The sequence below is a fragment of the Paroedura picta genome, chromosome 2 (genome assembly GCF_049243985.1).
Source record: "Paroedura picta isolate Pp20150507F chromosome 2, Ppicta_v3.0, whole genome shotgun sequence".
NCBI lineage: Eukaryota > Metazoa > Chordata > Lepidosauria > Squamata > Gekkonidae > Paroedura > Paroedura picta.
Genome location: NC_135370.1, coordinates 175064581 through 175126351, shown reverse-complemented (window position 1 = coordinate 175126351; position 61771 = coordinate 175064581). Strand labels below are relative to the sequence as shown.

Here is a 61771-nt window from a genome sequence, read left to right as displayed (position 1 = left end):
AGAGACATCACCCTGCTAACGAAATGCGTCTAGTCAAGGCTATGGTTTTCCCAGTTGCAATGTATGGCTGTGAAAGTTGGACCATAAGGAAGGCCGAGCGTCAAAGAATTGGGGCTTTTGAACTCTGGTGCTGGAGAAGACTCTTGTGAGTCCCTTGGACTGCAAGGCGAACAAACTGGTCAGTCCTAGAGGAGATCAGCCCTGACTGCTCTTTAGAAGGCCAGATCCTGAAGATGAAGCTCAAAGGCTTTGGCCACCTCATGAGAAGGAAGGACTCCCTGGAGAAGAGCCTAATGTTGGGAGCGATCAAGGGCAAAAGAAGAAGGGGACGATAGAGAATGAGGTGGCTGGATGGAGTCACTGAAGCAGTCGGTGCAAACCTAAATGGACTTCGAGGAGTGGTAGAGGACAGGAAGGCCTGGAGGGGTTGCGATGGGTCAGACACGACTTCGCAACTAACAGCAAAACCAAGTCCACTCTGTTACTTTGAGCTCTTCGTGAATTTTTGGGTCCAAAATATTTGTTTTCGAGTTTGCACAAACCTCTAATGGGTATTTCCACTGTATCTCCATAGAATCATAGAGTTCGAAGGGACCTCCAGGGTCATCTGCAGAATGCAGGAAATTCACAACCACCTGTCCACCCACAGTGACCTCAGTTTCATGTCCCCCTCCCCCCCCCCCCACACACACACACCAGAATCTCTGGCCAGTCTGGTCTGGAGGAAATTCGCCTCCCAATCTCAAATTGGCAGCTGGCATTTCCCTGGGCATGCAAGAACAGGCCACATGAGCCAAGCAATGACGCAGTCCCCTTTGCCCACCAACTCACAATCTTCCTAGGTTCACAGAATTCTTCATTTTAAGGTTCCTTGGAGGCACTGCTGCATTTGACATGCAGCTGATAAAGTAAGATGTAGACTTTTTAATATATATAGTGTGCCTCACTTGATAAGAAACACGTGTAGATGACGGTGACCATGTTCCCTAAAACTCACTTTCTAGAAAACTCCCTGGCTTTGGAGAAATAAGTCTCCCACACCCCCAGGAGATATCTGGGCAGCTGTGACGTTGTTAACCTGCCATTGACAATCACTCAGAGACACAGGAGTGTAAACGGAGTAATTATTTGGCGATTTACTGCAGCGGATTTACGACGGTGGCCAATCTCCGGGTGCTGAAAGGCTTAGGCCTCTCGGTGAATAAGAATAGCATCTGCAGTTAAGGCCAGGCAGGGATAAAGTTACAAGGGCAAACCGGCCTTCTTGCACAATCCGGTCACCTGCTAGGATTAAGGCAGAAAATGTCCTCTCCTGTCCTGGGGGGATGGCGCTGAACAACCCCAGGGGCATTCTGGAAGTCTTATGTTTCCCCTCTGACATGTTTGGAATGGTTTGAGACAGGACAGGTGACATTTTCGTTAATTGTGGCCTCTTCCTTCCCACGGCCAGCTCCGTTCCTCCTTCACTGTCAAAAACAGAAGGCTTTTTACGTTGGCTTGGCGCCGGTGTGGATACAGGGTCACTGGAAGTCACGATTGCTAATAGTGAAGTGGCTTAAACATGCCTCCCACTCCCCAATGCGGATCACAAAAACATCACAATAAGGCCACCCACCAACCAGGGTCAATGGCTCTGCATTCTTTGGGGACTCCCACCAGGGTGCTTTCACACATAGAGTCGTAGAGGTGTAAGGGACCTCCAGGGTCATCTAGTCCAACCCCCTGCAGAAGGCAGGAAATTCACAACTAATGCCCACCCACATTGACCCCAATTCCCAGTCTGGCCTGGAAGACATTTGTCTTTTGATGCCAAAGTGGCGATCAGCATTTCCCCGGGCATGCAAGAAAGGGCCACAAGAGTCGAGCACCGACACGATCCCCCCTGCCCACCCACTCACAATCTGCCTAAATTCACGGAATCAGCATTTCTGTCCGATAGCTCTCTAGCCTCTCCTTCAAAACTTCCAAGGAAGGAGAACCCACCATCTCCCGAGGAAGCCTGTGCCACTGAGGAACCTTTGTAACTGTCAGGAACTTCTTCCGGATAATAAATAACAAATCATGTCGTTTCAATCCACCCCAGGGACCATTTGCAAGTGGATTCTGCCATTACATGCAGCAAACGCCACCTGCACAGTGTAGCAGAAAGAGGATGTATAGGGCATTACATAGCTGGTGTGAGTTTAAAATCCAGGATTGTTCGATTAACCCAGAAGAGAGGAAAGGAGTGAACGTCATCCAGGAGGCTGGAATTCTGAGAGCATCTGATGGAAAATGGAGAAAGGAAGGGAACATCAGCCTACTTCAGCACATGGGAACTCAGAGAGAATCATGGCAGGTGAGACTATGGAGGGGGGGGACCTCCCTAATTGTCCTTGGCTTCACCAATTCCTCACCATCATTCCCCACCGCTTGTTATCTCGGTGTATCATTTATATAGCCCATCAACACAGGCAAAAATTTGCAGTGTTCCTTTTTCCCTTGGTAGTATTCCTTCCTTCCATTTTATTTCTTGGAATAGGCAATGTCTGGTGTACAATGTTAAGAAGAGAAGAAGACCCTGAAGGGGGCAGCAAGAAGACTGTTAGATAGGCCAGAGAGTTCAGGACCTTAATTCCCTTTTAAGCGTGCTTTTTGTCTGCCCCTAGATTGCTACTCTCTGGGTAACTTCCTCCTTGTCCTCGGAAGCTTCTGTCTCACTCTCCTCGGTAGCCATGTTTAGAGCAGACCCTATGCTATCTCTCTTAGGACTATCACAGTTGGCCTTCCATAAATAATCCTTTTGCCTCCTTTAACCTAAAATATAGCGTGTGCATATCAAGGACTTATCCGCCCTGCTAACTTTGTTTTTTGGTCTCTTGTACTGTTATTGTTATTAAGAGCCTCTTGTGGTGCAGAGTGGTAAGGCAGCAGACATGCAGTCTGAAAGCTCTGCCCATGAGGCTGGGAGTTAGAATCATAGAATCATAGAGTTGGAAGGGGCCATACAGGCCATCTAGTCCAACCCCCTGCTCAACGCAGGATTAGCCCTAAGCATCTGGAGTTCAATTCCAGCAGCCGGCTCAAGGTTGACTCAGCCTTCCATCCTTCCGAGGTCGGTAAAATGAGGACCCAGCTTGCTGGGGGGTAAACGGTAATGACTGGGGAAGGCACTGGCAAACCACCCTGTATTGAGTCTGCCATAAAAACGCTAGAGGGCGTCACCCCAAGGGTCAGACATGACTCGGTGCTTGCACAGGGAATACCTTTACCTTTACCTTACTGTAATTGTTTGATTTCACTGAGCAACGAAGATCTGGAAGGGAACTGGTGGGTCATCCAGTCCAACCCTCTGCACTATGTAGGCAATTGGCAGCAGCCTCACTGTCGCTCCCCAAGTGACCCCTACTCTATGCCCATGTTTTATATCTTCTTCGTGGTTAAAAATGTCCAAGTTGCTGCCTGACAGTTAAAAATGTATCTCAATGCAGAGCTGGCAGCCTTAGAGGGCTTAGGGAGGCATGGAGAATCACAGCCACCCCCTGGTGGGCTTCCATCCAGAGCTTTAGGAGAAAAGTGTCCCCATGAATCCATCTTGCACAGTCGATCCCTGAAGGTTGGAACTTTTTCCGGAAATTTAGCCAAAAATTCTTTTGAATTAATTTCAACCAATTGGTTCTGGTTCATCTCTCTGGGGCAATAGAAAACAACTCTGCTCTAGAACAGAAAACAACCTGTAGCTCTCCAGGTTCTCAGTTACGTCCCTTTCACTTCACTTTCTTCTTGATCCTTGAAACAGGAGATGTCCACAAACCTTTTGCTCTTCTGCTGAGTAACAGCCCGTTCAAGTGGTGAAGGAAAACATACAAACATAAGAGAAGCCATGTTGGATCAGGCCAATGGCCCATCTGGTCTAACACTCCAGGTCAGGGGTAGTCAACCTGTGGTCCTCCAGATGTCCATGGACTACAATTCCCATGAGCCCCTGCCAGCATTTCATGGGAATTGTAGTCCATGGACATCTGGAGGACCACAGGTTGACTACCCCTGCTCTAGGTCATGAAATTGTTCAAGCCCAGGTGTTATCAGGAAGTCCACCAGTGGGGCTAGAACTTCAGACGCCTGGCACTGCAGTCCCCGAGCACCATGAAGACAGAGTATCACTGCCTCAGACATAAGAATGTAAGAGAAGCCATGTTGGATCAGGTCAATGGCTCATCCAGTCTAACACTTTGTGTCACACACTGGCCAAAACTGAGGTGCCATCAGGAGTGGGGCCAGAACTCCAGAAGCCCTCCCCTCCCATGTTTGCTCCCCAAGCACCAGGAAGACAGACCATCACTGCCTCAGAGATCAGAACATAAGAGAAGCCATGTTGAATGAGGCCTATGGCCCATCCAGTCCAATACTCTGTGTCACACGGTGGGCAAAACCCAGGGGCCCTCAGGAGGTCCACCAGTGAGTGGAAAGGTGCCTGCTGGTCACAGTGCTGCTAGTTGGCCAACCTCAAATGGAAAATTTTCTCCCTCCCTTCTCAGAAAAGGGGGACGGCCCTGAGCCTGTCGTATGACTGAGTTCGCCATCAACAGGAAATAGAACACAGGGGACAGGCCTGCCTCTGGCGCGGGGGAGACCATGACCTCATCGGCCTCGTCCGCCTTGGCGCTCCAGGAGGCATCCCTGCCCCTCGTGGAATCGGCAGGCTGTTTTCTGCAGCACCTCCCGACACCTGCTAAACCCAGATTCCCTGCATAGCTGTGCCCTCTGCTGCCACGGACCTTCGGGGAGGAGATATTTATAGGTTTTGCAAGCGACCTCCTTGTTGACTGCCCCTTCTCCAGATGCAAAGAGACGTTGGTCTCCTTTTTTCCTTTCGCCAAGCAGACCAAGGTCTTGTTTGACTCTTTAAAGCTGTGCCAATCGGAAGGACTTATTCTGTGGAATGATTAAAGCATTGCTTTAGGATGCTTTGGGCTGATCCTACGTTGAGCAGGGGGTTGGACTAGATGGCCTGTGTGGCCCCTTCCCACTCTATGATTCTATGATTAGGATGGGGTGCCATCCTCCTGGTGGGACCTGTGTATCCCCTGGAATTATAGCTCATCTTCAGATGAAAGAGATCAATTCCCCAGAGAAAATGGCTGCTTTGGACATTGTACCCCAATGAGTCATCCCCCCCTCTCTGCAATCCTGCCCAATCCCAACTCTACCCCCAAAAGTCTCCAGGTATTTCCCAACCCAGAGATGGCAACCCTAATTTGGATCATCTACTGTTTTTAATCAATAAAAAGAGCAAGACGTATGAGGAAAGGTTGGGGGAGCTTGGTCTGTTTAGCCTGGAGAGGAGACGACTGAGAGGGGATCTGATAACCATCTTCAAGTATTTTAAAGGGTGCCATATGGAGGATGGAGCAGAGTTGTTCTCTCTTGCCCCAGAAATTCCGTCTCAACATCCGAAAGAAGTTCCTGACAGTGGTTTCTTAGTATAACAGGCTTCCTGGGGAGGTGGTGGGTTCTCCATCTTTGGAGATTTTTAAGCAGAGGCTGGAGAGCCATCTGACGGAGAAACTGATTCTGTGAAGGTTCAAGGGGGTGGCAGGTGACAGTGGATGAGCGATAGGGTGGTGAGTGTCATGCATAGTGCAGGGGGTTGGACTAGATGACCCAGGCGGTCCCTTCCAACTCTATGATTTGATGATTCTGTGAAATGTCTGTGCTTGCCATTCTCCAGGTGGCAACTGGAGATCTCCCACTATTTCAGTTGCTATCCAGATAATCAAGAGCCGTTCTCCTGGAGCAAATGGCTGCTTTAGAATTCACAACCTTGTCCCTTTTCCAAAAGAGAACGTGCTACTGGTAGCAGCATTAAAATACGAGACAATGTCCTACCTCACTTGGTGAGTGACATTATAGAGAGTATTGAAGATTAGGTGTTTAGCTGACTACTTTGAAAATTGCCTGTCAACTGATTTTGCATGCAAGGAATTCCTAAGACCCCCTGGAGATCGTCCAGCACACCCCACCCGTTCTCCCTTGGAAAAGCGGAAGGGACGAGACAGAATGTTTTGCTTAGAAGATTCAGCGTGGGCTTCGTTCTCTGGCATGCAAACAGAAATAGAACGTCACGTGTTTTTGGAATGGGTGACACGTTTCAGGGTTAAATTCCTTAATGACTGTTTACATCAGGATAACATTGAAACTACTAGAAAATTTGAAACTCCTAGGAAGTTCCTTGGAGCATCATCCTTTCCTCAGTGATCAGGGATTGGGGCCATGACGTAAGAGGAACACCAGAGTCCAGATTGGTGTAGTGGTTAAACGCAGCGGCTTCTCATCTGGCAAGCCGGGTTTGATCCCCCGCTCCTCCATGTGTAGCCAGCCGGTGGCCTTGAGCTAGTCACAGAGTTGTTCTCGCACCACAGTTCTCTCTGCCCCACCTACCTCACAAGGTGTCTGTTAAGGGGAGAGGAAGGGAAAGGAATTTTAAGCCGCTTAGAGTCTCCAGGCAGTGAAAAGAAGTGGGGTATAAAAACCAAGGCCATTTCCACACTTCTGCAAAAATAACATTACTACAGCTGAATGGCAAAATGCTAAATTTTATTGCGCCTGCTGGCCCCCCTTACCTTTTCAGTGTCTCGCTTTTGTCTGTCGCCTTTTTGCGCTTCTCACCCTCCACATCCGCTGCTGGAAATGGCGGAAGAGAGCAACGGCGCCTTATACGCATCATGCTTCCGCCTGTCAATCAATCCAGGCGACCAATCCCCTTGCTCCCTGTTTTAAAGCTCCCGCAATGCCCACCAGTTTTTTCCTAAATTCATAAACGCCTATGCATAGAATCATAGATGCATAGTGCTTTTTGAACGTCACCCCTTATGGGATCTTGTGATTCTTTAAAAAATTAATCTTGTTCTTGATTTTTTTTTGAGTGGGAGAAAACTTTAGAGAGGTACGCTTTGTGTTACAACTTTGAAAAAAATTATTTTACTTCTGGCAGTGCCTGCGTGCTTGTCCACCTACTTGTTGCTCCGGGATGAGCCATTTAAAAAAAGAAATTCCCATCCCCCAGAAACAAGTGAGAGGGAGGTGGGTGTGAGGGCGTCCTTTTGTCTGTCCTGAGTCCACAATCCCTCAGTTTCATGGGGTGCTCTCAAATTCTAGTCTTTTGGGAGTAGGAGTGAACTGTTTGTCAATGCAGACTGGAGATCAATGGTCATTCCAGGAAATCTGCAGCCCTGACCTGGAGGTTAGCAACTCGAGAAGAGAGGGATGATATTTTTGCAGGCCTGGGTGATTGAGAAACCTGTGGAACATTCTCCAGGCTTCGAGAAACCACAGAAGTGGCGCAACCATGCAGAATGCAGTTGAGAGGCATAGCTGTGAACAGGCCTACCCTGGGATCCTCCCCTTCTCACCCCCTCCAGGCCCATCACTGGCCATTTTGGGAGGGACGGGTGGGTTGACATGGTCATGTTGCTAGGTGCGAAGTCGTGTCCGACCCATCACGACCCCATGGACCAGGGGTAGTCAAACTGCGGCCCTCCAGATGTCCATGGACTACAATTCCCAGAAGCCCCTGCCAGCGAATGCTGGCAGGGGCTTCTGGGAATTGTAGTCCATGGACATCTGGAGGGCCGCAGTTTGACTACCCCTGACATGGACAATGATCCTCCAGGCCTTCCTGTCCTCTACCATTCCCCGGAGTCCATTTAGATGGTCATATCGCCCGATAAATGTTTCACAATTAAAAAAAAATATAACGAAACGCCAGGGTTTCACAAAACCTTGGATGAGAAAGCCTATGCGATAGATTCCAGTGGGTAGCCATGTTGGTCTGAAGCCACAGAACAGAAGTCTGGTGGCACCTCCAAGTCCTGGAATAAACCTTGAATAAAAATTGTTGGTCTTCGAGTTGCCAGTGGACTCGAATTTTGTGCTCTAGATAGCGTTGTCCACCGCAGGACTGGTTTGGATTCCCCAACTCTTCCTGGACACAGCTGGTTCTGTTAGGCTTCCTCCCTTCCAAAGTCTTTGCAGGTTGCTTTGCTTTGTTTCATTTATCTCTGCCTTTTCAGAATCATGGGGCAGGCAGCTGTTCCGTGACCCCGTCCTGCCCCAGGGCCGGGAGAAGATGAACCGGTTTAGACCGTGCCTGTTGTCCACCTATAAACTGCCTCGGGGAAAGCAAGGTGAGAGAGACTACTACACGGGGCTCTCCTCAACTCCCTTTTTGGACAGCCAGACACCCCTTGGGCTACCTGCACGTTGTGGATGAACGGTTTCTTCCGTTCGATTCAGATCGAATTTTGCTTGAGCTCTCCCGGAAATCTAAAATGGTCCAACTGAGACTTCACAGGGAGGAGTCAAAATGTGGAATGCGCTGCCAGAAGATGTGGTGGTGGCCACAGGAATAAATAGATTGAAAAGGGGGTCAGGGAGATTCATGGAAGGTGCATCTATCCGTGGCTACTAGCCCTGGTAGCTGAGGGGGAACCTCCACATTCAGAAGAGCTAAGCCTCACAATGCCAGAGCCAGGAGGCAACATTGGTGCCCTTGGACTCAAACTTGGTTTGCACATCTTTATAAAATAACAAATAACCCCCCCCCCCTTGTTTGCACATTGCTGGCCATTTGTACAGTCCATGATTGCCTGGGACAAAAAGACATCTTGGCTCTTTTGGAGAGGCTTAATGGAATATTCGCTGCAGATGCTTGAGGCCAATCCTGCCTTGAGCAGGGGGTGGGACTAGATGGCCTGTGTGGCCCCTTCCCACTCTAGGATTCTAGGGGCCTTTTCGCACAGGGATCTTTGTTGCAAATTGTTTGCGGAATGAAAAATCGCCATTTAAAATAGTGGAATTCGTCGTTATGCATACCTGCCTTTGTAGTGGAATCAGTTGCGTTTTTTAGCGTTTCCCACAGGCTTCCGGTCTCGGCAGAAATCGCTAGAAAGGAAGCGCTATTGCCAAGCTCGTCCCGCCCCTGGCCGTCAAGCAGCCAATGGGCAGCCGTTAGCATGCTCCCAAACAGCCCCTTTCCCTTTAAGAAAGGTTTTTTTTTTAAAAAAAACGACCCATAGCAACGAATCTAGGTAGATTCGTTGCTACGGAGAGACCCATCCAGCTGCCTAATGTGAGCTGTCGTTTGATTCTATGATCGTTTGCACGCTGCCTCAAGTGATAAAAAAAAAATCCCCCCCCCCTCACGGGCCCGATTTTCGGCTGAATTTATTTGTAAAAAATAAAGGGACTTTATTTCAGCAAATGGGCTTTTCAGTGGTTTGTGCTTAGTGACTAAAGGTGAAGGACTGAAGCCAGGGAAGCCTCTAAACAGAAAGAGGCTCGCCGGTGCGTTTATCCCCGCTCGCTCGGAGAAAAAAAAATGGCGATCGCTTCGCCGGAAGTTTGGAGGAGAGAGCCAGGGGGAGGGACTTTGAAGAACCAGCAACAATGGTAACGCACAGGTCTTTAGCGCTACTGTTGCAGATTGGTTGCAGGAGTGTATCGCTATCCGGAGGGTGAATCCACTTTTCTGGATTCCCCTGAAAGCGCCACAACGAAGCGCTTTTTGCTGATTGGTTTCAGGATTGTTGCAGATTGTCTACGACGTTGTGGGTTATGGCAAATTAGTAGCGTTTCCAAATAGCAACCATTCTGCTACTTTGAAGCCGTGCGAAATGGCCCTAGGAGTCTAGTTCAGCAGTGAGGTAGGCAGGGCTGAGACAGTTCTGAGATGACTGTTCTGCAGTGGAGTCTAGTTCAGCAGTGGAAGGGGCTGCCTAAGGAGGTGGGGAGCTCCCCCTCACTGGCGGTCTTCAAGCAGCGGCTGGACAGATCCTTCTCCTGGATGCTTGAGGCTGATCCTGCACTGAGCAGGGGGCTGGACTAGATGGCCTGGAGGGCCCCTTCCCACTCTAGGATTCTAGGAGTCTAGTTCAGCAGTGGAAGGGGCTGCCTAAGGAGGTGGGGAGCTCCCCCTCACTGGCAGTCTTCAAGCAGCGGCTGGCCAGATCCTTCTCCTGGATGCTTGAGGCTGATCCTGCACTGAGCAGAGGGTGGGACTAGATGGCCTGGATGGCCCCTTCCCACTCTAGGATGCTATGATTCCATGACCTCCTCACCCCGTTTACCTTGAGCCACCCCATCCCACATGTTCAATGGGGTGCATATTGTAGTAAATGGTCAGTGTAGGGGCACTTATTTATTCAATTTATTGTTCAGGGCAGCCGGGAGCGCCGAAGATTGTCTTGCAGCCAGGGAGGGGACGTTCAGGGGCGCTTTGCTGTTGACCTTCTCTGCTTCACGACCCTGGGTTTTCCTCGGAGGAACTACCACACAATCCCTTGGAGGTCTCCCACCCCAATACTAGCCAGGGTTGGCCCTGCTGAGCTTCCGAGAGCTGGTGGTGTTGGGCTTGCCTGGGCGACCCGGGTCAGGGTGTGAAGACAACAGAGAATAAAAACGGGGAGCAGAATAGTTTTGCTCCAAACGGGGAGCAGGGTCGTAGGGGAGCAGGGAGAGTTATGAGTATGTCAGACCCCAGAGGCAGGTCAACGTGGCAAGGGAGATCTTTTTCCACGAAGACTTTTGGGTCGGCCACAGCTTGGGGTCCATAGATCATCCATTCGTCACGCATGTCAGCAAGGGGATCAGCCGCAGGAAAGGTCAAAGGGAGAGGACTGTGGTCAGCTGTTCTTCGGGGGAGGGGGGGTATCTTGAGGGCAAGCAGGCGTCGCAGGAGTTCGAATTACACCCAGCTGTGCATTTTCAGGAACTCTCCATCCAGGACCTCCCCCCCCCCCTCCCTAGAAAGGCCTGAACTTTTAAAACCGGGGCATTTGCACCTTTCTGAGCATTCAAAGCTCTTTGCATACAATTATTACAACGGCCTTGTAAAGTAGGGCTAATATTATCCTCTGTGTAGTGCCAATGGGGTGCTGGATCACAGCTCAGACGTTCCCTCTTTCTCTGCCACTGTGTTGCACGTGCTCACAATAGGGTCGCCAACCTCCAGTTGGTGTCTGGAGAGCTCTTGGGATTACAATTGGTCTCCAGGCAATAGAGAGTACCTGAAGAACAGGGCTGCTTTGTAGGAAGAAGATGAGCCTTTATTATGCTCTGCTTTTTGCTACCCAAAGGAGTCTCAAAGTTCGCCTTCCCTTCCTCTTCCCACAACAGACACCCTGTGAGGTAGGCAGGGCTGAGACAGTTCTGAGATGACTGTTCTGTGAGAACAGCGGTATCCGGACTGTGGGCCTTTTCGCACAGGGATCTTTGTTGCAAATTGTTTGCGGAATGAAAAATCGCCATTTAAAATAGTGGAATTCGTCGTTATGCATACCTGCCTTTGTAGTGGAATCAGTTGCGTTTTTTAGCGTTTCCCACAGGCTTCCGGTCTCAGCAGAAATCGCTAGAAAGGAAGCGCTATTGCCAAGCTCGTCCCGCCCCTGGCCGTCAAGCAGCCAATGGGCAGCTGTTAGCATGCTCCCAAACAGCCCCTTTCCCTTTAAGAAAGGTTTTAAAAAAAAAAAAACGACCCATAGCAACGAATCTAGGTAGATTCGTTGCTACGGAGAGACCCATCCAGCTGCCTAATGTGAGCTGTCGTTTGATTGTATGATCGTTTGCACGCTGCCTCGAGTGATAAAAAAAAAATCCCCCCCCCCTCTCACGGGCCCGATTTTCGGCTGAATTTATTTGTAAAAAATAAAGGGACTTTATTTCAGCAAACGGGCTTTTCAGTGCTTTGTGCTTAGTGACTAAAGGTGAAGGACTGAAGCCAGGGAAGCCTCTAAACAGAAAGAGGCTCGCCGGTGCGTTTATCCCCGCTCGCTCGGAGAAAAAAAAATGGCGATCGCTTCGCCGGAAGTTTGGAGGACAGGCTCAGGGGGAGGGACTTTGAAGAACCCGCAACAATGGTAACGCACAGGTCTTTAGCGCTAGTGTTGCAGATTGGTTGCAGGAGTGTATCGCTATCCGGAGGGTGAATCCACTTTTCTGGATTCCCCTGAAAGCGCCATAACGAAGTGCTTTTTGCTGATTGGTTTCAGGAGTGTTGCAGATTGTCTACGACGTCGTGGGTTATGGCAAATTAGTAGCGTTTCCAAATAGCAACCATTGTGCTACTTTGAAGCCGTGCGAAATGGCCCTGTGAGTAGCCCAAGGTCACCCAGCATGCAGAGGAACGGGGAGTCAAACCTGGCTTGCCAGATTAGAAGTTGTCCCTCTGAACCACTGTGCCACACTGGCCATAGGCCAGACCTGGGGGTGGCAGGTGACAGTGGAGGAGCGATAGGGTTGTGAGTGTCCTGCACAGTGCAGGGGGTTGGACTAGATGACCCAGGAGGTCCCTTCCAACTCTGATTCTATGATTCTAAATTCCGTCTAAACACCAGGAAGAAGACCTGGGAGGTACAACACATTTCTCAGCCTCTGCAAGTGCAGAAAAACCACTCAAATATTTCAGACTCCGATGCTGGAAGGCTGGTGTGGAGAGGGGAACACTTACAGACCTGGACCGGAGTCATTCCCGGCACCAACCACGCTCCGAATAGAATCACCGGTGAGCCGATTTCCGCTTTGAGTGTTTTCTCCCCCCCCCCCCAGAGCCTGGCAATACATCACGGTAATAATGGCCTCCAAAGCATTGACGTAATGCACAACACACCCACGTCGTATTTCCCATTGATTTCCCATTTGATCCATTATCTTTCACACTGGGGTATACAAAAGTGGCAGCTGCCGGAAAACCTCTTCACATCTCGGCTGATGGATGGTCCCGAAGACCCTGTTCCGACAGGAGCTCTCCTCCTCTCTCTGGCTGTCTATCCTGAGTATTGGTGTGTCTTGAAATCATACCAAGTCTGTAGAAGCAGGTAGCGGTTCGGAGGACAAGCGTTCCAAACCGGTGTGGGAAAAACTAAAGTCTTTTAACTTTTGCATCCTTGGAAGCCATCCTGCCGTATGGGATTCATCTAGGAGAAGGATTTGTCCAGCTGCTGCTTATATCATCATGGAACCATAGAGTTGGAAGGGGCCAGACAGGCCATCGAGTCCAATCCCCTGCTCAGTGCAGGATCAGCCTCAAGCATCTAGGAGAAGGATCTGTCCAGCTGCTGCTTATATCATCATGGAACCATAGAGTTGGAAGGGGCCAGACAGGCCATCGAGTACAACCCCCTGCTCAGTGCAGGATCAGCCTCAAGCATCAAGGAGAAGGATCTGTCCAGCTGCTGCTTATATCATCATGGAACCATAGAGTTGGAAGGGGCCAGACAAGCCATCGAGTCCAATCCCCTGCTCAGTGCAGGATCAGCCTCAAGCATCAAGGAGAAGGATCTGTCCAGCTGCTGCTTATATCATCATGGAACCATAGAGTTGGAAGGGGCCAGACAGGCCATCGAGTCCAATCCCCTGCTCAGTGCAGGATCAGCCTCAAGCATCTAGGAGAAGGATCTGTCCAGCTGCTGCTTATATCATCATGGAACCATAGAGTTGGAAGGGGCCAGACAGGCCATCGAGTACAACCCCCTGCTCAGTGCAGGATCAGCCTCAAGCATCAAGGAGAAGGATCTGTCCAGCTGCTGCTTATATCATCATGGAACCATAGAGTTGGAAGGGGCCATCCAGGCCATCGAGTCCCACCCCCTGCTCAGTGCAGGATCAGCCTCAAGCATCCAGGAGAAGGATCTGTCCAACTGCTACTTATATCATCATAGAACCATGGAAGGATCCAGGTGAAGGATCTGTCCAGCTCCCTTGCTCAATGCAGGATCAACCTAAAGCAACCTTTCTCAATGTATTTACCACTGAGAAACCCCTGAAATGATATGATTGTGAAGAATATGGTTGGGAGGCATAGCTGTGGACATGCCCATCCAGGGCCCCTCCCCTTCCCTCCCCCTCCAGGCCCATCATTGGCAATTGGAGGGGGGTCGACATGTCCATATATGGTCATATACGACCCTATAAATGTTTAACTTCCCAAGTTGCCCACAGGAAAAGGTTGGGTACCCCTATAGGGCATACTCCCAGACCCCGTGGTTTTAGGGTCAGCCAGTGGCCAAATTGGTTTTCAACTGGGGAAGAACATGCAAAGTCAAGGACTGAGCCAAATTTTCAAAGCATCCAAGAGACGACGCAAAACAAAATCAGCAGCAGGATTGTACAGTGGGGAGAATCAGATGTACCGAGCAAAGCTAAATTGCCCCAAAAGCGCCGGAGCCAGATAAACATTTGCCGTTGAATTTGATCTTTATGAGAACACACGTACTCGTAGTATTTTACTGACTCCTCGCGGATTGCCAGAAACACACTGGAAACCCTGAACACAGAATCTGCACCAAAGGGCATCCATTGCATTTTGAATGGGATTCCTGTGAAAGCAATACCCCAGAGCGTCTCAGTGCAGGAAAACCAAAGGCCGGGGGCGGGTGAGGAACCTGGCAGGCACCTTTAATTTTCATCAATAGGGTCTTTGATCTTGGACGCTGCCTCCGTATCTGAGTCTGCTTTTCAAGTTTGCAGGCGGAGTGGAAATTCAGCATTCCCACGGAAACCCTGGCACAGGGGGCTCAACCCAGGTTTCGAAGTACCGGGTGCCGTCGATTCTCTCCCAGAAAATTAAGGTTGATAGATCGATTGGGGAGAAATCCAGGTTGGGAAATGAAATGGCACAAACCCAGTCAAGGGCGGTGAAAGGTTAGTGGAAATTGCTGACAGTACTTCTAAACTAGAGGCTGTGTATTTTAGAAGAAGCTGTTTTTAATATCCTGCTTTTTGTTACCTGAAAGAGTCTTAATGTGGTTTACAATCCCCTTCTCTTCTTCCCTCAATAGACACCTTGTGAGGTAGGTGGGGTAGGTGAGAGAGCTCTGGGAGAACTGCTCTGCAAAAACACTTCTAACAGGACTGTGACTAGCTTCAGGTCACCCAGCTGGCTGCGTGTGGAGGGAGGAGTGGGGAATCAAATCTGGTTTGCCAGACTAGAGGCCACATACCATGCTGGCTCTCAACTAAGCAACTAAAGTTGCCTTATACTGAGCAATCATTGGTCCTTCTAATTGTATACATTGTTAAGCATCTTTGGGTAGTGGGCGCAACTACAAAATGGCTGCCAGGGGAGGCGGAGCCTCACACACACAGAGGAAGCCGAAGTGCAGTGGAGAAGGGATGCATTTTTTAAAAAATGCACTGGGAAAGGAGGAGAGAGAATAAAATGAACACTGCTGCAGCAAATGCCACTGAAAGAATATTTTTAAAAATCTGCCCAGATAATTGCCCAGCCCAGTCAGTTGCACCATTGGACAAATGCCCCTCCTAGCCACACCCACATTCAAAAATACTACAGCTTGACTGAGAAAACAACTTTGTAAAGAAGAGAAGAGAGAGAGAGAGAGTCCTAACAGTCTGACTAACTGTTGTTCTGGAGGCAATCAGGCAGGAAGTGTACTCAGTGGAGCAGGAAGTCTCCAACTGAAGAAGAAGAAGAAGCTTTTGTCTACCCCAAGGATTCTCAAACAGCTTACATTTGCCTTCCCCTTCCTCTCCCCACAACAGAAACCCTGTGAGGGAGGTGAGGCTGAGAGAGCCCAGAGATTACTGAAGAAGAAAAAGAGTTGGTTCTTATATGCCGCTTTCCTTAGAGCGGCTTACATTCGCCTTCCCTTTCCTCTCCCCACAACAAGCACCCTGTGAGGTAGGTGAGGCTGACAATGCTCTGACAGAACTACTCTGTGAACACAGCTCTAACAGGACTGTGACTGGCCCGTGGTCGTCCAGCTAGTTGCATGTGGGGGAGGAGCGGAGAATCAAACCCGGCTCACACTCCTAACCACGACACCAAGCTGGCTACACCAATCAGCACCCAGGAACTATGCTAAGTACGGATCCCCTCTGATGCCCCCTGTAGGATGCTCTTCATATTTTGTTGGATCATGCACACAACAGGCTCTTGGCTTTTCCAATGGATGAGTAAAGACATTTGTGTATCGTTCTGATTCAGTGCAACTCTTCGGGGACGCAAGTTGAGCTTTTCCACATCCCCTCCTCGAGCTTTCTAACCAGAGATGCCGGAGACTGACCGAGAGGCCTTCCACCACGCAAGAGCCACGCCCTGTCCTCGCCCGCCAGCAGGATCTTATTGTAATTGTATTGTTAGGCAGATTTGTTCCACCAGCCCGGAGTCCGATTACTTCAGCCTACTTTTCTAAGGTACAAATTGCACTGCTGTTTTTGTCAACAACATGACTCGGTTTACATTCCGTGAGAAGGCTTTCCCCTCTTTGCCGTCTTTTGGCATGAATGGACACATCGGCATCAAAGAGTCCTTCAGGTAATTGAAGCTGAAGGTACCTGGATCTTTTTCAAAATCCCTTTGAGAGCACACCTGGAGAGATCAGCTCTGAGCAGGCTTGACTTGGAGGGCAGATGAAAGGGTCGGCCAAAGGGCCTCCCAAAAGGAGGAGGGGCTTTCTCGCCCTTTGCCCTCTGGAAGCCCCGCCCCCTAACCTCATTGGCTCTGGGAGCAGAGATTCTGGGCCATTCCAGAGGCTTCCTGTTTTCAAATTGGCATGGGATAAGTGAAACATTGCACATATATTTTTAAAAACAATACGCATTGCTGGTGCCTGTCCGGATGTTGTACAGAGAAAGACAGAAAAGGGGGGATGATCGAAGGACGCTGCAAAGGAATACTGGAAATAAGAAGAAGAAGAAGAAGAGTTGGTTCTTATATGCCGCTTTTCCCTACCTGAAGGAGGCTCAGAGTGGCTCACAATCACCTTCCTTTCCTCTCCCCACAGCAGACACCCTGTGAGGGAGGGGAGGCTGAGAGAGCCCTGATATTACTGCTCGGTCAGAACAGCTTTATCAGTGCCGTGGCGAGCCCAAGGTCACCCAGCTGGCTGCATGTGGGGGAGTGCAGAATCGAACCTGGCATGCCAGATTAGAAGTCCACACTCCTAACCACTACACCAAACTGAGGGATTGGTGCTGGGAGATTATCAGACCTATTCTGCACACAATGGATAATGCACTTTCAATGCACTTTAGGAGTAGATTTTCCTGTTCTACACAGGAAAATCCAGCTGCAAAACCACCCACGTGGCGGGCCCCAGAAAAAGGGAAATTCTCGGAGATTTGGGGTCGGAATTTGGGGAGGAGAGGGACTCTGCTAGGGTATGGTGCATTAAAATCCACCCTCCAATGCTGCCAAATGGGATCTGATCTCTCAGTCCGGAGATCGGTTTCTCTCTCTTTTGCAAGAATATGATCCAGAGCACCTAAAAACCCCCTTCAAAGGGACTGTGGTTTGGCATGATATTTGGCCTGTATGGCCCCTTCCAACTCTATGATTCTATGATATGAGCCAGACTGGCCTGTGACATTGCTAGGATAGCAAGGATCTCATCAGCAACGCAATCCTAAACTACTGCATCTTTTTCAGCCCTCTAGGGCTATTATTCCCTTTAGGATTGCGCTGGGAAACTCAGGGCAGGTTTGGTGTGCAACACATTTCCTGCCTTCCAGCGTGGTGTCGTGGTTAAGAGCGGCAGCTTCTAACCTGGCGAGCCGGGTTTGGTTCCCCCCTCCTCCACATGCAGCCAGCTGGGTGACCTTGGGCTTGTCACAGTCCTGATAGTGCTGTTCTCACAGAGCAATTCTATCACTCAACCCCTCCTACCTCACAGGGTGTCCTATTGTGAGGAGAGGAAGGGAAGGCGATTTGTACGCCGTTGTGAGACGCCCTCGGGCAGTGAAAAGCGGGGTGTGAAAACCAACTCTTCTTCTTCCTATTTGTTCCAGATGCTTTAGCATCAGTAAAAAAGCTCTTCCAGCCATTCTGCAGCTCCAAGGAAACCAGCCTTCGAGGCCAAGCCGTTCTCTTGAATAATCCCGATCGCTTCCTCCATTTGTTCTTTCCGTTCAGTGGAGCTTCCCTCAATTGCTAACTTCAAATTAAGAAGTGGAATCTGGGTTCTTTCAGTCTCAACCCGCTCTGGCAACTGAGCCCTCCACAGCTTCTCCTAGGTCAGTGGGGTGGGCCCGGGACCACCTGCCTCGCGTCTGGAAGGGGGATTTCGTAACGTGACCCCGAAGATCTCCACCCCCCCCCCTTCTAGCCTCCGGGTCTGTATTCACATCAAGGCTGCTGTCTGTGCAGCAAAGTGACTTCAATTAGGGCTTTTTTCCCCCTTCTCTTAATGTTTTGAAAAAGAAGTAAAATGCAGCTTGTAAGTACAACTTGCATTGTGGTATTGATTGGTGTACTTCCCCTTTTATGTCCATTCTGATTACCACTTAATAGCAATTCTATAGATTCTGACATTCTGCCTTTCCTTGTGCATCATACAGCCAAGTAGAGGGGGGAATTAACCGAATAGCAATTCTTTAAATTCTAATATGGACTTGACTGAAAATATTTTGCCTTTCCTGATGCATCATACATCATTGGGATAATTTTCACTGTAGATAAGAGGCTTTTAAAGTTTTTTAAACCTAAATGATCTAACACAGGGGTAGTCAACCTGTGGTCCTCCAGATGCTGGCAGGGGCTCATGGGAATTGTAGTCCATGGACATCTGGAGGATCTAACATACTAACTGTTGTAACCCATTTCTCTTATATTGAAATGACTGTAATTTGTTGTGATCCACCCTCGGCCGCACAGGGAATGGTGAATTATAAGAATAAAGTCATATCATATCCAGATAAAAATATTTGATTGCTCATTTTAGAATCATAGAATCACAGAATTATAAAGTTGGAAGGGGCCATACAGGCCATCTAGTCCAACCCCCTGCTCAACGCAGGATCAGCCCAAAGCATCCTAAAGCATTACATGTCATAGAAACATGGAATCATAGAATAACAGTTGGAAGGTACCTCCTGGGTCATCTAGTCCAACCCCCTGCACTGTGCAGGACACTCACAACCCTCTCGCTCATCCACTGTCACCTGCCACCCCCTTGAACCTTCTCAGAATTAGCCTCTCAGTCAAATGGTCACCCAGCCTCTGTTTAGAAATCTCCAAAGATGGGGAACCCACCACCTCCCGAGGAAGCCTGTTCCACTGAGGAACCGCTCTAACTGTCAGGAACTTCTTCCAGAGGTTTAGACGGAATTCCTTTTGAATTAATTTCATCCCATTGGTTCTAGTCCATCCGCAAGAAAGAACAACTCTGCTCCATCCTCTACATGGCAGCCTTTTTATAGAATCATAGAGTGGGAAGGAACCTCCTGAGTCATGTAGTCCAACCCCTTGCGGTGCGGTGCTTGATCTGCATACTGAAACTTAGCCAACAAACATAACCTGCTTTCCGCGGCTGTTTCAGTTAATGCTGTCCAACTGCCTAATTTCCCCCATCCCCGAACTCTGCACAAAAGAAATGAATGACTCTAGTCCAGCATAGTTGTGAGTTCCAGCATAGTGCAGGGGGTTGGACTAGATGACCCTGGAGGTCCCATCCAACTCTAGTATTATTATTGTGTCCAGTGGACTGGACTTTTAAATAAATTGGAGTATGCCATTAAACAGTTTCCTCTTCATGAGGAGTTTTTGTGGTTACCGAACTGGGGTGGGGATGTGGAGTCCTCAGAGATTTTGTCTGTTTTTTGGACTTCTGCGTCAGCATCTCCGTGTTATTTCTTGGCCTCAGCCATATAAATGAGGAATCCCCACCGCCTGTGGTAACGTCTTTCACACATTTCATAGGGTCTGAAATGTGGCCCTGGACTCAAGCATTGTTCTGCCGCTTCAGACCCACGTGGCTACTTCCCCCCTCCCCAGAATCTATCTTCTCCTCAGCTTCATTGTTTTATGTATTTTATGTATGAGCCAGTTTGGTGTAGTGGTTAGGAGTGGGGACTTCTAATCTGGCATGCCAGGTTCGATTCTGCGCTCCCCCACATGCAGCCAGCTGGGTGACCTTGGGCTCGCCATGGAACTGATAAAACTGTTCTGACCGGGCAGTGATATCAGGGCTCTCTCAGCCTCACCCACCCCACAGGGTGTCTGTTATGGGGAGAGGAAAGGGAAGGCAAATGAAAGCCGCTTTGAGACTCCTTCGAATACGGAAAAGCGGCATATAAGAACCAACTCTTCTTCTTCTTCTTCTTCTTCTTCTATTTACAAAATTGTGAAAATCGTTTCCCCTCATTAATCACAGCAGAAGGCCAGGCTGAAGAGGATCTTATCCCTGCTTCCATAAAGGGAGCTTTCGATCCACAATGGCAAACTAGATGCTTCTAGAAAGCCTCAAAACACACCATGGAGGCTACAACCTCTCCTTGCTGTTGTGCTGGTACTGAGACGGCCTCCGAAAATAAAGGCTCCATTGAGCCAATGTGGCTCATAGCCATTGGTGGAGTTCTCTTGCATTGGTGTGTAAAATTGCCTTTTAATGTCATCTCAGCTAGTGGCTGAAACTATAGGGTGAATTCTACCAGTCAGTTACTCTTGGGGTGATGATATGATAATGCTCACCTGTCCTAAGAGCCAGCTTGGTGTGGTGGTTCAGAGGGGCAGTCCCAGATCTGGAGAGCTGGGTTCGATTCCCCACTCCTCCTCCACATGAAGCTAGCTGGGTGACTGTGGGCCAGTTGCAGTTCTCTCAGAGCTCACTCGGCCCCATCTCCCTCATGGGGTGTCTGCTGTGGGGAGAGGAAGGGAAGGTGATTGTAAGCCTCCTTGAGACTCTTTTGGGTAGTGAAAAGCAAGGCATAACAACCAGTTCCTTCTCTTCAAAATCTGGTTTCACACCCAAACCAAGGAAGGCCGATTTAGTGTGGTTTTCCCACACACACACTGGTGGTGGTGTCACAGTATCAGTGGCCCGAATGAAATTTAAGTTTGTACTTGTTCACTGTGTCTTCATGTTTCTTTTGACCCACTGTGTTGAGTGGTAGGAGAAGAAGAGCAAGGAGAGTGACTCAACTGATATGTCTCAAGCGGGTAGCCATGTCGGTCTGAACTAGTACCACAAAATTGGAATCCAGTGGCACTTTGAAGATCAACAAACATTCATTCAAGGCATGAACGTTTGTGTGCATGCAGACTTCTTCAGATAATTAACAGATATGTGCTTGGCAGGGGTGTCATCCAACCAGAGTGCTAAGCCCATGTCCACACCACACAACATTGACTCTGACAGTGCCATCAATTGCTTAGAAGAATTCAGGTTCTGCGGAACCGTTAGTATTGCCTATCTCAGCCATTCCAGCTGTGAGCAGGGCTGCCAAAAGGCCTGAAGGAGAGGGCATGTAGAGGTGGGTATCTGAAGCTTTTGAAGGCCTCATTGCAAATGAGTTCACCTGCTAAATAACATCCTAATAAACGTTAAAGGGCCAGGATTTTTTTCTTTCTCTGGGCACTTGCCAATTTTAGGGACACATGTGAAGATGCGGTTAGGGGGGAATGATAGAGGCAAAGGGTTTTGGGGGTGGGGGCAAAGTTCACCTCTTCCTTCCCCACAATTGCATGGCAAGGTACAGGTGGGAAAAGGAAGCAATGCAAAGGATTACAAAACTGAAGGACACCTCAAACATGGGTCATATTGAGATTAGGAAAGCTGAACAATATTTTATTCTTTTTTGTTGCTTAACAGGAGAAGGTGATTTGGAACCCAAATACAGTTCCTGTGCACATCTGTCTTTGCTCCAGGACTGTAGTGACCGGGCTGCCATGGAGAAAGCTGAAATCACTTCTTGTTCCTATTGGGCACTCTCTGAGAGACAGTGTGGTCCAATGGTTAAGGTGTCCAGTTAAGGGATCTGGAGGAGCTGGGTTTGAATTTCTCATGGAAGCTTGCTGGGTGACCTTGGCCTGGTAGATCTGGCTCACTTCAAACTGTTGGGAGAGTTTAAATACACAAGAGAGGTGAGGCACCGGTTGCTTGAGAGGAGAGAGATAGTCCTAACAGTCTAACTGACTGGTGTTCTGGAGGGAACGCAGAGAGGAAGGTTGCTCAAAGGAGAAGGTTCTGGCTGAGGCCAGCTGGATCTCTTTCGGGCCAGGGACCACCAGTCCGTTGGTGTTGGCTGAGCTGAGCGCAAGGCTCTTTTGGGGACGCATTTGGAGAGGCAGTCTCATAGGTATGCTGGACTCACACAGCATAAGGCCTTAAAGACCAGCACCTAAAACTTGACTCTGAATGCAGTTGGAAGTTGATGTCAGACGGGTTGCCAACTCTGGGTGGGAAATACCTGGAGACTTCCCAACGGCTTCGGTTTCTTCCATCAAGAGGCTGATCTACCGCACAGCTCCAGGACCCAATGATTATGACTCTCTGCTGGGCTTGCTAACCTCCAGGGTTGGCCAGGAGATCACTTAAAATTATAACCAATCTCCAGAATGCCTCCCCTGGAGAAAAGGCAGCTTTAGCATTATGGTACTGTAGCCTGTGAGAATCTTAGAACCATAGAATCACAGAGTTGGAAGGAACCTCCTGGGTCATCTAGTCCAACCCCCTGCTCCATCCTATGGCAGCCTTTTAAATACCAAACCCCATCCCTCCCCAGGGTTCACCCTCAAATCTCCATGAATTACCAAACCTGGAGATTGCAACTTTACCCCTTGCATTTATAGACAGGGTTACCAACAGCCTGGAGGGAAAACAACCAAACCTTGTTCTGTCCCTTTAACGCAGGCTTTATCTGCTTGACAACCTTCACCTGCCACCTCTCTGTAGTTAAACCTCTCTTAAAGGGACAGGACAGGATAGCCTAATATCCAGAAACACTTGGCCCCTGTTGGAAAGTCCATTTGAAAATCTCTCTTTGCTAGGGAAAATGAAGGCAGGAGAAACAGGGATGAGATGGAACCAAAATCTGCAGGGCTTCTGGGGGAAAGAGTTTAGTGTTACCCTCCGGCCCTATTTAAGGGATGGGGCTGCCTTGTTCGGTTAAGGCACAGGTAAGAAGAGGTCTAAGGTGAGTTGAAGGATGCTGGGTCGCACCCTTGATAGTTTTATGCCGCAAGGCTTTGGGAGTGACGTTTTGAATTTTACAGTAATCTTGCTTAGGGGTCTTTCAAAACCCGGCGGTTTGTTTGTCTTCTTGAACTTAATGGGTTGAGCCTGAAAATTGTCTCCAGCTGTATGTGCTTTTCGGAGTGTTATTGTAGTAAGCTAAATCAGGAACAAGCCCCAATATGAATAGAAAGTCTGGGGTTAAATAAGAGCAACTTCTCAGTTTTAAGGCTATGTGAAAAGCGTTTGCTGGGGGAGATTTCCTGGGGAGGGTTACCTGTTTCCAGGTGGCTGGCTGGAGATCTCCTGGAGTTCCTTGCTATAGAGTTCAGTGCCCCTTGTGAAAATGTTTTCTTTGGAAAGTGAAATTTGCTGTAGCAGGAAGTGGTGCCAAAAGGGAATTGAATAAGTATGTAGAGGAGAGGTCCATCAGTGGCTATTAGCCATGAGGTGTAGATAGAACGCCACCTGGGGCAGGGATGCTCTGTATTCCTGGTGTTGGGGGGCAACAGTGGGAGGGCTTCCAGAGTTCTGTCCTCACTGGTGGACCTCCTGATGCCCCCCTGGGTTGGGGCCACTGTGTGACACAGAGTGTTGGAATGGATAGGCCACTGGCCCGATCCAACGTGGCTTCTCTGATGTTCTTATGGTGGGCCTCCTGAAGCGATCTGGGTTTTGGCCACTGTGTGACACAGGGTGTTGGCCTGGGTGGACCATTGGCCTGATCCAACATGGCTTCTCTTGTATTCTTATGTCTGGGGCACTGATGCTCTTGGTGCTTGGGGGGCAACAGTGGGAGGGCTTCTGGCCCCTTGGGTGGACCTCCTGATGGCTCAGGGTGTTGGACTGGATGGGCCATTGGTGAGATCCAACATGGCTTCTCTCATGTTCTTATGGACTTCATTGCATTATGCCCTGTTCTTGTTCCCAAACACCACCCACACACTCCACCGTAATCTCCAGAAATTTCCTAACCTGGAGTTGGCAACATCTATGGGGGAGATTTGATGGCACTGCCAAATGGGTCCAAGATTATTGGTCAGGAGGGCTGGATGGTTCCATGGAAAGAACTTCCTTAACGGAGATGCTTTCTTGATGGGGTTTGTGGTGTGAAGCCAACGAACTTCTAGACGGTGCTCAAGATTTCAAGCTACACTGGTGACGTATCTGCCAATGAGTAACGCAAAGGAAATGTAGTGTGGTAATATGCTCGTTGCAGCCATATTGGGTGTGCATCCCCTTGAATGAAAGACCTGTGGGTGAAGATTGTCGTGTGTAGACTTTCATTAAACCACAAGGGTCTACTTATAAGAAGGAAGGAGCCACGGTTGTCAGCTCTACATTGGGAATACTTGAACATTTGGTGGGTGGAGCCTAAAGAAGCTGTTATTTTGGGAAGGAAGAAAGCCCAGCACAGGTGGGATGCCACAAACTCTACCCTCTGAAACTGCTGTGTTCTACAAGTCTGTGGGTCAGTTGTAATAATACCAGGCCTCAGTGTGGTGTCATGGTTAAGAGTGGCAGCATCTAATTCGGTGAGCCGGAATTCTCCGCTCCTCCACATGCAGCCAGCTGGGTGACCTTGGACCAGTCTTAGTTATCTTAGAGCTGTTCTCGTAGAGCTCTCTCAGCCCCACCTATCTCACAGAGTGTCTGTTGTGAAGAGAGGAAGGGAAGGTGATTATAGGCTGTTTGAGATACCTTTGGGAGTGAAAAGCAGAGTATAAAACCCATCCCTTCTTCTTCTTCAACTGGAGGGTGGTAATCCTAGAGCAGCTACCATACTAACCTCACTGGAACAGAAGCCCAGTCTGCTTTCTGTCTTTGGTGACCACCACTAATTAAAGATGTAGGTACCCTCTAGGCCAGGGGTAGTCAAACTGCGGCCCTCCAGATGTCCATGGACTACAATTCCCAGGAGCCCCCTGCCAGCAAATGCTGGCAGGGGGCTCCTGGGAATTGTAGTCCATGGACATCTGGAGGGCCGCAGATTGACTACCACTGCGTCTAGGCAAATTCTTCCTTTGTACAGTTCCATTGCGGGTTCTGTAATTTGGTCCAGGAGTAAATCATTCAATGAGTGACATTAGGCAGAATTAAGTGTTTCCCCATGTTATTGCCAAGCATAGACTAAGGTGACCAGATTGTCCCACTTTTGGAGGGACATCTGGGGGCACCTGGCAAATTGTACTTATGTTGAATTTAAAATATATTTATTACAATCCTATTTTTGCGTTCTATCTAGGCGTTCTTTGAAAAAAATTGTCGCTCCATCTAGACCAAATTTTTAATCAAGAGCCCCCCCCCCCCTGGTCAATGGTGTCCCGCTTTACCGATGTTAAAATCTGGTTACCTTAGCATAGACCACTTTGGAAGGGGTTTACCAGATAGGGTCTTGCATCTTCATTATGCTGAGTACTAACCCATGACCCATTCTCTACTTCTATATGCAGTCTTATAACTCCCATTTCATTGAAGAAGGTTGGTTTTTATACCCCATTTTTTTACTTCCTGTAGGAGTCTCAAAGCAGTTTACCATCACCTTCCCTTCTTCCCCCCACCACAGACACCCTGAGAGGCAAGACTGAGAGTTCTAAGGGAGCTGTGGTTGGCCCAAGGTCATTCAGCAGGCCACATGCTGAGCAGCTTAAAATCACTTAGAAGAAGAAGAGTTGGTACTTATATGCCACTTTTCTCCACCAAAAGGAGTCTCAGAGCGGCTTACATTCACCTTCCCTTTCCTCTCCCCACAACAGATGCCCTGTGAGGTGGGTGAGGCTGAGAGAGCCCTGATATTACTGAAGAAGAAGAAGAGCTGGTTCTTATATGCCGCTTTTCTCTACCCGAAGGAGTCTCAAAGCGGCTTACAGTCGCCTTCCCTTCCTCTCCCCACAACAGACACCCTGCGAGGTGGGTGAGGCTGAGAGAGCCCTGATATTACTGAAGAAGAAGAAGAGCTGGTTCTTATATGCCACTTTTCTGTACCCGAAGGAGTCTCAAAGCGGCTTACAGTCGCCTTCCCTTCCTCTCCCCACAGCAGACACCCTGCGAGGTGGGTGAGGCTGAGAGAGCCCTGATATTACTGAAGAAGAAGAGCTGGTTCTTATATGCCACTTTTCTGTACCCGAAGGAGTCTCAAAGCGGCTTACAGTCGCCTTCCCTTCCTCTCCCCACAGCAGACACCCTGCGAGGTGGGTGAGGCTGAGAGAGCCCTGAGATTACTGAAGAAGAAGAAGAGCTGGTTCTTATATGCCACTTTTCTGTACCCGAAGGAGTCTCAAAGCGGCTTACAGTCGCCTTCCCTTTCCTCTCCCCACAGCAGAAACCCTGTGAGGTGGGTGAGGCTGAGAGAGCCCTGATATCAATGCTCAGTCAGAACAGCTTTTTCAGTGCCCTGGCGAGCCCAAGGTCACCCAGATGACTGCATGTTGGGGAGGAGTGGGGAATCAAAGCCAGCTTGCCAACATCTAATCTTGTCTGGTAAAATGGTATAAGCCTAACAAATTCATTCATTCATTCATTCATTCATTCATTCATTCATTCATTCATTCATTCATTCATTCATTCATTCATTCATTTATTCATTCGACTTATATACCACCCCTTACTGTGATATCTCAATTTTCTGCAGTGGTGGTACAGAACACTAGGGGCTGCCAAACCCCCACAGGGAGTTGGGCAACAGTGAGAATTTTAACCCCGCCCCCCCCCAAAAAACAGCCTCATATTGATATCAGGACAGGACAAGGGTAACTCTAGGAACCATCAGAAACACTATGGTAAACCATAGAGTTTATGGCAATTCCTAGAGCTAGCCTTGTCACTTCCTGTAGCAACTTCTGGTAAGCACATGAGACTGTATTGTTTAAAAAATAAATTCTTCTGTGATATTGTGCCACCCCTGTGATATTGTGCCACACTAATGTTCCCAGTTGTTGTTGTTTTTTTGCGGGTGACAAGCATGTACCAGATGTTCATGAACTTCTCTCTCTCTATTGTAGGTGGACATTTCTGATACAGGCTTCCAACTTCCCCCTCCAGCTTCTGGTTCACATTGCCGCCGAACTCCGAAGATGGGGAACAGGCCCACGAAGATTCACTGCAGTGCCCCTTCGCAAGGAAATCAAACAGCTGAGAACGACGGAGCTCTCGTCTCGCAGTCAGCTAACGAGAGTCCATGTAGCGAGGAGCAAGCGACAGCCCCTCTCCAGTGTACAGAAGTCTTCATCGTCCACATCGCCCCAAAGGAAAAGGAAGTTTACGTCCTGGTCCCAGCGGAAGAAACGGCGGGAGAGAGACCTCAAGAGAGTTCAGAACCCAGCAGCGAGGTGTCGTCCGTTGCAGTGACCTGTGGATCTTCCAAGGATGCCTCTGGGGGTTTAGAGGAAACTAGAACAGTTCTGGAACTTGCTCATCCCATTACAGAAACTTTAGCGAAGGCCGATGCTCAGCCTGTCAGTCTGGACTTGCTGCATGAGGCGTGCCAGTTGCTTCTCCCTGAGGGGTCTCCAACACCGCCACCGAAACCACACAAAGCAAATTCCTTTGTAGAACAAACTCCAGATTGTCCGGCTGTCTCTGAGGAAGAGCTTGGTTCTGCTGAGCTTGCCTCGACTGGAACTCTGTCTGTAGGAATGGCCGAGCCACAGATGGGAACGAAAGATCTCCATCCCGTGTCTGATCTTTCCACAGGGACTGAAGGACCAGGGAGGGACCAGGCGGTTGCCTCTGAGACAGACCTGGAGCTTAATACAGAAGATGTCCAGGGATCTGCTGAGGAACAGGCTGCTGGGCAATGCGGACCTGATGAAGCCGCGTCCGAAGAGTCTCTAAAGAGAACTGCCGAACCTCAACCTAACTTGATCCTGGTGGAAACACCTGACCAGCCCTCTGTTGTCATGGCTGCTCTAGGCAGTGAGCCATTGGTTGAGGGCCCGATGGACTCACTGAACCAGGAACCTTTATCAGAGTCTGACATGGGAGGGGAAATACCTGAAGAACATTCTGCTGTAGGATCCTGGAAGGAAAGGGAAGACCTCTGCCCCCCAAAGGAGGTTTCCATGGAGACTGGACTTCAACCCAACGAACAGAAGGTCCCTGGCAGGTGTCTGGAGATTCCTCCGGAGAATGTGCAAGTAGCCATTGAGGAACAAACAACGGTGCATGAGCAACACAATGAAGAAGATGATGACGCCTCACCTGAAAAGGCAGAAGACACCGAATCTCAACTTGACTCAGCACCAGTAGGAACATCAGGAGGAACTTCAAGAGGTGGGAGTGCTCCAGGAATGATGCAACTAGCTGAGGAGCCAGAAGACCCAGGGCATGAGCTTCCTCCCACAGTAACACAGATGGAAGGCCAGGAGTCTAGAGATGACTCTGTGGTTGAAAACATGGAAGGAATGACCAAGGTTGAGACCGTAGAGTTGCTGCCAGTGGAGGCCCAAGAGAAGAGGCCAGCCCGAGAAGAGGTACAAGATGAATCTTCATGTCCAGTCACATCCAACACTCTCCTGGAGAAGGAACTGGGAAGTATGTTGACCGTGCAGCGCTTAAGCCCTGTTGAGGAGAGCCCAATTAGAGATGGCCAACTTCTTTGCAATGTGGAGATCTTGGGCGCTGCTCAACCTGAGGAGACCAGTCCTACTTGGGAGGCCAGGCTGCCTGAAGCCCATACAAGCGGAAGTGACCCACCACAACCATCTCCAAAGGCTTTGCAGGGAACCACTGAGACCACAAAGGACCTCGAGGAGGCCAGTCCTGGTCAACCAGTTGCAGAAGTGACCATAGACCAGGCTGGTAGTCCAGAGGCACAGCTGCTTCTGGAGACTGCACCTGTCTCAGGGGCTCCCTTGTGGGGTGCGCATGGAGAGGAAGAGGAGGAGGAAGAGTTTGTTGATGCAACGGATACCTGTGGGGCTGCAGCTTGGGCCAGGGCTCTCAGAGCTCAAGAGGAACATGACAGCAAGGACGAAATAATTCAAGAGTCCTCCGTTGGGTCTCCTGACCCTTGAGAAGGTGAAGACACCCTTGTCCGTACCGATGAAGCAAGCCAAGCGGAGGGTTCTGGTCTGCAGTGTTTACGTCCCAAATCCAGGTTTGGGCCTTCTGCCTCGCCTGCTTCCCCTGCCGAAGCAGGAAACAGAACCTCTGAGAACTTCTTTGAGACGTGGTTGGCCCAGCCTGGAAGAACGGATATGTTGGAGGGCTTCCGTCCTCTCATGGGACCCACTGAAGGAGGAGGAAAAGCCCTTCTAGGGGGTGTCCCTGTTCTGATGGCACAGCTTTTTGGAAAAGTTACCGTGGGGTGGCTCAACCAGGAATAGAAACGGGTTCTAAGGGAACACGATGTAGTTTTTAAAAGTGATTTTAGCATTTCTTCTCTCATGCGGTTAAAAGTCTACGAGTGTTGTGAAGGCTCATGGGGATGGGTCATCCTATGCATTTGTGTGGGGTGGGGTGGAGTGGGGGGAGAATCGAACACGTGATCACGCATCTCATCTCAGCCCCAAATCGATCTCCTTGGATTTCACCACTGGGGATTTTTCACACTTGACACATACAGATCGTGTCGGCTGTGAAAAGGCGCAAGATCTCACCAGTTTGAGGACAGTCAGGTTGCTACGAGTGCTCCAGGCTTTCGCGGGTGTAGCAAATGGAGGGCTTGTGATGGGAGGGGCTTTAACCTATGGTAGGATTTTTTAAAAGTTAATAAAAGTTGACTTGTGCTAGTGCTTGTGGTTTTTTTTCCTCCCGTTTCTGATTTTGCACTTCTTAAGGGAGCAGAGGAAATTCTTCACTGAATCAGAAGAGAAGAGCTGTTTTTTTTAAACACCCTGCTTTTCACTACCGTAAGGAAGAAGAAAAAGAGTTGGTTTTTATGCCCCATTTTTCTCTACCCGAAGGAGTCTCAAAGCGGCTAACAATCTCTTTCCCTCCTTCTCCCCACAACCCGCATCCTGTGAGGTAGTTGGGGCTGAGAGAGCTCAAACAGAACTGCTCTGTGTGAACAGCACTATCGGGGCTGAGCCAAGCCAAGGTCACCCAGCTGCCTGCCTGTGGAGGAGCAGGGAATCAAACCACTACAGCAAGTTGTTGTAGCAACTTACAAACCCTTTTCCTTCTGTCTCCCCACAACAGACATACCCTGTCAGGTAGCACAATAAAATCAGAGTCCAGTGGCACCTTTAAGGCCAACAAAATGGTCTTAAAGGTGCTACTGGACTCTGATTTTATTGTGCTACTTCAGACCAACACGGCTACTCATTTGAATCTATCCAGTGAGGTAGGTGGGAGTGAGAGAGCTCTACGAGAACTGCTCAGTGGGCTGGTTGGATGTGGAGGAGAAATGGGGAATCAAACCTAGTTCTCTGGATTGAGTCAGCCTCTCTTAACCACTACACACCATATTAGCTTCTGTGTTAAAGCCCTGCCTTTCACAGTGCTGGTAGCAGGTAATCTAATAGGAAGGCATGGTAGGTAAAGACCTAGGCTTGCCAACCTCCAGGTGAGGCCTTGAGATCTCCTGAACTGGCAATTGTTCTTCAGACAACAGAGGTCAACTCTTCTGCTTCACTCTGCCCCTCCCCTTCACTATATCCATTAGTAGTAAATTTTGTATTTTTGTTAGTCATTCCATAAAGAATCATTTCCACTCAAGTCCTCTGTACCCCTTGCCCATCAGTTTCATTGGCTGCCGCTGTGTTTTGACACTATGGGAGAAAGAAGAGAAGAGCTGGGTTTTTTTATACCCCGCTTGTCACTACCCGAAGGAGTCCCAAAGCCGCTTACAAACACCTTTCCACAAAAGACACCCTGTGAGGGAGTTCTGCAAGAACTGATAGAGAGTTCTGCAAGAACTTATGGAGAGTTCTGCAAGAACTGGGTTGTGAGAACAGCCCTAGCTGGCTGCACGTGGCGGAGCGGGGAGTCAAACCGGGTTCTGCAGATTAGAGTCCGTCCTTAACCACAACACCACGCAGGCTCTACCAACCAACTCCCTCGGCTCACTGATGCCCAGTCTGGCTTCTATATCAAGTTGGCCATTTTCCCTCCAGTTGCCAGCCCTGAGTGGTATGTGCCCAAAGACATCCTGAAGGCAGTTCCTTGAGGAGGGGAAGAGACCAACCCCAGCTAGTATCTCCAATAATCTTCAGCGTAATCCTTTTGAAGCCATTTTCTGCAGAAGGGGAATGGAGCACAGAGGGAGGTTCAGTGGCGGGAAGCGAAGGAGGCCAGTTCAAGATGGGGGCAGAAGAGGACAATCCGGAGTTCGGAGTCTGAGCCGTAGGCAGAAAGGCGGAGGGACTTGGGAAGGTTCAGTCTGGAGAAGAGGAGGTTGAGGGGGGACAGGAGGGCTCCCTTACGGTATTTGGAAGGCCGTGGCTTAGAGGAGGTCAGGGAGCTGGTCCCGTTGGCAAGCAGGGGAGAGGATTCGCAACCATTTGAATAATGGGCTATGGAATTGGGAATCTTTTTTTTCTCTTCACAGAAAGAGTAGTTCAGCAGGGGAATTGGTTGCCTAGGGCAGTGGCCCCCAACCTTTTTATCACCAGGGACCGGTCAACGCTTGACAATTTAATGAGGCCCGGGGGGGGATAGTCTTTTGCCGAGGGACGTCGCTGACGCCACCTGAGCCCCTGCTCCACTTGCTTTCCCGCCGGTGCCCCTGACTTCACACCACCCTCAGGGGGGTGCTGCCAGCAGTAGCTGCGCAGTGCCACACCGAGGGGGAGCCCCAGCCATGGCGGCCGCTGGAGAGCACCAAAAGTGAGCCGGTGGCAGAGTTGCAGGGCAGCCCCCGAGGCAGCAGCCGGGGAGGAGGACGAGGAGGAGCTGTGGCCCGGTACCGACTGATCCACGGACCAGCACCAGTCCCCAGCCTGGGGGTTGGGATCCACTGGCCTAGGGAACATCAGAAGAGCCCTGTAATCAAAATGTGTTCACAGCCTATCCCAAATGCCAGTGTACGTCCAAACAGAGACATGCAGACATGGACATATATGTTATAATGTTTGGGGTTATGGCTTTGATAGTCCATAGGACACAAACATGATCTGCTTTGCACCCAAACAGGCCTTCGGTTCATCAGGGTCCATCTTGTCTACTCAGATTGGCAGGGACTCTCCAGGATCTCACCGACTACTCCTACCTGGAGATGCCAGGATTTGAACCTGGGACCTTCTGATTACAAAATGGAGGCTCTTCCACTCAGCCACAGGGCCATTTCCCACGGCTTAAAAATAGCACAATGGTTGCTAATTGAAAACGCTACTAATTTGGCATTACCCACGACGTCGTAGACAATCTGCAACACTCCTGAAACCGATCAGCAATAAGCGCTTCGTTTTAGCGCTTTCAGGGGAATCCAGAAAAGTGGATTCACCCTCCGGATAGCGATACACTCCTGCAACCAATCTGCAATACTAGCGCTAAAGACCTGTGCGTTACCATTGTTGCTGGTTCTTCAAAGTCCCTCCCCCTGGCTCTCTTCTCTGAGGTTCCGGCGAAGCGATCGCCATTTTTTTTTCTCGGAGCGAGCGGGGATAAACGCACCGGCGAGCCTCTTTCTGTTTAGAGGCTTCCCTGGCTTCATTCCTTCACCTTTAGTCACTAAGCACAAACCACTTAAAAGCCCGTTTGCTGAAATAAAGTCCCTTTATTTTTTACACATAAATTCAGCCGAAAATCGAGCCCGTGAGAAGGGGGGGGGGGAATTTTTTTTTATCACTCGAGGCAGCGTGCAAACGATCATACAATCAAACGACAGCTCACATTAGGCAGCTGGATGGGTCTCTCCGTAGCAACGAATCTACACAGATTCGTTGCTATGGGTCTGTTTTTTTTAAAAAAACCTTTCTTAAAGGGAAAGCGGCTGTTTGGGAGCATGCTAACGGCTGCCCATTGGCTGCTTGACGGCCAGGGGCGGGACGAGCTTGGCAATAGCGCTTCCTTTCTAGCGATTTCTGCCGAGACCTGAAGCCTGTGGGAAACGCTAAAAAACGCAACTGATTCCACTACAAAGCCAGGTGTGCAAAACGACGAATTCCACTATTTTAAATGGCGATTTTTCATTCCGCAAACAATTTGCAACAAAGATCCCTGTGCGAAAAGGCTGACAGTCTCTGCTGTACACAAAGATGTACTCTTAACGCCCAAGACATCTTAATTTTTACAGGCCAACCAGTACCAATTAGATACCAATTGCTTCTTTTGAAGCCATCTATCTCCAGTTATTTGACAGGAGTGAAATATTTACTGCTACACATCGGTGTAAATTGGCTCCATCGGGATGCCATAAATATTTAGCGATGCCAGCCTCCAGGTGAGACCTGGGGATCCTCTCGAATTATGGCTTGTCTCCAGACTAAAGAGACCAGTTCCCCTGAAGAAAAGGGCTGCAGTTGAGGGTGGGTGCCATAAAATTATATAGAGCACCGAGCTCCCTCCCTGCTGCAAATCCTGCCCACTCCTGGCTCCACCCCCAAAGTCTCCAGCTATTTCCCACCCCAAAGCTGGCAACCCTAGCTCTGGCGTCTGTTCTTTACCCAGCACTGGCCCCAGTTATCTGTTCCAATCCTTCAATCTCCTGGTTTCATCTGCTGTGCCTTCTCCATTCATCAGACTGAATCCCAAACCAGAGTAGAACATTTTCCTTAGGACTCTAGCCCTGGTGGGAGAAGTCCTCTCCAAGGACTTCCCTTCCTTGTGGAGAAATTCAGGTGGAGGGAACTGTGATGAGGTGGAACTAAAGGCCATGGGACTTTGGGGGAAAGTCTTCCCTGTTACCCCCACTGCTCTATTTAAGGCTGCTGCAAGAGTGACCAGCTGTCTCTTCTGAAATAATTGGTAAGGTGAGGTTTTTTTGGGTGTGCAAATTGGGAATGGGTGGCTTTACAGAGGCCCAGAGGCCAGAAAAATTGGTTTTCTGAAAGTCCTATGGTGCTTTGGTTGATTTCCTGAAAGTTTGTACTCTGATTTCTGCGGCTTCCACTTGGATTTCGTTATCCTCCTTCTTGTGTTGCAATTAACATCTTGTGTGTTTTGGAATATTAATCACAATGATGTAAATCAGGGGTAGTCAAACTGCGGCCCTCCAGATGTCCATGGACTACAATTCTCAGAAGCCCCTGCCAGCATTCGCTGGCAGGGGCTTCTGGGAATTGTAGTCCATGGACATCTGGAGGGCCGCAGTTTGACTACCCCTGATGTAGATGGACAGTCAGCACGTGGAGGGGCCGTAATTCAATGCGTCTTGGGGAGAAGGTCAGAGTAGTCAAACTGCGGCCCTCCAGGTGTCCATGGACTACAATTCCCATGAGCCCCTGCCAGCAAACGCACATGGAGATTGTAGTCCATGGACATCTGGAGGGCCGCAGTTTGAGTAACCCTCTAGCATTTTGGTTTCTTATCATAAGCGAAAGGGGTGTGTTAATGATTTGGCCAGGCTCTTAAGGAGTTGCTCCTCAGAGTATTAAAAGGATGGAGGATGCAGTGTTGGTCTGGTTTTCCATAAGGTGCCTTCTCAGTTTAAGGTGCTGCCTGGAGAATTTGCAGTATGATTTTAGAAGAATGCCTTGGAGATAGGGTTGCCAGCTCTGGGCTGGGAAATACCTGGAAGATTTGGAGGTGAAGACGAGGGGAGATTTGGGGTGGGGAGGGACCTCATTGTTGCATAATGCTATGGAGTCCACCCACCAAAGCACCCTTTTCTCCAGAGGAACTGCTCTCTGCAGTCTGCAGATGAGCTGTCATTCCAGGGGATCCCCAGGCCCCACCTGGAGGCTGGCATCCCTTAGTCCCCCCTCCCAAGCAGCCCTTTCCTCCAAGGGAACTGATCTCTGTAGTCTGGAGATGAGCCATAATTCGAGGGGATCCCCAGGCCCCACCAGGAGGCTGGCATCCCTGAGTCCCCCCTCCCAAGCAGCCCTTTCCTCCAAGGGAACTGATCTCTGTAGTCTGGAGATGAGCCATAATTCGAGGGGATCCCCAGGCCCCACCAGGAGGCTGGCATCCCTGAGTCCCCCCTCCCAAGCAGCCCTTTCCTCCAAGGGAACTGATCTCTGTAGTCTGGAGATGAGCCATAATTCGAGGGGATCCCCAGGCCCCACCAGGAGGCTGGCATCCCTGAGTCCCCCCTCCCAAGCAGCCCTTTCCTCCAAGGGAACTGATCTCTGTAGTCTGGAGATGAGCCATAATTCGACGGGATCCCCAGGCCCCACCTGGAGGCTGGCATCCCTGAGTCCCCCCTCCCAAGCAGCCCTTTTCTCCAGGGGATCTGATCTCTGTAGTCTGGAGATGAGCTCTAATTCCAGGGCATCCCCAGGTCCCACCTGGAGGCTGGCATCCCTGAGTCTCCCCTCCCAAGCAGCCCTTTCCTCCAGGGGAACTGATCTCTGCAGTCTGGAGAGGAGCCGTCATTCCAGGGGATCCCCAGGCCCCACCTGGAGGCTGGCATCCCTGAGTCTCCCCTCCCAAGCAGCCCTTTCCTCCAGGGAAACTGATCTCTGCAGTCTGGAGAGGAGCCGTCATTCCAGGGGATCCCCAGGCCCCACCTGGAGGCTGGCATCCCTTAGTCCCCCCTCCCAAGCAGCCCTTTCCTCCAGGAGAACTGGTCTCTGTAGTCTGGAGATGAGCTGGCATTCCAGGGGATCCCCAGGCCCCACCTGGAGGCTGGCATCCCTTAGTCTCCCAATCCCAAGCTCGGTCAGAACAGCTTTATCAGCGCCCTGGCGAGCCCAAGGTCACCCAGCTGTCTGCATGTGGGGGAGCGGGGAATCAAACCCGGCATGCCAGATAAGAAGTCCTCACTCCTAACCGTTACACCAAACTGGCTCTTTACAGTCTGTATGGCATCATCATCATCATCACATAAAATCAAATGCTTGTTAAATAAGAAATCAGTTTCATTGTTGCGTGTGCAGTGCCTTGCCTGAGCAAAACAAGGAAGCATTCATCTCAGCTGTCATAAGCAGCAAGAAATCCTGAGAGATGGGAAACGGGAAGAGCCAATGGGGGTGGGGGGCGTGTAGCAGATTCCGCTCTTCCCACAGCTTTTCCATTCTGTGTGAATTCAACAAGGCCGCTGACGATGAGACAGAGGAGAAGACAGTCACTTTGTCCTCCTCTTCTTCTCTTCCCCCAACTGGAGTAACCCCTTCACGTTATTAGAGTAACCCTGGGTTTCTAGTAACCCTGGTTGAGAATGACTGCTCTGTTCTCTTCTCTTTTTTTCGCAGGTTTCCTGTTGATGTCCACGCCCGGTACAAAGTTTCCCAGTTCCCCCTCTGTCTTCCGGACTTTTCTGCCGAACATCAAACATGGGGAATAACCACAGCAAGCCATGCTCCGGAGACCCCGAACGGGAACTCCGAAGAGCTCAACAGGAGGCGCTACAAAAACTCTACACACCGTCCTCTGATACGGCCCAAAAGATGGTCCATATCCATTGCCGTCCTGAAGAGGTGGACCAGATCCTCCAAGAGGTTCACGCTGCCCCCATCATGCTCCATTGTAAAGTGGAGACGTCCCTGGAGATCACGCCGAAGAACCCCTTGGAGGGCGGGGAGAAGCCCGGCGCTGCGGAGAATTCGGAGGCGGCTGTTTTGGTAGACGTGAAAACAGCACAGCCTGGCCGAGACGTCCCGGCAAAGCTGGAGATGCCTCCTGGAGATGCCGTGGTGAGATCCAAGCTTGTTGGGGACCTCGTGGTGGGGAGCCATGCCCAGCCTCCTGAGATGGATGGGACTCTGGCCTACCTGTGTGACCAGGTGCTCAGCAGCGCATTGCATAGGATTGAGAAGTCTTCGAGAGACATCTCGGGGAGACCCAAAGGACACTCTGCTGTCCAAGGCCCATCACCTTCTTCCTTGGAGTCTCAGCCCTCCAAACTGAACTATGGCTCTCAAACCAGCTGTGGATCGATTGGAGCAGTGGAACCGCTGAACTCTGCCGATGGCCAACCCCCCAAGGAAGACACCTTCTTGGCAAATGACCAGAAGGCACCCTGTCTTGAGCTTGCTCCAGGGGACATATCAGGAGCTGTGGAGGAACCAACCACAACTGGGCACGTGCAGCTTGAAGAAGCCTCCTTTGAAAAAAGCCTAGAGAAGGTGGAAGGAGCTCCTCCTGATGTGAGCGCGACAGAAATGGCAGATAGGGGCTCTGACATCAACGTTGCCCCAAGGACTCAAGTCGTGGCTGAACCTTTGCTAAATCTTGACGAGGACCTCCCTGAAGCTGTGGCCGAGTCTATTTCGGTCCTGAACGGAGGAGAAGACGGCGTTCCAGAAGACGATTGTGATGGGGAGAAGGTGGATGCTCAGCCGGAGGAGAATGAGATTCCGGCATCCGTGGTACAAAACGTGGAAGCCCAGCCTCCTTCAGGCTTTGCCGAGATCACCAGGGATGCAGCGTCCTCTCCGAAGACTCCGTTAAAAACTGCTGAGACGGGACAGGATGGACCACCATTCCCCTCTGCAGGGCCCACTGCAGCAGTGAATGGAAGAGAGGTTGACCAGGACACCCAACTAGCTCCTTTGTCCTTCAGTGTCCCAAAACCTGCTCTGGAGGATGCTTCCCCTGGCCAAAACTTCTGAATCTCTGGCCCCGAAATGAGCTCTAGGGGATATAACCAGGACTGGAAACTCCACCCAAAGAGTTTTGCTTGGTTTTAGAAGGGGATTTTAAAAACGCTTTCGGGTTGGCCTGGTTTTTGAACTGCTTGCTATTTTCACGGTGGGGATGGGTTTGGTTTTGCTTCCTTGGTGGCTGGGACACACGGTGCCCGTGGTTAGTCGGACACAACCTGGTGCTCCACTTGGGTTTAAACGTTGGGGGGTTGTGGTCTTGGATCCTCCTCCCTTGCTTAATTTTTTTTTAATGCACAAACCACCCCCCCCCGTGTTAATTTAAGTAGTTCAATAGGATTGCCTTGGATTTTGGATGGTCTTGCAGGAATTATTCCACTTTTTAATTAAAAGGACTTGTCGTTTTACACCTCTTTCCTTTGCCCGTGTCCAAGTGGGTTAAAGTGTTTAGCTGGACCTGCTTCTGGATGAGAGGTTCGGGTGGGTCGCCGTGTCAGTCTGAAGCAGCAGAGCAATGTGTGAGTCAAAAAACAGAATCAGAACTGTAGAGTTGGAAGGGTTCTCCAGGGTCATCTAGTCCAACCCCCTGCGGAATGTGGGAAATTCACAGCTACCTTTTAAGACCAACCGAGTTTAATTCAGGGTTACACACTGGACTCAGATTTTGTTCTGTTGCTTCCATATGCTAAACTCTCCATCCTAGAATCATAGAGTTGGAAGGGACCACCTGGGTCATCTAGTCCAACCCCCTGCACTATGCAGGACACTCACAACCCTATCACTCATCCATGGTCACCTGCCACCCCCTTGAGCCTTCACAGAATCAGCCTCTCCATCAGATGGCTCTCCAGCCTCTGCTTAAAAATCTCCAAAGATGGAGAACCCACCACCTCCCAAGGAAGCCTGTTCCACTGAGGAACCGCTCTAACTGTCAGGAACTTCTTCCAGATGTTTAGACGGCATTTAGAATCATAGAATCCTAGAGTTGGAAGGGACCTCCAGGGTCATCTAGTCCAACCCTCTGCACTACACAGGACACTCACAACCCTCTTGCTCATCCACTGTCACCTGCCACCCCCTTGAACCTTCACAGAATCAGCCTTTCCGTCAGATGGCTCTCCAGCTTTTGTTTCAAAATTCAAAAGGTGGGAGATAATTAATTTTGTATATATATATTTTTTAATTTGCTAAAGAAGTATTGGGTGATATGACCATATATGACCACCCAGCCCTCTCCCAAAGTGACCAATGATGGGCCTGGAGGGGGTGGGAAGGGGAGGAGCCACAGGTGGGCGTGTCCACAGCTCTGCTTCCCAACCGTATTCTGCACAATCATGCCACTTCTGGGGTGTCTGCAAGCCTGAAGAATATTTCAGGCTAGTGCAGCATTTTCAAGGTAGGAGATATTCAGAGGTGCTTTGCACTTGCCTGCTTCTAAGTGCTGACCTTGGACGTCCTTGGTGGTCTCCTATCCGAGCACTAACCAGAGCTGACCCTGCTTCTGAGAGCTGGTCAAAATGACGCTAGCTTGGTCTGGTCATGTCAAAGCAACATGCATATTGGTGGTCGGAAGTTCATCAAGTGACAGCAGACTCACAGCGGCCTTGTAGGGCAGAGGCTCATGGGAATTGTAGTCCGTGGACATCTGGAGAACTACAGTTTGGCTAGCCCTGCTGTAGGGTTTCCATGGCAAGAGACATTCAGGGGTAGTTTGCCGTAGCCTGTTGCTGCATCATGACTCTGACATACCTTGGAGGTCCCTCACCCTAAAGTGGCGAGGACCGACCTCTATCGGCTTCTGAAATCCAGGTCATGGAAACAATCGTATCTTGGGAATTGTAGTCCATGGACATCTGGAGACCTACAGTCTGCCCACTTCTGCCATAGAGTTTTCACGGCAAGAGATGTTCAGAGGTGTATGGCCCCTTGCAGCAAGGAAAGGAAAACAAAAAACCCAACCTAGAATCCTAGAATCACAGAGTTGGAAGGGACCTCCTGGGTCATCTAGTCCAACCCGCTGCGATATGCAGGACACTCACAACTATCGCTCGTCCACCCTCTTGAACCTTCACAGAATCAGCCTCTCCGTCAGATGGTTCTCCAGCCTCTGTTTAAAAGATGGAGAACCCACCGCCTCCCGAGGAAGCCTGTTCCACTGAGAAACCGCTCTAACTGTCAGGAACTTCTTCTGGATGTTTAGATGGAATTTCTTTTGAATTAATTTAATCTCATTCGTTCTGGTCTGTCCCTCCGGGGCAAGAGAGAACAATTCTGCTCCATCCTCCATATGGCAGCCTTTTAAATACTTGAAGATGGTTATCAGATCCCCTCTCAGTCGTCTCCTCTCCAGGTTAAACAGACCAAGCTCCCCCAACCTTTCTTCATACGTCTTGGTCTCCAGACCCCTCACCATCTTGGTTGCCCTCCTCTGGCCACACTCCAGTTTGTCTACCTCCCTCTTCAACTGGGGTGCCCAAAACTGAAAAACAGGTGAGAACCAGAAGTTGAAGGATACAAAAATATCAGAATATTAAACAATTTATTAAACAGAGCTAGGGATGAATGACCTCCAAAATGCCTTTGTGTTAACAGGTTCAGGTCCTGCACACCAAAGCCTGTAGCTTCCTTCATGGAGTCCGTCCCTCTCCTGTTGGGTCTTCCTCTTTTCCTAAAGTCATTATTTTGTCAGCAGCCTTGGGCAGCTTTCCTGGAAAGTCGGCATAAATTCTCTCTCATCGCCTTTCCTCTTCCAGGGGTGGCCAAACTGTGGCTCTCTAGCAGGGGCTCATGGGAATTGTAGTCCATGAAATGCTAGAGAGCCACAGTTTGGATTCCCCTGCTAGTCTAATGCTTCCCAGTCTGTCATTGTTGGGAAGGCATAAATGGGTTCCAATCGGCATCTTCTGGCCATCGTTTTATTGGGTCTTGCTAAAGCCCTTCCCTAAAGAGTATATCTGAAGTTAGGTTGCCAGGTCCAGGTTGGGAAATACCTTGAGGCTTTGGGGGTGGAGCCAGGTGTGGGTGGGATTTGGGGTGACCTCAGGGGAGCTGATCTCTTTATTCTGGAAATATGCTCTAATTCTTGTTGGATTCGGGGACTGGCATCTTTGCAAGCCTTGCAGTTTTGCTTCAAATGTCAACAGCCAAATGGGTGACCTTGGGTCAGTCACGGTTCTCTTAGAACTGTTCTCGTAGAGCAATTCTCTTAGAGCTTACTCAGACCCAACTACCTCACAAAGTGTCTGTTGTGAAGAGAGGAAGGGAAGCTGCTTTGGGACTCCTTTGGGAAGGGAAAAGCAAAGCATAAAAACCCAGCTCTTTTAATCCAAACATCTTTTTATTATTAGCATGATCCCAGGTTGAAAGGTTTTGGTTGAAAACGCTATCAAGACACGGCCGGTTTATGGCAGCCCCATTGGGATTTCAAGGCAAAGTTATGAATTCCCTGCATTCTACAGGGGGTTGGACTAGATGACCCTGGAGGTCCCATTCAACTCTATGATTCTGTGATTCTCCTACAGCCTGACTCCCTCTGCATAGCAACCCAGGACTTCCTTGGTGGTTTCTCATCCAAGAACTAACCAAGGCTGACTTTGCTTAGTTTCCGAATCAGACAAGCTGTGAGCTTCTAAATTTCCTGCTTGGAGGTTTAATTAGACCAGATTCATGTCGGACCAGAATCTGGGTTACTCATGCAAGTAGGGATGCTGGCCCTCGGTGGGACCTGGGGATCCCCTGGAATTGTAGCTCATCTCAAGGCAACGGAGATCAGTTCCCCTGGAGAAAGTGGCTTCTTTGGGGGGAGGGTGGACTCCATAACACTATACTCCACTGAAGTCCCTCCCTGCCCCAAATCCTGCCAACTCCCATCTCCAGGTATTTCCCAAACTGCAAGGAAGAGCCCCAGCCTAATTGACTTCACAGGGTCGTTGTGATGAAAACATGAACACCTGAAGCAGCCTCCTAACTGAATCAGGCCCTTGGTCCATCCAAGGCAGGATAGTCTTCTTAGCCTGGCTGGGGGTGCTTCAAGGTCACAGGTGGAGGTCGTTCACATCACCTGCCACCCAGTCCTTTCAACTGAAGAGGCTGAGGACTGGACCTGGGACTTTGTGCCTGCCAAGCTGAGCCACGAGCCTCCCTCAAGTTGTAGAACGGCCGTTGTCTTCCCAGAGACTGTAGTTGAGTCATGTCACAAGTGGAGAGGAAAATGTCTTGTCCCTTTAAGAGAGGGTGTGGAGAAGGGCAGGGGGAACTTTTCTTGGAAGGGAGTCAAATGACATCACCTGGTAACATTCTAAGAGGCCTTTGTTAAAGGTACAGGTCCTCCCCATCTCCCCTGGTTGTTGGCAACTGAACCAGTGACCAGCAATATAATACCCCTCTCACAGTTTAGAACCCTCAGCTGGATGTTTTTAAAAAAGCCAGACATTCTTCAGGGATATATTGGCTGGTTTGGGACAGTATTCTAGATTCAGAAGATTGTTGTTTTGGAGAAGAAATGTTGGTTTTCATACCCTGCTTTTCCCTACCCGAAGGGGTCTCAAAGCGGCTTACAAGCTCCTTCCCTTTCCTCTCCCCACAACAGGTACCCTGTGAGGTAGGTGGGGCTGAGAGAGCTCTGACAGAACTGCTCTGGGAGAACAGGTCTAACAGGACTGTGACTGGCCTAAGGTCTCCCAGGTGACTGCATGTGGAGGAGAGGGAAATCATTGAAAACACATGATTAAAATTATATACATTATACAAAGGATGCCGCAATGCCTGTCAATGAATTTTCTGGTGCCTACCAAGGATTTTTAGCCAGTGGGTGGGGCCAGGTGAAGCTTTATTGGTAACTGAAGATCTGATTGGCTGTGCGGCTTTTAAAAAACATTGGCAACAGCTGGGAGGAGAAGGTAAGGATCTATATGGTGGTGGAAGGTAAGTCATGTTAGCTGTTTTTTGGCTGGTTCTTCTCTTGTAGCAGACACTTTCTGGCCATGGAAGAATCCCATAGGTGCCAGCAGGCTGAAAAAGCCTGGAGCTTTATATAAATTATATGCGATTGTTATAGGATAGTATAAAGATACGCTACAAAAACATCAAAACCAAGTGTTAGAAGTCTAGCAATCTCCCTGTTTCGAGATAGAAGCTCTTCAGATGTCCTCAAAGAACAGGTGGGTGGGATTTCTAACTCAAGCTGGTTTCTTGAATGTGTTCTGGAATTGCCCTGAAATTTCCATCCAGTTAAACACACCTGTTGAATTTCTTCAGCTATCACTATCACTATACTGTATAAGCTTGATTTGCAGTAACCTTCACCAGCTCATGTAATCCTGTAGTGAAACCCTGCTTAGAGGAACTGCTAGGAGGTGGACCAAAAGTTGTTATTGGGGAAGAGTTTGGTGTGACTATCCAGCCCTATCCATGTCTGTTCTTAGTGTAGTGGCTAGGAGTGGGGACTTCTAATCTGGCGAGGCGGGTATGATTCCCTGCTCCAGCACATGCAGCCAGCTGGGTGACCTTGGGCTCGACACAGCACTGATAGAGCTGTTTTAACCAAGCAGGAATATCAGGGCTCTCTCAGCCTCACCCACCTCACAAGGTGTCTGTTGTGCGGAGAGGAGAGGAAAGGGAAGGCAAACGTAAGCCGCTTTGAGACTCCTTCGGGTAGAGAAAAGCGGCATGTACGAACCAACTCTTCTTCTTCTTTAGTAATATCAGAGCTCTCTCGGGAGTGGTGATTTAAGGAACTGCTTGTTACTATGAACCAGCCACCAAGGGAAAACCCTCCGAGCTCAGTGTTGTGGTTAAGAGCGACAGCTTCTAATCCGGCAAGCCGGGTTTTGTTACCAGCTCCTCCACATGCAGCCAGCTGGGTGACCTTGGGCTTGTCACTGCCCTGATAGTGCTGTTCTCACAGAACTGAATGCTTAGGGCTGATACTGCATTGAGCAGGGGGTTGGACTAGATGGCCTGTGTGGCCCCTTCCAACTCTATGATTCTATGAACTGTTCTGTCAGAGCTCTCTCAGCCCCATCTACCTCAGTAGGTGTGGAGGGAGGAAGGGAAGGTGCTTGTAAGCCGCTCTGAGATTCCTTCAGGTTGTGAAAAGCGGGGGGTACAAAACCCAACTCCTTCTCTTCTTCTTCTGAAGACCCTGTAGGGAACTAATATTAGGAGGCAGGTTTTAATGTCAAGAGTTTTATTTACTGTATGATTTTATTATGTGTGCTTTTATAATTTGAATCACCCTGAGCTGATAGGATGAGGCAGTATACAAACAAAATATGTTTTTTTTAATTATGAAGAGTTGGTTTTTATACCCTGCTTTTCACTGCCTGAAGGAGTCTCAAAGCCGCTTACAATCACCTTCCCTTCCTCTCCCCACAACAGGCATTCTGTGAGGTAGGTGGGGCTGAGAGAGCTCTGATAGAACTGCTCTGGGAGAACAGGTCCAACAGGACTGTGGCTAGATCAAGGTCACAGAGCTTATTTATTTAGGGTAGTAATACAAATATATATAGCAACAAAGTACCAGTGTAGATGGTGACTTTGCGATCTTCTCTCTTGCAGTTTCCTGGTTCGTACTAGACCAGTGGGATCTTGTGGCTGAGCTTCAAACATGGGGAGTCTGAACGCAAAGACAACATCTGGCGTCCCTGACTCAGAAAACCGAAGAGCCGGAAATGGGCGAATCCCTGAGATTCACGAGATGCAACCGGCGGGTGAGACTCCACCAGATGGCTCCCAGAAGACCACTTACATCCGTTGCATGGAAGATGGTCCACAGCCGCCTACTGAAGAAGGACACGAAGGCCACATCCGGGTCGTGTGTGAAGAGATGGAGGGCCAGGCACCCCCAGAGGCCTCCCGAGTGGTTTCCGAGACCCCATCCCTTGCGGGCACCTCCAGATCTTCAGAGGTCGCCTGTGGGGTTTCGGAGGAGGGTGAAATGACCCCGGGCCTCATGGAACTCATTGGAAAACTTGTGGAGAGTGACGGACCCTCGAGTATAGACATCCTGTGTCAGCCGGGCCAAGAGGGAGACGGTTCTGGAGATTCAGCTTCTCGGGACTACGACTTATGTACCCCGCTAGTGTCAGAACCAGGGACAAGGTGCTCAGAGGAGCCCTCCCAGGCCGTTCTCCAACTACCGGACTCATGGGATGTGGTGGACGCAGTAAAGCCCCTCCCTGATGCACCCGTCACAGAGACAATCGCAGCACGGGTCGCTGGCCTAGTGGCATGGCGACCATCTCCAGGGAGTGTGGCTTTCTCAGACGCTGCAGCGCAGACGGGGCCGGCAGGCGAGAGTCCCGAAGCTAGCGCAGGGATGACTGTGAAAGAGGCAGAGATTTCGGCCTTTTCATGGCCCCTGGGAACTCCAGTGTAAGGTCCCAGCCAAGCTCTCAATGGAGAACAGGAGAGTGCAGTGGTGTCCCTTCAGCTTTTTAGGTGGACCGTGATGATGGCACAGCTAATAACGCAGGCTGATAGAGAGACCTTTGGGAAGGGAGCAAAACAATTCCATGGGCCAGAGAGGGCCAAACGGTGGCTCTCCAGGTGTCCATGGACTACAATTCCCATGAGCCCCTGCCAGCACGTGGCAGGGGCTCATGGGAATCGTAGTCCACGGACATCTGGAGAGCCACCGTTTGGCTGCCCTACTATAGACTGTGTACATGCATATCTGTTTCCTGCAGGCAGGCTTGTCTCTTCCGCCCCATGTTCCAAGGGGAAAACAAGAGACCCTCAAAATGTTTTTAGCGGTCTGTTCTTTCCGCGTCTTTCTTCCACTGCGATCTGCTCTTCCGGCTGTGGAAGGTGACTTAAGATCTATGGGTGCGGAAGATCAAGGTTGCCGCTGGAGTGGAAACGGCAGACCTGGGTGTTCGAAATGAACTCGTGAGGCTTCGATAATGTTTTCATCGGGCACACCTGGGCATGTTTTGAACCTCCCTCTCACCCTCCCCTGTGCTTTCCGAGATCTCACAGTTCTAATATTCTTCCTTGCATCGCGCTTTTTAAATCGGCTGTTGGGGAGCGATAGATCCCAAACTGAGGTCCTGCGACTCTTTCTTCCTTCATCTCTTAATTATCTCACAATCACTACCTCATTACCGAGGACAGCGTGATAAAGCTCCAAGCATGTTATTGGCGGTCCTTTGGAGTTCTACAGGTCATGCAAGAAAGGATGTTTTTTTTTAAACTTATCAATAAACGAGGTCTCTTTCTTTTAAAGCAGTTGTGTGACTTCTACCTCTTCTAGCACTGGGAGGTGCTTCATCTGACTGTAGCTACTGCTGTCTTCCAAATCTCATTTGAAAGAGCGAGTGAAAGACAGTTAGCTGGGAGGGGGGCTGTGGCTCAGTGCTAGAACATCTGCTTGGCGTGCAGAAGGTCCCAGGTTCAAACTCCAGCGTTTCCAGATAAAATAGGGTTGCCGGGTCAGTCGGACCACCTGGTTGGATTGGGGTGAACTTTAGCGTGAGTGGAGAAGGAAGAAGCAGGAAGTAAATGCCATGTTTCTGTGTCACCAGGAAGTTAAGGATGTCAGGGAGATGCTCTGGTTTGTGGGCAAACCTCTATGGTAGGATTAGCTTCTTACCATAGAATTTTGCCCCAAAACCAGAGCGTTACTCATCCAACATCACTGATGAATCTATGTCATTTCCAGGTGAGGCAAAGCCATTGTGTTTACTTCCTGTGTCTTCTCTCCCTGCTCCTAGTAAGTTGCCCCAGTTTCTGAGAGCCCTGAACCAGGGGGAGAGGTGCCAAGTTGGGGGTTTCCCTGCCCCAACTAGGGACTGGCAACCCTACATTTAAAAGATTGGGTCTTAGGTAGCATTGCTGGGCTGTGGCTTATCATAGAGTTGCTGGTGGTTCCTAGAGCTACTCTTCTCACTTTCTGGGTAGCTCTAGGAATCATCAAGAACTCTATGGACAGAACTTCTATACGTTCGCATGGCCAAGTTGTCTTGCTTAATGTTTTTCTCCAGCATGATTGCTCCCCTGCCTTTGAGCCCAGTTTCTGCCTGATTGAGGGATGCCTACTCTGGGTTTGGAAATACCTGGAGATTTTGGGAGTGAAGCCTGAGGCAAGCAGAGTTTGAGGATGGGGATGACTTCATTGGTACATAATATAGAGTCCAGACTCAAAAGCAGCCCTTTTTTCCAGGGGAATTGATCTCAGTTTCTGAGGATCACCCAAATTGTAATTAAGATGTGGAATTTACTGCTGCAAGAAGTGGTGGTTGCCACTCACATAGACAGTTTAAAGGGGGGACTGGATAAACAGATGGAGCAGAGGTCCATCAGGGTGTCTTAGCCCCAAGGTTTGGATGGAACACTCTGTCTGGGGCAGTAACGCTCTGCATTCTTGGTGCTTGGCGGCAGGGAGAGGGGGACACAACAGCATGTGGGTTTCTAGATAGAGTTCTAGTCCCACTGGTGGACCTCCTGATGGCACCTGGGTTTTGTCAACGGTGTAACATAACGTTTGACCAGATGGGGCATTGGCCTGATCCAACATCTTATGTTCTCATGGTGGACCTCCTGATGGCCCCTGGATTGTGGCCGTTGTGGGACAGAATGTTTGACCAGATGGGGCATTGGCCTGATCCAACATAGCATCCCTTATGTTCTTATGTCTGGGGCAGTGATGCCCTGTCTTCTTCGTGCTTGGGGGAACCACAGTGAGAGGCCTTCTGGAGTTCTGACACTGCTGGAAGACCTCCTGCGGGCACCTGGGATTTGGCCACTGTGTGACATAAAATACTGGCCTGAATCAACATGGCTTCCCATGTTCTTATGGTAAAATTTGACTTGTGTGCATAGTGATTTAATCACATGGTCCCCATGCATTTAGAGTTCACAAGTTTCTTGAGGAAGACCATCCATCTTTGAACACAGAGATTTCCATAAAGTCTGATCTCCTTTGGACACATCCCACACAGAACAAAGCTGTATATCTAATGGAGCTACAATTCCAGGGGGTTCTCAGGTCCCGCCTGGGAACTGGCTTCCCTAAATGGAGAGGTGACACGGTAGTCATCTTCAAGTATCTGAAGGGATGTTGTGTTGACAGGGGTAGTCAACCTGTGGCCCTCCAGATATTCACAGACTACAATTCCCATGAGCCCCTGCCGGCATTACAATGTTTGCATGCTCCCTGTTTGCTGGCAGGGGCTCATGGGAATTGTAGTCCACGAACATCTGGAGGACCACAGGTTGACTACCCCTGGTGTTGAGTATGGGATGGAGTTGTTTTCTGTTGCCCCTGAAGGTTGGACCGGAACGAACAAGTTGAAATGAAAAAGGTTTTTGGCTAAACACCCGGAAGAAGTTCCTGACAGTCAGAGCAGTTCCTCACTGGCACAGGCTTCCTCTGGAGGTGGTGGATCCTCTTTCTCTGGAGTCCGCCCTCCGGAGCAGCCATGTTCTTCAGGGGAACCGATCTCTGTTGCCTAGAGATGACCTATCATTGCAGGGGACCCTCAGGTCCCGCCTGGGGGACTGCCATCTCTACTGCCCTCCCCAGTCTCCACGCCTCCCCCAAATCTTCTGGTATTTCCAAGCCTTGGTAACCCCTGAGTCAGCCAGCCTGCGAGTCGGGCCCTGCGTGGCGATTCTCCATGTTCTGAAAGGGAAACCGGACAGATTTTACTGCTCGGCTTGCCTCCCCCACTTACCTCACTGCCCGCTTTTAGCTCCCAAAGGCTTGGCACTCTGGCTGGCCTGGGACAGATTTCTGCAGCCCATATCTGTATATGGGATCACGGGTAGGGACCCCGGTCCAGAATCCCCCCCCCCCAGCTTCCCGCCAGAAGCCGCAGCATAAATCTCCGAGCTATGTGCCGAGCCAGCTGGTACATCGTTTAAAAATAGTCATCTCGGTGCCAATAAGACAGATCGCTCGACGTGGGGGCCATAAACAGAAATCAAAGGCATGTGCTGGCTCCCTGGCTGATTGGAGTGCGGGGCAAAGAGCCACGGGCTCCCTCCCAGCGAATATTTTACGGTGTTTGCACGCTCCCCGTAGAATTGTTTTGCTGTCAGACACTGAGCCCTCTCTTTCAAGGAGGACGAGGCTGGCTTCGTCTTGCGTAGAGTTCTGGTGGCATCTGGTGCCCTTTTTGCGCCCAACTCGGTGCAGAGCTTTTCTTCGTGGCTGCATGAAGGGACGCTGTTTTCATAGAATCATAGAATCATAGAGTTGGAAGGGGCCACACAGGCCATCTAGTCCAACCCCCTGCTCAATGCAGGATCATAGAATCATAGAGTTGGAAGGGGCCACACAGGCCATCTAGTCCAACCCCCTGCTCAACGCAGGATCATAGAATCATAGAGTTGGAAGGGGCCGCACAGGCCATCTAGTCCAACCCCCTGCTCAACGTAGGATCATAGAATCATAGAGTTGGAAGGGGCCGCACAGGCCATCTAGTCCAACCCCCTGCTCAATGCAGGATCATAGAATCATAGAGTTGGAAGGGGCCGCACAGGCCATCTAGTCCAACCCCCTGCTCAATGCAGGATCATAGAATCATAGAGTTGGAAGGGGCCGCACAGGCCATCTAGTCCAACCCCCTGCTCAATGCAGGATCATAGAATCATAGAGTTGGAAGGGGCCGCACAGGCCATCTAGTCCAACCCCCTGCTCAACGCAGGATCAGCCCTAAGCATCCGAAAGCATCCAAGAAAAGTGTGTATCCAAGTGTGTTTTAAGAGGCACCTGGGCCAGATGTTTCAGGATATGGGTTGGGATATTTCTGGAGATTTGGGGGACGTAGAACCTGTGGAGGGCAGGGCGTGGGAATGGATCAGGTCTGATTTTTTTTTTTTTGGATCTGGCATTTTTAGTACCCGAAGGAGTTTACAAAATTTCCCTTCCTCTGCCCACAACAGACACGCTGTGAGGCGGGTAGGGCTGAGAGAGCTCTGGGAGAACTGGGACTAGCCCCAGGTCGCACAGCAGGTCTCAGTTGTCTCAAAGATGGTTGCAGTCGCTTTCCCCCCCTCTGCCCACAACAGACAGCCTGTGAGTCTGGTGATTTCTGCACCTGGGAGGGGGTGGAGCCTGCTTGCTTACTCCCGCCTTCAACCACCTCCTGTCTCTCCCATCCTCAGTTCTATAGGAGAGCAAGAAAACAATGTAGCAGAGCAAGAGAAACAACAAATTGTGTGGCCACGGTATAGTATCATAGAGTCATAGAGTTGGAAGGGACCTCCAGGGTCATCTAGTCCAACCCCCTGAAGAATGCAGGCAATCCACAACTACCTGCCTACCCACAGTGACCCCAATTCCATGGCCAGATTATGGCCCCACCCAAGAAACCAGAATACCTGGCCAGTCTGGCGTGGAGGAAATTCTCCTGACTGGCATTTCCCTGGGCATGCAAGAAAGCTTTAGGATGCTTAGGGCTAATCCCACATTGAGCAGGGGGTTGGACTAGATGTCTCAGGAGGTGCCTTCCAACTCTATGATTCTATGATTCTAAAGTGCCATAAGAGCCCAGCACAGACACAGTCCCTTCTGCCCACCCACTCACCATCTGACAATAGATCTGCATGGATCTATGTCTTTAGGAGCATGATGAAGTAAGGGTAAGTGAAAAGTCGTTATATTATGTCAACAGATCTTCATCCTAAATTAAATGAATCCTGAGGAAATGCTCCATGGGCACGTCTGTCTCCTTAAATAGCGCTAACAGATGCACTAACGGGCAGCAGTCCCTAAAACTGATCGCTCAAGCAAGGAAAGCTAAAACAGCCACTTTGAGCTTGGCTCCTTCTTAGACCTGTTCTCTATGTCTCATAAGCTTTCCTGCTGAGGAAACCTCTTTGAAACACAGGTTTACCCGGAACCTTGTTCAGCTTTCAGCATCCCTTAAAAGAGACGCACTTGTCTGTGGATTATTTCCTCTGGGTTCTTTTCGTTTAGGATGAAGATTTGTTAACATAATTAAGAAACCTTTCACTTACCCTTTCCTCATTGTGCTCCGAAAGGCATAGATTCACATCTCGGCCCCAAAATTCGTTGTTTCTCTTGCTTTGCCGCATCCCTAGTTGCTGGTCCCCCTGCCTAAATTCAACCAAAGAATGGCACCGAAGATCATAACTGTGACCTGTTTTTCCATTCCTCATAATAGGAGACAAATCAGGCAGATGGGTATTGAGGACTGTCTTTTAAATGGAACAGTTCTAAATTTTAAACGTATTATGATATATACTTATTTTGTACTAGGGGCCAAGCCCCTTTGCATTCAGTAATACAACAGGTGCAAGATTGGGGGTGGTGGTGGAGTGGAAGAACTCTGTGTATGGCCTCCCCCTCACCCCAGGACCTGGAAAGGCTGCAGGCAGCTGTTAGGGAACTCACCGGCAGGGGCAGCTCTCACGCATCAGGGATCTGCAGCCTCCGAGCCTCGGAGGGAAGTGGAAGGAGGAGGGGGTGGTCGGGTGGAGGACGGAACGTGATTGGCTGGCCACTGGACAGACAGGCAAGCCGGTTGGAGGAGGAGGCGGCAGTGGAATGGGCTGCCTAAGGAGGTGGGGAGCTCCCCCTCACTGGCAGTCTTCAAGCAGCGGCTGGACAGATCCTTCTCCTGGATGCTTGAGGCTGATCCTGCACTGAGCAGGGGGTGGACTAGATGGCCTGGATGGCCCCTTCCCACTCTAGGATTCTAGGAGTCTAGTTCAGCAGTGGAAGGGGCTGCCTAAGGAGGTGGGGAGCTCCCCCTCACTGGCGGTCTTCAAGCAGCGGCTGGACAGATCCTTCCCCTGGATGCTGGAGGCTGATCCTGCACTGAGCAGGGGGTGGACTAGATGGCCTGGATGGCCCCTTCCCACTCTAGGATTCTAGGAGTCTAGTTCAGCAGTGGAAGGGGCTGCCTAAGGAGGAGGGGAGCTCCCCCTCACTGGCGGTCTTCAAGCAGCGGCTGGACAGATCCTTCTCCTGGATGCTTGAGGCTGATCCTGCATTGAGTAGGGGGTGGGACTAGATGGCCTGGATGGCCCCTTCCCACTCTAGGATTCTGTGGTCAGGGCCCAAAATAACATTCACCAAATGATGCTGGCAGTGGAGGACAGAGATGGAAAATCATCTCCTTACCCCAACAACCCTATCTGGAATTTTAGATGGGGGAGGGCATCCCTTTAGTTTCAACTGCCAATATTTTAACTTTTTAGGATGTTTATTATATGATATTTTTACAGTGCTGTTACCCTCCCTGAGCAATATGGAAGGGTAGGCGATAGATAGATAGATAGATAGATAGATAGATAGATAGATAGATGATAGATGATTATTACTATTATGGAATGTGTTGTAAACACCCCTCTTCTAAAAAAATTCCTATTTCTCCCAATAGTGCCATCCCAGGCAGAGGTCTACCTTCTTGCATCCAATGCATTTATTTGTCTTAGAAGACCGTGTCTCTTCTTCGGGTTGAACTGTAAAAATTTTTGTCCCATCCAAGTGTACCTGGATTGGCAATAAACCATTTCAGTGCTGCTCAGCGGAGAACATCAAAAGATCAGTTTTCAAAGCAAGAGGGTGAAAAGCCAACAGAGGGGGGCGGCCAGGATTGGGGCAAAGGTTAATTTTGGATCTCCCCGGCAGACATGGCACCACGAGACTGCTGCGCATGAGGACACCGCATGCCATGCGATGTTCTGGGCTGTTTCCCTCCCTTTTCCTTTGATATCACAGACAGCAAAGGACACTGTGCTGCAAATCAATCCAAAGGGATTGAGAGCCAGAGAGTCCCCAGAATGCGCGATGCGACAAGGGAAGTTCTTCTGGTGCGGTGGACAGTTATTAATCGCCACACAGTCTATTAATATTGTTGGCACGGCGACAGGTAAATTCACAGGGGCCTTTGCAGAACGTTTCCCCCATGAGATCAGGCGACGCATGGAAGTCAAAACGTCAAACGGGTGTCTAAATTTGAGCAGAGCCAGGGCAGGAATGATAATCTCGCCCATACTATGTCTGGGGATTAAATAAAGCGATCCTCATTCTGCGCGGCCAGAAATGAATTACTGAGTCTCTCGTAAACTGACGGAAGAGGTTGTCTAATGTCTCTGAATGAGTCGCTGTTCTGTCCTTCTGTTCGGCCTCCGTTGGGACACATGAGAATATTTCCTCTGGGAAATTCCACAAGGGAGTGGTGGGCAATAAATCTAATAATAATAATAATAATAATAATAATAATAATAATACACTCAGGCTGAGAGTCGGCTTCAATAAGGGTGGCACTTTGAAGAATAAATATTCTAATTGGGGGTCTCCAAGAGATATATTAGGGTGGGAGCCTCTTGATTCATATCGTTTACCACCTTATAGCCCCCCTTATTACATCCCATGAGGGTATTTAAATAGTAGACCCCTGAAGAAGACCCCAAGAGGGGCTGAAACCCAATTGGTTTTCTGGCTATTTGTCATTTCTCCCTGTGTCAAAATGTTTTCGATTTGTGCAGTAGGGTTTGATATATGTTGATGTTTTAAAGCTTTATATGCGCACATGTACTTTGTGTACTTTGGCCACCACATGAGAAGGAAGGACTCCCTGGAGAAGAGCCTCATGCTGGGAGCGATCGAGGGCAAAAGAAGAAGGGGACGACAGAGAACGAGGCGGCTGGATGGAGTCACTGAAGCAGTCGGTGCAAACTTAAATGGACTCCGGGGAATGGTAGAGGACAGGAAGGCCTGGAGGATCATTGTCCGTGGAGTCGCGATGGGTTGGGCATGACTTTGCACCTAACAACAACAACAACATGTGCACATGTACTGAATAAAAATATGTGCATTTTAATAGTTAATTTATATTCTACTGGGCCTCAACCTTTCAAGTTCCTATCAATAGGGCACTCCCTCCGGATGAAGGGACACCACCCGACCACTCCCACAGAACAGGAAGGACCGGCACAGCAATATTTTTAGAGGATTTGTGAATAGAAACAGACCTGCCCTATGGGCTGGCAACAGGTTTGCTCTTCTTCTTCAACAAATGAGCCCGGAGAAACAGGGCCGGGTCAGGCCTAAGCTGCTCTGTTGTCTCCAACTCCCCAATGCAAGGAATATATGGCCATATCACTCAATAATTTTTTAAAAATTAAAAATTTACTCCCTCCCATGGAGGGCAAAAACCTTCCGTGGCTATTGCAGAACTGCAGCGTGCTGTGAAACTTTGGTTGAGAAGACTTGATCTAGCCATATGTGCGAGCTTGGAATGATAACTCTGGGTTGAGAGATTTCTGGACATTTGGAGGTGAAACAGGATTGACAGCTCTGGGTTGGGATATATATATATAGCCATCTGATGGAGAAGCTGATTCTGTGAAGGCTCAAGGGAGTGGCAGGTGACAATGGATGAGCGAGAGGGTTGGGAGTGTCCTGCATAGTGCAGGGGGTTGGACTAGATGACCCAGGAGGTCCCTTCCAACTCTATGATTCTAAATTCCGTCTAAACCTCTGGAAGAAGTTCCTGACAGTGAGAGCAGTTCCTCAGTGGAACAGGCTTCCTCGGGAGGTGGTGGGTTCGCCATCTTTGGAGGTTTTTAAACAGAGGCTGGAGAGCCATCTGACAGAGAGGCTGATTCTGTGAAGGCTCAAGGGGGTGGCAGGTGACAGTGGATGAGCGATAGGGTGATGAGTGTCCTGCACAGTGCAGGGGGTTGGACTAGATGACCCAGGAGGTCTCTTCCAACTCTATGATTCTATTATTTTACCTTCAGACTTTGGGACGGAGCCGGGAGTGGGCGGGATTTTATTCTTTTATTTATTTATAATCCAATGTATAGATCTCCCCTTTCGGACCTGCCATCTCGGGGCGGTTTACACCTTTTAATAAATACAATGGGGTTTAAAATAATTAAAACAGTTTTTAAAAAAATCAGCCAAATAATTGGTGACTCAGATTGCTGTTCTTCTCATTAGGAAGCAAACGGGAAGAGCTATCTGGATTGTTCGTGGTGGCCGGGGGGGGGACGGGACCTCAGTGGAGGACAATCCTATGGGGTCGACCCTCCAGAGAAGCCATTCTCTCCAAGGGAACCCCTTTCTCTCGCCTGGAGGTGAGCTATGATTCCAGGGGCTCCTCAGGTCACATCTCGGGATTTGCATCCCTAATTGAAGCTGGGAGGGGAGGGGGGCTCAGAGTTTGTGGAGAGAAATGAGTCTGCAGGCATGTGATGACATGAAAGCCCCCACACCACTACCAGCAGGCCATTTTCCGCCGGAATCCTGATTTCTGTAGTCTAGAGCAGGGGTAGTCAACCTGTGGTCCTCCAGATGTCCATGGACTACAATTCCCATGAGCCCCTGCCAGCGTTTGCTGGCAGGGGCTCATGGGAATTGTAGTCCATGGACATCTGGAGGACCACAGGTTGACTACCCCTGCTCTAGAGAGCGATTGTAATTCTAGGAGACTGGCAACCCTTGTGTGAGCACGACCATAATCCCACTCTCCAGGGTAAGCAAGGGTTGGTTTGTAGTTTTAATAGGGCTCCTTTTTGGAAAAGTTTTCCAGCCGCGGCCGCCTCTCTCTCCCCGGCCCCCTTGGCCAAGATGTACTCTGGGTTCCCCGGAGTCCAATTCGGTCTTGAATTCAGAAACCTGTAACGTGCTGCTGGTCTTTGGGGGGTGTCTTTTTCAGGCTTATGGGGTTACGCTAATTAAAAAAGCAAGGAATGTTTAAGAGATTGGAGACCACACCAGCTTTTATTGTTTTCGACGGGTGGGGAGGGGGATGAAAAGGAAAGAATGCCGGTAAACCTGAGGCGTCCGAGACGTGGCTAGCTTGTGGCTGAGTCCCTTGACAGTCCATTTCTCCCCACACTGTACATCTGTACAGAAAAACGTGAACAGGACATAAGCATGTACCTTTTCTTCAGCTACTGATTTGTATAGAATCATAGAATCATAGAAGGGGCCATCCAGGCCATCTAGTCCAACCCCCTGCTCAATGCAGGATCATCCCAAAGCATCCTATACCATTCCCATGACGAGGTGGGGGGCAAGGCAGGGGATGCAAGAGGAAAATATAATGCATTTACACAGGAATCTTAAGGGGCTTTTCGCACGCCTTCAAAATCGCACAATGGTTGCCAATTGAAAACGCTATTGATTTGCCGTTATGCACAACGTCGTTGACAATCTGCCACACACCTGAAACCGATCCGCAAAAAGCGCTTCGTTGTAGAGCTTTCAGGGAAATCCCAAAAAGTGGATTCACCCTCCGGAAAGCGATACACTCCTGCAACCAACCTGCAACACTAGCGAAAAAGACCTGTGCATTAACATTGTTGCGGTTTCTACAAAGTCCCTCCCCCTGGCTCTCTCCTCTGATCTTCCGGCGAAGCGATCGCCATTTTTTTTTTCTCCGAGCGAGCGGGGATAAACGCACCAGCGAGCCTCTTTCTGTTTAGAGGCTTCCCCGGCTTCAGTCCCTCCCCAGAGTCACTAAGCACAAACAACACTTTGGACACAAACAACAGAGAAGCCCGTTTGCTGATGTATTTTCCCTTTATTTTTTAAACTGTTTCCGGCCGAAAATCGGGCCCGTGAGAGGGGGGGGGGATTTTTTTTTTTCACTCGGAGGGAGCGTGGCAACGATCAAACGACAGCTCAAACACACCGGGCAGCTGGATGGGTCTCTCCGTTGCAACGAATCAACACAGATTCGTTGCAATGGGTGTTTTTTTTTTTTAAACTTTCTTAAAGGGAAAGGGGCTGTTTGGGAGCATGCTAACGGCTGCCCATTGGTTGCTTGACGGCCAGGGGCGGGACGAGCTTGGCAATAGCGCTTCCTTTCTAGCGATTTTTGCCGAGACTGGAAGCCTGTGGGAAACGCTACAAAACGCAACTGGATTCCAATACAAAGGCAGGTATGCATAATGACGAATTCCACTATTTTAAATGGCGATTTTTCATTCAGCAAACAATTTGCTACATGGATCCCGGTGCGGAAAGCCCCTAACTTTTCACTAAGGACAGCGAATGCGTGGGTTGTCCAATGCATCGCCACAACATCCTCCCAAGGAAGGCCAAAAGAACATTTCAAATTCGTGGCAGATTTCAACCCGTCTCCCTGGGAGAAGCTGATCTTCCAGCAGATTTGATCCTTTTCAAACAAGTGGCTAAACTCTGGGTTTGGAAATACCCGGAGATTTAGGGGGTGGAGCCTTGGGGTTTGGGGGAGGGGAACCCCCCACCCCCAAGCAGCCATTTTCTCCAGGGGCACTTATCTATATCATCTAGAGATTAATTGTAATAACTGATGTATATTGAGTGGTAGGACCCGTGGTAAGGGTCATCAATAACCATAAAAGTTAGCAGAGTGCTTAGTTAAGCTCACAGCATGGCGTTTCTGGCTACGGAGTGCATGTAGGCCCAAAAACAAAGAAATGAAGACAGCACTGGCTACTGGTTGTGCTACTGAACTACTGAACTAATATTTATTTATTTATTTAATTTCTATACCGCCCTTCCATATGGCTCAGGGCGGTTTCCATACAACATGGGGTATGCATGGAATGAATTAGTACATAAAATAAACAAATACAACAACAACCCAATAACGCAATTTCAGTGATAAAACTACAATTTATTAGACAAATCTGTTTAGACAGGAACGGTAAGAAAACATCTAATCCAGGGGTAGTCAAACTGCGGCCCTCCAGATGTCCATGGACTACAATTCCCACGAGCCCCTACCAGCAAATGCTGGCAGGGGCTCGTGGGAATTGTAGTCCATGGACATCTGGAAGGCCGCAGTTTGACTACCCCTGATCTAATCTAATCTAGCTAGTTGGATGGAGACAGATGCAGGGGGGTCTCTCCCCCCCACCATGCTACAGGCAGGCAGGAAGGAAAGAAGAGAGATTTCTGAAGAAGAAGAAGGAAACTGGAACTTGTCCCTTGGAGACGCAGTCTAGCCATAAAGGGACGGCGTCAGAGAGATCAGAAAGGTGTGTGTTAGTGTTCCTATCTATCTCACTGACTCTATGGTAAGGAATCTTCTCCACCTGCAGGCTGAGCCAAAAGACGTCACTCAGGAAAAAAGTTCCAACCATCACGGGAGATGTCCAGACCCTGCCTGGAGGTTGGCAATCCTACATCAAGGCCTGGTCCAAATGAGGTCAACTCCTATAAGTCCCTTGGTATCCTCTTTTTGAACCTGTTTATTACCCTTCTTATTACTCTTAGAATAATAGAATCATGGAGTGGGATGGGGTCCTACAGGCCATCTAGTCCAACCCGCTGATTCCCAGCCAGCCCTATTCCTGGGGTTACCAGCTTCCTGGTGGGATCTTGAGATCCCTTAGAACTATAGCTCATCTTCAGATTAAAGAGACCTGGAACTTGGCAACATACCCAAATGCACTGGCTGTCAGTCACGCTGTCATGACAAGTAAAAAAGGGTTGGCGAGGAGGTAGATGAGGCCAAGAGAGCTCTGAGAGAACTGTGACTGGCCCAAAGTCACCCAGCAGACCTCATGAGCCTCAAAGCAGCTTACAATCGCCTTCCCTTCCGCTCTCCACAACAGGCACTCTGTGAGGTAGGTGAGGCTGAGAGAGCTCTGAAAGAACGGTGCCTGGCCCAAGGCTGCCCAGCAGGCCTCATGAGACTCAAAGGGGCTTGCCATTGCCTTCCTTTCCTCTCCACAAAACAGATGCCCTGTGAGGTAGGCGAGGCTGAGAGCTCTGATAGAACTGTGACTGGCCCAGCATCACCCAGCAGGCCTCGTGTGTCTCAAAGTGGCTTACAACTGCCTTCTCTTCCTCTCCCGACAACAGACCCCCTGTGAGGTAGGTGAGGCTGAGTGAGCTCTGAGAGAGCTGTGACTGGCCCAAGGTCACCCTGCTGGCTGCATGAGGAGGAGCAGTGGGGGGATCAAACCCAGTTCTCCTGAACAGTGGCTGCCGCTCTTAACCACCACACCCAGCTGGCTCTCCAAAAACATCTAATACTTCAGTGTAAAATAACATTACGGGGAAAATAGCATTCCCCCTTTCCCCCGGCTTCATTAACATATAAAGAAAGCAACTTTAAATTCAGCGCATGATATTTGGCAAGGGCTTTCTGAAAACATTCGACCCTTCGTCTCACAGGCCTCAGCGCCCAGGGAGCAAATCAGGATGGAAAAGCTCTAAAAATCAGCTGTCGTCTGCCTTTCCCCCAGGCCTCGCTGGCCGCTCCGGCCTTCTCCCCGGCACACACACAACGGATCGCCTCTTCCTTCCCGGCCAGCGTCTGTGTCTGGTTTACGGATTTTATTAGTCACTGCAGAAATATTTGCTCTTGCGGTGAGCAGTTTACAAGTGCATGAGGGGAGGGGAGGAATCGAGGGCAGACGATGGCTTTGCCAGACAAGGGTAATGAGACAGAATCACCGAGAGCTGGAGGGTGGTGGTGGGGGGGGATCTCTCTCTCCCTGCTCCAGATCTACATCATATAATGTCCCAGTGGGGAGTCTCGGGGATTTAAGCCAGAGAGACTGGAGGTGGCAGGACTAGGAAGGAATGGATTTAAAAAGAAGAAGAAAAAACAATGGGATTGTTCCTAGAGCAACAGTTATGTAGGGAGCTGGAGCAATAAGCTCTCCCTCCCCTGGCCATGGGGATCCGCCCTTTGGTAGCATCCAGACTGGATTACTGGGTAGCAGAGTCCCAAAATGGTGCTCAGTTTAGCCAGCAGAAGAGAGAAAGAGGAAGATTACAAAACAGTAATGTTCAAAGAGATATGCTGGTCCCTTCCTTCCTTCCTTCCTTCCTTCCTTCCTTCCTTCCTTCCTTCCTTCCTTCCTTCCTTCCTTCCTCCCTGCCTGCCTGCCTTCCTTCCTTAATTCAAATTCTCCTTCCTTCCTTCCTTCCTTCCTTCCTTCCTTCCTTCCTTCCTTCCTTCCTTCCTTCCTTCCTTCCTTCCTTAATTCAAATTCTCCTTCCTTCCTTCCTTCCTTCCTTCCTTCCTTCCTTCCTTCCTTCCTTCCTTCCTTAATTCAAATTCTCTTTCCTTCCTTCCTTCCTTCCTTCCTTCCTTCCTTCCTTCCTTCCTTCCTTAATTCAAATTCTCCTTCCTTCCTTCCTTCCAGTTTGGTGTAGTGGTTAGGAGTGCGGACTTCTAATCTGGCATGCCGGGTTCGATTCTGCACTCCCCCACATGCAACCAGCTGGGTGACCTTGGGCTCGCCACGGCACTGATAAAGCTGTTCTGACCGAGCAGTGATATCAGGGCTCTCTCAGCCTCACCCACCTCACAGGGTGTCTGTTGTGGGGAGAGGAATGGGAAGGCGACTGTAAGCCGCTTTGAGCCTCCTTTGGGTAGGGAAAAGCGGCATATAAGAACCAACTCTTCTTCTTCTTCTTCTTCTCCCTTCCTTCCTTCCTTCCTTCCTTAATTCAAATTCTCCTTCCTTCCTTCCTTCCTTCCTTCCTTCCTTCCTTCCTTCCTTCCTTCCTTCCTTCCTTCCTTCCTTCCTTCCTTCCTTAATTCAAATTCTCTTTCCTTCCTTCCTTCCTTCCTTCCTTCCTTCCTTCCTTCCTTCCTTCCTTCCTTCCTTCCTTAATTCAAATTCTCTTTCCTTCCTTCCTTCCTTCCTTCCTTAATTCAAATTCTCCTTCCTTCCTTCCTTCCTTCCTTCCTTCCTTCCTTCCTTCCTTCCTTCCTTCCTTCCCAGCCACTGTTTGAAAGAGGCAGGCAGCCTCTAGCAAGTAGGGTGGGTGGGAGGACGTATCCATCATGGCAATCCAGTGCGTCAAGAATTTGTCCACTCCCTTTTTACAGACTTCCAAATTGGTAGCCATCACCACATCCTGTGGCGGTGAGTTCCACAGTTTTGCTATGTGTTTTGTTCCTTTTGTCTGTTCTGAACCTCCACTTCATTCAGTTCCAGCAGTTGACCCTGGGCTTCTCATATTGTGGGCAATACAACAGGGACAATAAAGAAGAGGGAAGTGAGACAATGGTTTACTTGAGTCCATCCATCTCTTGTTGGGTCTTCCTCTTTTCCCTGCAGCCTTCAACTTTACCTAGCATAGATTCAAGTGGGTCGCTGTGTTGGTCTGAAGCAGCAGAACAAACTTAAAAGTCCAGTGACACCTTCAAGATCAACCTGTTCAAGGTATGAGCTTTCGTGCGCATGCTCACTTCCTCAGAGACAATGTAATGGGATGGAAGTAACCGGTTCATACTTGTGAGAATAAATTAACATGGAACAATGGAATCCCCAGGACTCAACAGGGACATTGGTTTCTTAACTCACTATATATGCTAACCTGCGTTCTTAACAGTCTCTCGGGAAAGCCAAATGGGGATAATTGATTTGAGCAAGTAGATTGTAACATTGCTATGACTAGTATAATGCAAAGTGGTTATGCTTTTCTCTGGTCTGTGAACAGAAACAGCCAAATGCTCTACTTCAAAGAAGATGATGTCCCAAGATGCTTCCATGCTTGAGAAGACAGGCAGGGGGCAGAAGGGCAAGGCCTCAGCTAACTGCTGTCAGCAACTGATTATCTATTGGCCCACTATTCTCTTAATGTGGACATATTTATTGCAAGCCAAATGGTTCCCATGCGTTTCAATCTCAAGTGAACACAATCAAATCCAAATTGCCATCCCCCCCCCCATTTATCTCTGGAACCTGCTAACCATTTTCATTCTGCTGCATGTTAATTTACTCTCAAACTCTGCCTATAAGTAAAGGTAAAGGTAAAGGTATCCCCTGTGCAAGCACCGGGTCATGTCTGACCCTTGGGGTGACGCCCTCCAGCGTTTTCATGGCAGACTCAATACGGGGTGGTTTGCCAGTGCCTTCCCCAGTCATTACCGTTTACCCCCCAGTAAGCAAGCTGGGTACTCATATTACCAACGTCGGAAGGATGGAAGGCTGAGTCAACCTTGAGCCAGCTGCTGGGATTGAACCCCCAGCCTCATGGGCAGAGCTTTCAGACTGCATGTCTGCTGCCTTACCACTCTGCGTCACAAGAGGCTCTTCTGCCTATAAGTATGAACTGATTATTTCCATTCCATGACGTTGTATCTGAGTTAGTGTGCATGCCCATGAAAGCTCATATCTTGAAGAAAACCTTGCTGGTCCAGGTGCTCCTGGACTCTGAATTCTTTCCCCAGCATGTTTGTCTTTCCAGGGACTCTTGTCTTCTCAGAATGTGACTGAGGTAGGAGGGCCTCAGCTTGGTCATTTGAGCTTCTACGGGCAGTTCTAGGTTTGATCCAGACCCCTCTCGTTTGC

The 61771-nt window shown here is 49.6% G+C and overlaps 3 protein-coding genes across 5 annotated transcripts; all 3 read left to right on the top strand.

Moving 5' to 3' along the window:
- Nucleotides 1-22693: 22693 nt before the first annotated feature.
- LOC143830831 (uncharacterized) lies at nucleotides 22694-29674 on the top strand. 2 transcript variants are annotated; one of them, XM_077323905.1, is made up of 2 exons: nucleotides 22694-22888; nucleotides 26945-29674. In XM_077323905.1, exons 1-2 carry the CDS (start codon nucleotides 22859-22861, stop codon nucleotides 28955-28957), a joined length of 2043 nt encoding a protein of 680 aa, XP_077180020.1. In that variant the 5' UTR covers nucleotides 22694-22858; the 3' UTR covers nucleotides 28958-29674. The 2 variants fall into 2 exon arrangements, with proteins under 2 accessions (XP_077180020.1, XP_077180021.1); XM_077323906.1 differs by having other exon boundaries at nucleotides 22697-22905.
- A 3993-nt stretch (nucleotides 29675-33667) lies between these two features.
- LOC143828851 (uncharacterized) lies at nucleotides 33668-37944 on the top strand. The gene is made up of 2 exons (XM_077319023.1): nucleotides 33668-33791; nucleotides 36182-37944. The coding sequence occupies exon 2, from the start codon at nucleotides 36263-36265 to the stop codon at nucleotides 37538-37540; it is 1278 nt and encodes a 425-aa protein (XP_077175138.1). The 5' UTR covers nucleotides 33668-33791; nucleotides 36182-36262; the 3' UTR covers nucleotides 37541-37944.
- Nucleotides 37945-42396: 4452 nt separating this feature from the next.
- LOC143830830 (uncharacterized) lies at nucleotides 42397-45757 on the top strand. Of its 2 annotated transcripts, none has more exons than XM_077323902.1 (2): nucleotides 42397-42454; nucleotides 44090-45757. In XM_077323902.1, exon 2 carries the CDS (start codon nucleotides 44139-44141, stop codon nucleotides 44907-44909), a length of 771 nt encoding a protein of 256 aa, XP_077180017.1. In that variant the 5' UTR covers nucleotides 42397-42454; nucleotides 44090-44138; the 3' UTR covers nucleotides 44910-45757. The 2 variants fall into 2 exon arrangements, with proteins under 2 accessions (XP_077180017.1, XP_077180018.1); XM_077323903.1 differs by lacking the exon at nucleotides 42397-42454 and adding an exon at nucleotides 42484-42690.
- The last annotated feature ends 16014 nt before the right edge of the window (nucleotides 45758-61771 follow it).

What these genes read in the sequence shown, in the direction of transcription:
- LOC143830831 (XM_077323905.1), top strand. Translation starts at nt 22,859, where the DNA reads ATGGGGCTGCCTTGTTCGGTTAAGGCACAG. An exon ending in CTTGTTCGGTTAAGGCACAG is followed by an intron (nt 22,889 to 26,944) that starts GTAAGAAGAGGT and finishes TCTCTATTGTAG; the next exon opens with GTGGACATTTCTGATACAGG.
- LOC143828851 (XM_077319023.1), top strand. Translation starts at nt 36,263, where the DNA reads ATGGGGAATAACCACAGCAAGCCATGCTCCGGAGACCCCGAACGGGAA.
- LOC143830830 (XM_077323902.1), top strand. Translation starts at nt 44,139, where the DNA reads ATGGGGAGTCTGAACGCAAAGACAACATCTGGCGTCCCTGACTCAGAA.